Below are 72,089 nucleotides of genomic sequence, written 5' to 3'. Positions count from 1 at the left end.
TCTGGACACTGAATCTAATATTAATTGTTCGTACACATAATATAAGTACCTATGTATTTTCGTCAGCTGAATGCAGACCTATTTTAAATCGCATTAAAAATATTTTTCAGAAGAGTGTTTTGAAACAGCCTACTTCAGTTATTTATTATTTATATAAACAAGTGTAGGTATGCACAATTTTTTTCATCAATAATCCTACTAAAATATGATGCGTACATTTATTCATAAAAATAATAAATAATTTTATTAAGTTTTGATATTTTAGCAGTGTAGAGTTAAATAGCACTGGAACATACCAGTAACTTCCCAATGCCAAAATCCTGGTTGTGAATGGTTCTCATTTGAATTTACAGTTTTCTTAATTCGACTATAGGTACTCTTTAACCTATGTACCTGTGTAACTCCTGGACTTCGGTCGCAAGTTAAATTATTTGCTTTATATACAAAATAATCATTTTTTTTTTATACTATTTTCACATGCAAACTATTGTTTTTACGGTAGGGTCTAAATAAGAAACAAAACCACCTCTCTTACCGTGAAATGGTGTGAAAATGGAAAAGTAGATTGGCACCTAATAATAATATTCCTAAACTATATACATAATAGGTATTAACGGCCCACAGTTTGGCAATCCCCGAATAAATCACCAAAACAAGGATTATACCGCGCGAAAAGTTAACTACAATGCAATTGACAGATTAACAGAGATTTAAACTTTTACACTACGCTCGACTATCGCATTGATGGTAAAGGTAGCCACTTAGCGAACACTGTTAAAATATAGATTCATTGAGGTAAACTGAGTGATAACATATGCATGTAGTTTATTTGACTACCTGCATAAAATATTTCAAATTAGGTAGGTAGGTACCTACCTACGAAAATTCTATCTATCTATATATTATGCATTTTTTCTTAAAATTATAAGTAACTGATATTGATTTCACTCAGGCAACACAACAATAATGAATATGGGTTACCTTCTGGGTATGGTTGTAAGAATATAAGTATAATTCTTGAGTGTGGATGAATATGAGATAAACTTAAACATTTTTCAACATAAGGCTTTGCCTCGTTATACGCATTAAAGTTGGTCGTAAACGAAACAAGCATTCAATATTGGTGATATTTGAGGACACTTGGCGGGCTTTGAATCTATACCTATCTTGCGTTTTAAGCCATGAACGTCATTAATTAGTAATAAACCCAAAGTTGGTTTAAAAGTTTTGGATCTTGGTCTATGGCGACTGGCTTTCATATTTCTATCCTATCAATCTAAAAAAGTATTTTTATTACCAGTAAATTGTAGGTATAAGCAGTGGCGGCTCGTCCATATGCGGAACTGCAGCACTACAAGCAAATTGAGAAAAATGTAATATTATAATATACATAAATTTATGTATATTATATGAAAATGTCAATATTATTTAAGCGTGAAGTAAGCTCGACCACGCACCGATATATCCAATAATTATCATACACCATGGTACAGCAGTATCGTTTTCAAAAGCTTGACCGGTACTGCAGGCCCGACAGTGTATCGCCGTATCTGCGTTCGTACGTGAGCCCGCGCGCGAGCGGAGGAAAGAAATATAGCTTTAATGATTTATTAAGATTGTTGAAATTTATTTCTGTAAGCAATTTATGCAAAGTTCTTATTGATGTAATTAATCATTTATATTTAATTTTGATGTTAACAGTAAAATATACTCCAACATTTTTTCATTTTTAATCAACCGTAGCACCCCCAGATAACTTCTCCACGAGCCGCCACTGGGTATATGTGATATACCCACTGATGATTAAAAAGTTTGTACGTATGACTGTACTAATACCTCCCCCAATAGTCACTCTTTGGCACTGTTATAATATAGTATTGCTTGTAAATATTTCAACAGTAGGCAAGAATTGTTTGGTTACTGAACGTCCGGAGCAAGAATTAATTGAAAATGAGGTAATTTTCAGTATAAGTACGTATCACAGATTTTATTGTTTGTTATAAAAAAATATACTAATTATAGGTAGAGCCATGTAGCTCAAACGTCTTGCTGTGAGAATTTTTGGAAATGGTTACAATAATCGGCAAACTTTCGGTTCTTGTCTGTTTAGTGGAAGCCAGGCGGGAACAGTGGTAATTTTCACTCATTGATATACTACTGGATGAATCATGCCGCCCGATTTTCAGCGACTCGGCCAGTGTTAAAACTTACTGTTTTAATATCAGCGGACTTAACTCGATATAAGCTCACTAAATATTTGTCTCGAAAATGACCTGACAATAATTATGAGTAAGCCCGATCTAGCTTGCATCTTACTCTAACTAATAGTCAGCGCATGACGACTTGCTCTGTCCGCTCAGACATGAATTTTTGGTAGCTTGCAAGCTTTGGGTTGCGGACACCCTTAGGGTCACTATTCCAAGAACACAAATTTAGTCTTACAGCCAGGGTAATACGGGTGAAATTCGGGAATCCATGTTAACGGTCTTAACGCATTATACCTACAAGGAAATATTATAAGACGATATTCGTAATATCTTCTTTTGTGGTACATTTTTAAAATGACACTTGTATGGGAACTTCTCATCTAGTAGTATATCAATGTTTTCACTACATCAGTTTATTGAAGTCTGAATGTTACAGTTAACGTCGATGATTATCACTCACCTTCAATAAATTAGGTTTTATTACACAATGTATTATGACAGTATTGCATCACTGCATCATAATACATATAAGTATACAACTTTGTGATTTTATACAAACGGGTACCTACCTATTGTATTTAATGTTAAGTAAAGCTAGGGATGATATTATTATCAGTAGTGAATATCTCTCAAAAAGAGCAATAGAATATTGTTATAACACCATTGAATTTATAGGAAGGTATCGATGCACACACTCAATATAGATAGGTACTATTACAAAATATGAATGTGAAATAACAATATAAAGCTGCGTATCCACTACATTCGCGAACCAGTTACGTTCGGTGCGTTCGTGTACGTCAGTGAAATACGACGTGCAGTGTGTACCTACAACGTGTCCATGTGTAACATACTGTACCAAATCATAATGGAGTGAATAGTAAAAAAACGCTATTTCACATCAATCATACTAACGTTTAAAAATATGTTCTTGTGCGATGGAATTTTTGATTATTAATTTTCATAATTCAAATGAAATTCAATACAAAAAATCGCTATAAAATACCCAAAATTTTACCTTGAACACTAGTTGCAATACACAACTTCGTCACATTGCCTTTAACCTTAGCGATAGGTAGCGGGCCCGTCGGAATATTTAATATTAACCTATTTTGAATAATATAGAGCTCGTAGAAAAAGCAAATTTCCCACTCAATTGCACAATGCGTATCTAGGTAGATACATAATAATTATGATTAGGTACCTACACAGTATATGTAGGTACATAGGTACCTTATTACTGTTTTATCGATTATTTATGGGGATGCTCAGCGTCCACAGCATCTCTGGATTACACGCCACTGGTAGATAGGTACATTATGTCATAATTTCAAAACAATATTGCATTGATCAATATTAAATAAAATTACTTCTTGTTAGATTTATGAAATTAATTTATACCTATAATATTTGACACTAAAATGAAACGGAGTGGCCTACATCTATTTATATTTTATAATGATTAAGATTGACTTTTCAAATCATTGAAAACGTTGCTAAATATTTTCATATCCCTAGAGAAGTCACCCTTCGACATGGCGCAACCTCGTGTCACATGTCTTCGCGTTAAGTAGCCATAAATTATGTGAGGGGAAGACACGAAACATAAAAACACAGAAGCACTTTTCAATGAGCCCTGATGGCTCATATGGCGCCAAATGGTAATTCCAGAAGAGTGGTCCGACCAATGACTTATTTATACCGTGTCCGGAAACTTGTACGTATGCAGTTCGCCGTAGTACACTTCAGATTGAAATGTTGTACCTATCGCAAATATATGACCGTATATTAAAAACCGTCCAACCTCTTTGGTTAGTAATAGTACCTACCTACTGACATGAAATTCATGTCTAAAAATAGGGTTTTTGTCGGGTTACACTTTACAGAAAACCAGCAGCAAACAAATTTTAAAAATTGCCTATATACTGGATTATTTGTTAGGTTAGGTTTTCATGCTTGAATTCATGAATTTTGTCAAAATCAGCTATGAAAATTGAATTAATGTTCAAATTGAATCTAATAAAATTGGAGACCGTATAGTACACGGTCATCTCTTTCCGATAGAAAACTCACGGCGAACTGTGCGACGGTGAAATGTTTTACGTACAATTTACATGTAAACGACTTACACAGGACCAGTGTTGCCAACTGTACTATAATTATAGTGCAATACTATAATTTTGATTCTGTAAAAAATGTAAAATACTATAATTTTACGCCAAATATGCGAAATACTATAATTTTAAAGGATTTAAGCAGAAAAATGTTCCTGTACTATATTTTTCACAGAAATACTATAATTTTTACGTCTTTGTACTATAATCAGCATAGAAAAAAATGGCAACACTGCACAGGACGCTATCTTACATAAAAAATCTCAATATGAAAGTGGAAAAGTAGCTGAATATGCCAAACAATAGTTATATCTATATTGAAATATTGTGATGAAGAAAGAACCAGGCCTTCCTGTTCTCCAATCTAACTGAGCTTCGGCGCTGACAGAGTATATAGGTATAAGGCGGAGCTGCAGGATGCTTGAATACATGCGAGATGGCTGATGCTCCACCTGAGGATCGGACATGGGCTATGAATAAGAAGATTGAAATATTGGTGAATTACATTTTAAACTACAGCAGCGGTATGTTTAAGTTACTATGTTGTGTTATGAGGCGCTGACAGGTTTGGAGATCCTCGCATGAAATTTTGACTATGTGATAAGCCGCCATTGAGTATTTTTTTTTACACTTATTGCTTTACACAGAGAACTCACGATTAAGGTACCTACGATTCTCGAGTTTGGAGAAATATGGGATAAACACGTGTTTCTACAGAGGGAGAGAGAGAGAGGTGTCTACAGAGAACACAATTATTAATTTATTCTGTGGTATCATAAAATAATGCATTAGAATTACCTATTCAATATTGGTAGTAGGTATTTGAGGATATTTAGGGGGCTGTGGATTGCTTGCTTTAATGGCATGACCGTCATTAAGTCATAAACCAAAACTGATTTCAAAGTCGGTCTATGGCGACTGGCTTTTGCATTTCTGTCTTATTAACGTTTTCTTGGCAATCTAGGGGTCGTATGCATGAGATTCCCAAATACTTTATAGGCTAAATACTGCTCATTTGTATGCATGAGTGCAAATGTAATCCGTTGGTTAGCGACGTCATAATGTGTCATGGCGTCCATATAATGAAAAACTTATAAAATTTCATTCCCCGATCGTTAATTTAAAATTTTGAAATTGTAAACGTTTCTGAAAGTGTGCGAACGGTACCATATAAATTTAATAATTATAAATGAATAATTATTATCACATTTATTTTATAATTCTACTGTACGAAAGGATGGAGTATTCCCAGTAAACATTTCCATTTGGTGGTAATACATACAGTTAGGTATATTATGACTAACTTCACTTCAATCACTTCTATTATGAGATGTCAAAACGGAATAAGAATAAATGAATGAATGAAATGAATAAACAGCACGACTAGGAACTGTTATTAAAGTTCGCAAATGTTTTACAGAGTCTAAAAAATGAACGAGGGCCTCAAGCAAACGTTTGTTGTAATGAATGCATTATTAAAATTACATTACAATAGTGACATATAAAGCAGCCATTTTGACGTGTGACGTCAGATTGCTTACGTCACAAACAGTGCTATACGCTATTTGGTGGAAAATCGGTTAAATAGCTTTTAAAGAATTTCAGAATCTCATACATACGGCCCTATTATCATGAACTAATAATTATTATAATACCTGTTGATAATACTGTAGGCGTACTGTGTCAGTGGCGAAGGGTGACTTTTGGAACGAGCTAGGCTGTCGAGATCAAAAAAAAAAGAACACACTTGTCAGGTATACTTACAAGAAATAAGAAAATAATACGATACGACTACCGATGAATATGTAGGTAGGTAGGTACACACTAATGACAACGACACGCTAATTTGGTAACATTTCAGGTTTTTGATTTTAGGCTAGCAGTTTGGCGCCTATCGTTTTGTATAAATTGTCCGAGACATCCTGAGGTGACATAAGTAGATACAGAGAAAATATCACCGGAAATAATTAGAGAAATTTGTTAAATATATTCCTACTTTCCTACATATACGACAGATGTCGTTGGCAAATTAAATAATTCAATTATTTTTATTCGATAAAGTGATTTTATTTCTATAATTCGATAGATATAGGTACCTACGTCAATATGGTAAAAAAATATTTTTCTTAAGAAGGTAGGCTTATATAATTTAATTAATTAAATAATCGCCTAGTATAAAGTCTTCGCCACTGGTATACTATAATAATTAACATCGATTATTGAGAAAATATTACCAATGAGAACGGAATTTACATTCATTTTTAAAATGAATCAAACCTGATTCATATAGGTAACACGTAGGTGACAATAAATCATATAAGATACTGATTAGAATAACTGATAACAATTAGGAATTATTTTGTACTATTTACTAATGGATGTAAAAATTATAAATCGGCACTAAATATGCTTTGTAAAAAAACGAACCCGCAAAATTAAATATAAATAGTACTTACGGGAAAAAACCTAAAAGCAGTTTTCCATTTAGTTTTAATGTCAAAGCAATGTCGGAGAGATAATGACCAAAAGTCGTGACTCGTCGACATTTTGGCCATGATACATTTCTTGATATAGTGATGACTTTGTATGGACAGAGGCACAGTTTTGTGAACTTTTTCAACGAAGGCTGCTCCAAGGAAATGTGTGTGACTTCCACGCCGGCGAGAGAAAACGTTAAATGATCATTGAAATGCAAATGAACTAGTTGAAACATGTTAAAGATCAAAGTATTAGATAGGTGTAGGGTGGAAGTAGGTTCTTAAGATCCGACTTTGTCAGTCAAACGTACCTATTTGTTTTCATTGAAATAATACTACAATGTGTAGATAGTTTTTAAAATTCAATTAAAACCTGCCTAATCCAAGCCATAGCAGATAATAGTGATAAAAATATTTGTTTATTTATAAAATATCTAGAATCATTCCATTAAATCATATGTTAAAGATCAAATATACCTACAGATATAAGTATCTATACCCCAGTGGTGTAGGGTAGAAGTAGGTTGTTAAGATCCGACTTTGTCAGTCAAACGTACCTATTTGTTTTCATTGAAATGATACTACAATGTGTAGATAGTTTTTAAAAATCAATAAAACCCTGACTGAACCAAACCATAATAGTTTAAGTATGCTATGGGCAACTAAAAAGCACCATATGCAAATTGTATTCTTAGTTTAACACAATCACTACTGAACTTTTAATTACCACATTTAAATAACACGTTAATTATATCTAATGGCCAAGTACTCCAAACGCACCAGTCGCGGTGTTAGCTCTAAATGAGTTAATGTAAGTATGACTGATAACGTTTAGTGTGCATTATTTATCTCGAATTTTGAGAGCCTACTACTGCCCCTGTCCACTGGGACTGTCGACTTATGGGCCCCAAACGAGCGGAGCTGTTTGCCCGGATCCGACCCCATTCGGGCCCAATAGGACACGCGGACATGGTGGCAACCGAGGCCAATTTTGCGGCCTTTACTTAATTCGCCAGAGCGTACGGGGAGCGGGACACTCTCGACTCCCCTTGCGTCTCTTCAAATTAAAGTCACTCTGATAGTTGCCATATAAATTAACATCATGCATTCGCACTTCGGTGCAAGGTTGCATCACCAATCCCGTGCGGCTCTGCTCGGGACAAAATGAGGGCTTAAATTCTTTGATCTGGTACACGTAAGTGCCCATACGCACTTGCGGCAGGCCGCCTCGCGACTAGCCGCGGCGGCCTGCCGCCTATCGTTTTTTGTATGCAAAGTGAGATATGCGGCACGCCGCTGCGGTTAGCCGGCATACAAAAAACGATAGGCGGCAGGCCACCGCGGCTAGCCGCGAGGCGGCCTGCCGCAAGTGCGTATGGCCGCTAAGGGTTATGTTAGCCGGCCGCGTATGACGTGGCTGCATATACATAACGGGAGCGGAGGTGGGAGTTTTACACACCATGTATCCCTGTCCACTGATATACACTATAAGTACCTATATCTATTTATTAAATAAAATTATTATCGTATAAATAAAAGATGGCACTCATATGACAAAGGAAATCAAAGACCTAGGTACTTACATACTTCTGTTAATAAGAAGAACGGAGAAGCAGGAACGTGAGGCCGGAGCGCTCTAGGAAAAATATGGCATTGTTACATTGGAAAGTGTATCGCGTTTTTAACTTAAACGAAATCAATGAATAGCCAAGCGCTTGAAGAAGGCATAAGATGGATAACACAGATTCTTTGGTCATGTTGCTTGCAGGAGAGATGACAATTTGGGAGTTACAAAAAAAAAGTAAAAAGATGAACGAGTAAGGTTTACTCTAAAAACAGCTTTCAGAGCTGCAGACTGCAGAAAGGAAATACCAAATGACCGTCGGGTGTAATGGAGCTGTTCCGCCAATACCTATAAGTAATGAATAGACTAGAATAAGAAAATAAGTTTCATGTCGAAGACAATAATGTGTCGCTAGATTTCAAAATCAGCCAAGTCTATAATGGATGAATAGGAGAAAAAGAGTTTTTTGTTTTCTCAAGTACACAGTCACAAGGGTGAAAGTTTATATTATTTCGATTATAGAATATTTAAAATTAATAAGTTCCTCATTTCAATAATGCAGAAATGTTAGAGAGCATTATTTCTTCAACAATTCACAAAAAAGTCAAAAATACCTAAAGGTGGACTTGGCTGATTTTGAAATCCAGCGACACAAATAGTAGATACATATTTTTTTTTTGGTCATTTACGCTAATAAGTTAGACCAGATAAACACCACACGGTGCCTCCAAAAACCCAGTCTTCTTGCATCTTCTCAAATCATGCCAGCATTCCTTAGCTCAAAGATAATCTACCTGGCTATTTAGTGGCGTTTAGTGTTGCTAGGTTAAATTTCACGTATTCAAAATACCTAATATTTAATCACACGTCCGTACCTACCTCCATCTAAGAGTCCGAGTATCTGAACTCTGAAGAGCAGTGTAAGCATTTAGCTCCAATCTGTTTAGGTACTTAAAATGCGGGGTTGTAAGTAGAGTACGTAAGTACCTTGGTATTTTTCAGATTTTTCAAACGGTGAACTGATTAATTGATTATAATATAATAATATCATGTAAAACTAACTGTAAAATTAACAGGAATTAAATAATTAATGATTTAGAAGCTCTGGAAAAGCTTACCAAAGTTTAAATGGATTCACTTTTCCAAAGCTTTTATATCGAAATTAGTCTGGCACGCGTCTCTTTTTTTCCTTAATAGGTACATAATACTTAATATCTAAAAGCAAAGCGTTTATCATTAGCTTACCTATCTCGCGTATTATCTGGGGACCATTTAAATATCGGGTAAATTTACTGACTTGATTTTATATCCTTTTTTTCGTATGATAATAATAGCCGCGTTTGATTCGTTTACGTTTACATTATGATATTTAAAAAAATATATATCAGATCGATCGATAATTTATATTTGTAGATAGGTAGGTACATATTTAATATAATGAACATACGAATATTAAAATGCCTACAATGTAAAATCGAGTGTAGATTTTAGTTGCCTCCTGAAGAAGTTTCATAAAGGATTTTTTACAAAAATAATAGATAGGTAGGTACCTACTGCACTGAATGCACCTATTTAAAAAAAGAATAACATGTCATTTTGTCAGACGTCAGGCCACATTTTAATGCCAGCGCTTCATTGGCGAGCCAAAAGTCCGAGGGCAATAAATCGTCCGATTTGTCTATGCTCTGGTTCTGATCAACGAACGAATAAAAAAGTCGAGCTGTCAAAAGTCAAAAGTTGCGATTATCGTAATGTCTTCCGATAATCCTATAATTTTGTGTTATTTATATTTAGAGTTGCATAAAATAATATAGCAATGAAAACAACACAAGTTTTACGTTTTATTTTATGAATTTCATAAATACAAATAAAAAAATAATTGGTAAATCTCTCATTTTTTAATGTGTAAATTAACAAATTAATCAATGAAAATGTTTAACACAATTACAGATTTTTTTTCCGGTCCGAATGATCGCGTATTAATGTCAAATCGAATTTGTATAGTGATCAACGGACGAAGTCTGGCAACTCGGAGAGTAAAATATCATGTTTGAAATCCAGCGAGCCTGGTCTGCGGATTAAAAAGTCCGCAGATCTGGGGTGCTCCACGCGAAGAAAAAGTCCGAAGACTGTAAATCGTCTGACTTGCGTGCCAATGGAGCGCCGGCATTAGAGTCAGACATTTTGCCGGTCATCCACGTAGCACACCAAATAATAATTAAAAAAAAAACTACGTATGTTATCATGCATAGTTAAAAGACGTGCGTTCATGTTCGACTGATTAAAACTATACGAGTCAGAGCTTGTCCGTTCATGAGTCACGCACCACCTTTTACGCGAATGCGTCTCACTAACTCAATATCACGGCATTGATAAAAAGCTACGTTTCTATAGTGAGAGTCAGATGCTGCCTATGAAATAGTCACCAGCTTTTATGCATATGCCACATAAATTTTCATGATTCATGACTTTATGACATGGTTGTTACATCAAGAAAAGTGAGACATCATGAATGTAAGATTAAAAAACATACTCACGTGTAAAAATGCCATTGCACAATATCAGTGACGTCCCTATACAAAATGCCGCCCCATTTTTTATATAGTATTTTTTTTATCATTTTTTCATGACTTCAATATCGAAGAAATGTGTTGTATGGATACAGTACTAACAAAATATTACATACCAAACATACAAAATTAAATCTATACATATTTTTCCTCATTTTTTGACGTCGGAAATACTGTGACTTCTTACATGTCATTTTTGCGATACAAAGATTTTGGCATAATCAAATCGATTTCTGGTCACCAAGAACGTCGAAAGGCAACGGAAGTAAACTAGACATCGCGAACCCGACGAAAAAATGCAGTCCTGTTAATCCTTGTATGTTAATTAATACATTTTATTTCCAACCAGTGAGCTGATTTTTTTAATGGAAAGATATTTTCGTTATTACTAAGTTTAGGTAGCTATTTCTATAGCTATACCAAATGATTCTCCTCGATTTTCCGCCCTTGCAGTAACTGCCGCCCCCAAGCGACGCTCAATCTGCCTACCCCCACGGGACGTCACTGCACAATATGTACGTTCATATTTCTAACGGACTCAAATATACTCAAACGAACTTATTAGTCAGAACGGATCATTATCTCTAATAAGAGAGTCTCCTAGTCACTACTGAGTGACTCAATTGCGGTGGCTAATTCGTATTATGAATATGAACTTCCAGGGAGTGGATGTTATATTAACAGCTTCTTTTTACGAAAAATGCTTATTAGCCGTTTTCCCAATCCATTGTGATCTTGTTCCAGATCTAGATCCAGCAAATATTGAAAACGAAATGTGAATTTGGAAGACGCGGTATTTGAACGAACAACCCACGGGTACCTACTAGGTATAGGAAGGACAGATTCTTCTAGCATTGCGACCATGACGAAATCACTTAGGAGCACTCTTGGTGTCATTTGACTCATATGATAGTAACGATGGTTACATGTAAGTTGTACGTATGCAGTTCATCGTGAGACACTTATTCGTGCGCCGCAGTACGTGAAACATGAGTTCGTATAACATTTTATCAAATGACGAGTTCTTCGTTGAACATTTCACCGTGGAATATATTTGTACGTATCTTACAAAATGCAGCGATAGTTTGCAAATTGTACTGTTCCAATTAGATTAAACCTAACCTAACCTAACCTAGTAAAGACATCTCTACATGTTGTAGCATACGTAAAAATATACTCGAAGGTGAAATGTTCAACGAAGAACTCGTCATTATTTGATTAAATGTTACTCGAACTCATGTTTCACGTACTACGGCGCACGAATAAGTGTCCTGCGGTGAACTGTTTACGTACAAATTTCCGGATACGAGTAACGATACCAACACCTAAATGGGAAGTTTGCACTGTTAGAAGAGAAGGCGCTAGCCTTCCACCCGAGAGTCCTGGTTTCGATTCCCGGCGAGGACACAATATTTATGTGTTTTTCTCAATGCCGGAGTGTTTGTGATTGTTAAAAATTACTAACAACCACGTTGCACGAAAAAGCAAGGACATGGTTATTAAAAATTAAAAAAAAAGTGTTTGAGTAAATTCTTATATTCGAAAAGTTAGCCAATACGATTAATATACACTTTTTGTAACCATGTTTCTAGTTCGAGTTCAATCGACTTATTAAATATATCACATTTAATATTAACTTACTTACATATTATGCTTGCATTATTTTATACATCGATACAATACTTTTACTAGGAACTCATTTGATTTTTATCATCAATTAAAACTATCTAGTATTATAAAAAAAATGCAAATCTTATTTGCAAGATCTACGTTGACCCATTAAAAACCGGACGTACTAATCTTTGAATCAGTCTTCGCGGTTTAAATCCAGTGTTTTTTTTAAATTGTGGTTAATTATCAGAGTTATCAATGGGCACTTAAAAACTGAGTCAGTTGACAAAACCGCACAACATTCTTGTCACGCGTCATCTGAAAAAATACCAATAAATTTACATATTGATTTTATTTTGTCATACAATATTGATCTTACTTATTGGTCCGCAGTAGGTAGAGCTATTCAAAAAAAGAATACAGGATTAAATAGGTGGGCAGATATTACTGCTATCGACTGATGCTTGATATCAATTTTTACATATTTTCATTTAAATTGTCAAGTAGGTATAGCACGCGTATCAACACTGGCATTTAAATAGGATCATTATTTGTGCCATGCCCCCACTACAACGCTTCACAAATCTCTATGCCTCTCCTATAAAAATTTTATAGTTCTTACCTAAAGAAATCTGAAAAAAATGAATTGCTTCAAATAAAAAGTGCACATAGTCAATACTATTTTACAAGGTTTTTTTTAGCCCGTATTCTTATTTGTCCGGTACAAATCTTGCAATCGATTTTTAACTAACTTCCCGACTAGCTAGACATTTGAAACTTTTAGAATATATCAGAACACGATGCCAATGCATTCTTTTAATACTTTTAGCTATCTTTAAGCAGAATTCAGTTAATTCTGTTTTGTATGGAAAATTATTTCAGAAAAATCCGTAAAAAGTAAAAGACTATTATTGGTTGCCAAGGGGGTGGTCCTAGTAACTAAATTATTAATATATAGTGCGTTACTATGGAAATCAAAATGAAATGTCAAAATGACATTTCAGTTTTCTATATTTGTTTGTTTGTTTGTTTTTTATTTACTTCATAATATCAAGTACAAGTTTGAGAATAGTAAGCATAATAATTCAACAGACAATTTAAAAACGTTGTATATAAAAAGTTCTTTTTATCTTGTAATTATTTAATTTAACGTTCGTAAGTAAATATGTATCATATCACATGTAGGTACTTACACCCAGAAGAAGGTTAGTGCAATCCTTGTGCTTTTATGTGAGCTGCAAAGAGTTTTATTTTAGGTAGGTACTAATTTGGTCAATTTTAACTTTAAATCTGCACACGGCTTGTGATATCAAAACGATTTCTTTTTTTTTTAATAACAAATCATGTACAGTGCTAAAGCCGAATTAAACTAAAAATATGATGATGGGAATGACAACAGTATTTTTTTTTTGTTAAATTTGTCATAATTGGAAATAATTGTTTTGTTTCGGTGTAAAGCCATGCCATTGTATTTTTTATGTATTATAATGTTTTAAAAAATTCATAATTTTGGAATTCTAATAGTTTTTCTAGATACTGGATGGCTACACCAGTGTATCGAAGCGTATCCGGAAATTTGTACGTAAACGGTTCACCGCAGGATACAATAAGTCTTATTCGTGCGCCGCAGTACGTGAAACATGAGTTCGTGTAACATTTAATCAAATGACGAGTTCTTCGTTGAACATTTCACCGTGGAGTATATTTGTACGTATGCTACAATATGTGGAGATGTCTTTACTAGGTTAGGTTAGGTTATGTTAGGGTTAATCTAATTGGAACAGTACTATTTGCAAACTATCGCCGCATTTACGTACAAATGTATTCCACGGTGAAATGTTCAACGAAAAACTCGTCATTTGATAAAATGTTATACAAACTCATGTTTCACGTACTGCGGCGCACGAATAAGTGTCCCACGATTAACTGCATACGTACAACTTACATGTAACCGTATCGAAGATGGGAAAGCAATTTCTAACAAATATTTATAATTTTCGCGTTGGGAAACACATATTTTATCATAGCATTTAAAATACAGAATCCATAATATAATGTTCCGTCGAAAAGCGGATATGGTAAACAACATTTTTTTTAAATCCAATCTGTTGTCATGGGTCAGCAGATTCCTCATTGTATAAATAGCACGACAAAAAGCATTAATAAATAAAATTGACGTGTTCATTAAGTTGGTAGTTAAGAATTTGTGTAAACTTCTTCATTCACTCGCCATGTCTTGTACTAACTTTTAAAGTGCCTACTTCCTGTGACTTACAGCAAAAACCTTTTTGAGAACGTCAACGTGAACTGTTTATATGCACACCATAGTCATTAGCTGACCATAATAATTCAATTCAATTAACCACCTATTGTGCTTAAAGACAACGTTGTTTAAAGTAGCTAACTGTATTTAACAAGCAAACATTTAAAATTTATACAAATAGCTGGATGAATGGTTTATTTATACTAGATACAGTTATGGTCATGGAGTTAATATAATAGTAGGAGGTACTTATTCTCGTAAATAGGTAAATAATTAAATATTATCTAAATAAAGGAAATAAAATATAAATTAAAATACATATGTGGTGGGTACCAGTAGCAAACGGTGGAGTAGGCTGTGAAAATCCGCCATAAATAGTGCACATTAAGGAGGGACATGCTCAGCGTAGGTCAAAATGGAGCTTTTATTCTATTTTCAAATGAAAGCATGATCTTAGAATTCCTTAAACATTGTAGATAATCTATTTATACAATTTTGAAGCCTTATTATCTTTTATATTTATTTTAAACATTTTATGACTGCATAAAGTATTTTTATTACATAAAATAGTATTCTTTTAAACCTCTCATATTTCAGTACATAAATGTGCAGTGGTGTTAAAATTTTTTACATTTATTAATTTTTAAACGCATTAACAAAACCATCAGTATAATTTATGTTGACATTATTATAGTGAAATATTTACGATACAAAATTATATTGATAATCTCTGTGATCCCAAATTTGACAAGAACTAGGTATTTTATTATTCAAAAAATGGGCAAGATTAACACATTTCAAGATAATTCTAAAGATACTAATTATAAGCTATGTCTTTGACCATTCAAGTGTGATAAAGATCCTACGAATGATGATTGCTTTATAATAATTATTGACATAAGAATAAGGCAGTGTTTTTTTGAAATACGCCATTTCTTTTGGCATTCCCCAGTGGTTAAGCTACAAAATACGGCCGTAGCCATAAATTGACAAACTAAAACTAAAGTAGGGAGTAAGATCATGATAACGCGCGTATTTGAACATGTACCGTTTAAAAAAAAAGATTTTTTTTCGGTTAGGTGTAAGTAAATAATTTTGCAGTGGTCTGAAAAAATGTTTACAGAAAACTTACTAAGAAACTACGCGCAGAAATATTTTATTCAGCGCGGCAAGTAAAAAAAAATGAAGAGTAAAAACGAATCTGACCATTTATATTAAGAGATTCATTGAACCCTGCAAAAGTATCGAGATTATATAAAGTGTACTAGCTGACCCGGCAAACGTTGTTCTGCCATATAAATTATTTCTAGTGAATATTAAAGTTGTTAAATAAAAAATAACGAATGTATCGTAAGTGTGTGGGGATGGGATCTATGACAGAAAGAGGAATAGAGCGCTGTAGACGATGACCGCCGATAAAAACAAAAAAAACATCAACCATTCATTTTCTCAATTCAAAATGAGTAATGATGTTCATAATGAATGAATTACCTGTGACAGGATCTCGTTGTTTAATGTTTATGCAATATCCGTCTTGTCCCTTCCAGAAAATTAGCGGATATTGGAGAGCATCGTATTAACGGTGTGTGTCAGCGATGAACTCCAGATTATTGTTTCTTCTTCGAATCACGATTTTTCACGTCGATGTGCGGTCGCCAACCATGAGTCCAGCAATGTCGTCAACAACAGGCGCATTGAATCGACGCACGTGCTTTCCAGCTGGTGTTTTATCAGGATTGATGACAATAGCGTGATTGTCACTTTGCAATTCGTGCATGTGTGCTTTGAAGAATTTCAATAATTCATTGTGCTCATTCAACAGGGCGTCCAGTTCGCCGACGATGCGAATTGAGAATTGAGGTTATTGTAGCCGCAACGTGCATCCACATGATTGATGTCCTCACCGCCCATGAAGTAGATTTGTAAAAATGTATGTGGTTCGTTTGGCATTGGCAGCAATGAGCCTACTTTGTGGTATACTTGGCCTTTGATTTTGAACGTAGAATGGAATTGTTGACCATTTGCCGCAGTATTGTGAACTATTTCTATTGCTCCGAACGAAGTCATTTGGAAGCATGAATTGAATGTGCGAATGGACTTCAGGAACAGGTTTGAATCTGGAACCGTGCCGATGAGCAAGCCGTTCAATGGTTCTGGTAGTTGCACTTTTCCTGATGCGCAACACATCCCGGCTGACTCTTGTTTGAATTTGAGCGCATGACAATGGGGCCATTCTTTGTCCATACAATCAGCACTTTCGGATGAGCGGAATATTCAATATCTGACTCGTACTCGAATGCGAGACGAAGGAACGATGCGGATGTAAATGTTCGATGTACTTGTTGGCGTTGTCGGTCATTTGCTCTGCGTGTGTTAACTACGAACCGGCGCGCTTGGCTCCGTTCCAATTGTCGCTGTTGATTTCGTTCAGCTCGTGCCTCTTGTGATTAGGATGCACGCAATTGCGACATGCTTACACGCACGTTTTTGTTATCTTGCTGGATTTGTTCGTCTGTTCTTTCTGCTCTACTATTTTGCATGTTTGTTGCTTTATTCGTTCGACGGCCCAAATGGCCCCCCTTGCGTCTTGCTGACATTGTGCACTGTAATACACGCACATAAAAATAGATAAATTAAAATAAATCGTACAAAATTTTGCACGCACTGCGTTGTGATATGCCGAATGAAATGTCAAAATGACGCGACTCTTGAATTCTTCTCGGACGTAGCGCTATCTGTCATTCAACAACATAAATAATTTCGTTCTGTTTGAAATATGAACGACGGTTAAATTTGTTCATACAAAAATTAAAAAATCGCGTATAAAAAAGGGGGGGTGGGAGTAGGAGGGTGAAAATTTGGGGTTATACGTATTTTTTATGCCAAATAATAAAAAAAATACAAAAAAAAAATTGTCAAAAAAATAAAAGAAAATTTTTCTGGATAGAGATACCCTAATCACCTAGCGGTATGAAATATACTTGTTGACCTATTCTCATACCTAACAAATATATATAAAAAAATTCATAAAAATCGGTGTAGCCATTTCGGAGAAGTTCGACCACAAACATCGTGACACGAGATTTTTATATATATAGAGATTATCTGACCCTTGATATTTATCGGTGGTGACTCCGAACAATTATAATGTCCTCTTCCTTCCTCCTCTAAGTTACGAGTTACGACTTTTCCCTATGTCTAGCGAGGAGGGTGAAAATGTACAAACGTATGATCAACGAGAGCCTATACTTCTTGCCGCCGATCCTATTTGAGTACGCCCGCAGAAAAATGTTGATAAACGAAAATAAATGAAATTTTTTTTTACATAAATTAATTAATCTTCGTAGTCAAAGCTGTATTCTGTGAAGACCAAATGTCGTTTTTTCAACGCATGCGTGCTACTTGTACTTCTGTATGGCTGTGAGACATGGCATCCTAAGCTTCAAAGGTCTCGGCTTTTGAGCTTTGAGAATCGATGTCTCCGCCGAATCTTGGGGGGGTACATTGGTACGACTGCGTTACAAACACCCGAGTTCGTGAGCAGACACAGCAGCCTTCGGTGGTTGACGTAAACCAGAAGAGACGATTTACGTGGCTGGGACATGTTCCGGATACCACCAAAGAGTGGCACAGCCTCAAGGGTTCCGTCGTCGTAGTCGGCCCTCCCTTACCCTGCAGCGATGCTACAAAAGCGATCTACGCGCTGCAGGTCTGGAAAGGCGGGAGGCGCAAGAGTTGGCGATGGATCGAGGGAAGTGGCGCGAAGTTATGCTTGCCCTATGCTCCAATGCTGGGTCGTGACAGGGTGAAAGAAGAAGAAGAATAATTTGAAAACATCTCATGCATATCCCACTAGAAAAAAAACTATTTTTAGAAAAAAAATACGACATCCAATGGAACTTGAACCTGTAATCGCTGGATTCGCGCCAGCGTGCTTTTTCAATTAAGCTACGGGCATCATACTAATATATTACTACTGCACTGTAAGCATCTGTCAAATTATTATAAGAGTATCATTTGTTTTCTTTCGCGCTGTAACGTCGCTAATTAAAAGTTTTAGCAACTGCCATTGTATTGATAATTAAACTGTTCACACTATATTGACAAGGGGCCTTATGTTGTAACTTGCGAGTTGAAGTCGCCCGGTCGACATGACGTCATATGACATCATTGTGACGTACTACCGGAGTGAGTCAATAGCATTCGAGAAATTAACGCTACTCCAATACTGGCGTTATTCATTGTCCCCATACACAAATAGGTGTTTCAGCATAATAATATCTTTGGTGAGCCGTGTGCGTTGGGCGGCTTGCCTCGAGCGTGTATTGAGCTTACGTAAAAATCGTTGGGTGCATAGACTATAGATACATCTAGACGCCACCCGTTGCATTGCTAAATGAAGCTGCGTGCCATGCGTTTGGTTTGTGAGCGAGTGAACGCATTCGTCTACAAATGTTAGAGACCATAGACCATTTCGGTAGTGCTCGCCCAAAGTGCTCGCACTAGACGCTCAGAATTAAAATATAATTTCCTATTTTTTTACGTTATATAGTATTTTTAGCGGTCAAAATGCAACCATTAGGTAAAGATATTCATAATTTAAGTTATTTTAAAGAAACACTAGGTCACTGATATTAAAATATATAATAATATACAAATAAATTATCACGAACATGTATCAACTTACCTATGAAATGTAATACCATCTTCTTGCTTATCAGTACGGCTACCATATTTTAATACAACACACAAAACCATATTTCCTACTTAATTAATTAAAAAATATTTACCACTGCTTTATGTTTAACACAAAAAATAGCAATTTAGCAACACGAGCTACGACGCTACGTAAAGCGATTCACCGCGATTTGTCAGCGATACTTTTGGAAACTACCTAAAACATATGTAGACCTTTTATCTTACTCTAGCGCGTGTCGCAGAGATTATAAGGGTGCCGAATACTTTCTCACTCGCACTCATGCATCGTTTTTGTTCAGGCCTTGGTTGGGTGACTTCATGTCACAAGTTATAACATAGGGCTGAAGGGCTTAGACTGAGACCCTCAGTATGTGTTTGGTCGTCAACCAAAGTCATACAAGTACATTGATACATTGATAGCCGTATTATCTTCGTACTTACATTCACTAAATGAAAATCCAAACTCTCACTGGTCATATTATAGTTGCCATAGATATTTTTACTTTGCAGGGAGAATATTGCATTCATTCACCAAGTAGACATCCTGCAGAAAGTCTGCATTTCCGGCATCGTGAAGAGTAATAGTACAATGCTAGTATTGCTGACGGATGAAAATGCAGCAATACATAATTAATATCTATAAGTAGTCACTCTCTTCCTGTTTGTATCAATATGTTTATATTATTATATACCCACAGATGTTGCATTTGAGTCGCTTAGAATCATAACTCACATATTGCAATTTTGTCGTTTTTTAGTTAAATATGCCAAGTGATTCTAAATAAATTAATCTATATACCGAAAAATAGTTGAGTATTAAAAGTCAATTTAAACCATGTGAAAATCGTTGACAAAGTTCATTGTTGGTGTAATATGTCGTATATTTCAAAGAATAGAGTTTTGTCACCAACGCCTTCCTAACCAATCGGGGAGCTCTATTTCTCATAGTATGCTGTATGTCTGCAACGTTAGGAGTATTAGATATATATATTTAAAAAAAAAAGTTATTCGACTCTCTCACTCATTATTATTCTAGGGAGTTCAATACTGTTCTTCTAATTACAAAAAAATAGTGCTCTGTTGGTTTTTAGCGATTATCTCAAAACTTGATTTTTGGAATATGTGAGTTATGATTCTAAGCGACTCATTTGTCATTATTAAAATAACGATAGGTATAACTTCTTTAATCTGTGTTGTGGGGTAGGTATATATATATATATATATACACGTACGTACTGGCAATCAATTATATTATAACAATACCACTCAGTGATGGCGTAGTAAGAGGTGGTTGAGCGGGATAGCATTTAAAAAACTAGTAATAATTTAATTAGTACGTATATTATTTAGTAAATGAATATACTTACGCGGTAACCGGACAAAACATAACATGACAAAACAGAACAGCCAGAGGAAAAATGAAACATTACTTATTGTGGAATCTATTTAGGTTAGGTTAGGTTAGGTCAGTGGTCGGCAAACTGCGGCTCGCATGTGGCTCTTTGGCCCCTTGAGTGTGGTTCTACCACAAATGACCACGTATGGACTAAAATAGTGAAAGATAGAACAGTCAATATGTCTTCGAATATAACCAACCAGCAAGTCGAAGATCTTAAATTGGTTTCAGTTTTATCAATAGCAGTTGACGAGTGTAACAAGATAAGTAAGTGTAACAAGATTAAGCTCTCAAAAAAAATCTCAATCGTCGTACTGTTGATATTTGGCCCTTTGACTAATGAGTTTGCTGACCACTGGGTTAGGTCATTATTTCGTTGTAGGTACCTAGTCACCCAATCATTTTGAACATGTTATATTGATTAAGATGAGATATCCTAAGCTTGCCGGCAAAGTCCCGTTTATTTGAGGCTTTCTAGCGATTAGGAATACAGAAATTAGGTATATCATTTGATTTATTATGGCATATTGAAAATCTGTGCTAAAATCTATCAACATAATAGAGATTCAATATTAAATTTATATTTTTCCTGAAAGGTCATAGTTATATTTATCGTTGTTCTGTTTTGTCATGGAACCACGTCTTACGCACATTTTAAATTTCGAAAATACGAAAGAAAATGCGATAGTAATAACAAAAATCGTATTACATGCATTAGATAAATGCTTCTCAAACTGATGGGCGCAGATCACTACCTACGTGTACATAATATCTTACCTCGATTATAGTTATGTCGCTATTAAAAAAACGCTAGGCATGGCTTAGTGTTTAGTGAAATCGATACTAAAACTCTCCATGCTTTTGTATCCTAAATTGTTTACCAAACATCAGTGTAGTCTTCCAAGATCGCGGGAGATTTTAATAATAGAAAACGGAACCGATGAAAGCTAAATTTTATCTTGAAATCACTATATTATGGGGAGAACGATCCTTTTTATGATTACGATTAAAATAGCCTTAATGTTATCAGTGTATCCATAAAAATAGTTTTAGGTTTATGTTTTAAATTTTTGTCTGGCTATGATTAAAAATTCACTGTATCCTTCAATCAGAATATTCTCCTAAATATTTTTTTCAGTTTAATATGGTCGTATAGGATTTAAAAAAAAATAAAACAATTGACATTTTGAAAGCATTAACCGATTGCCGTCCAATTACAAGATGGATGGCTGGAGGAAGATAACTAAATAGAACCTGCTTAGAACAAAGATTCATGGAGGTAGATTCTAGAAGAGGTTAATATTTTTGTGGAAGAAAATGGAAAAAAAGCATTTTAATAGGTATATAATATTTCCGGTTTTAATAATATTACTCTGCCATTCGAAAGCTTCCCCAGGAAATGGGCGCTTTTTATCGGTCACGTGACACGGTCTCGCAAAACTTGACGTAAAAAATGGCGGGAAAACAGACCGCGATGTGTTTGGAGAGTGTCATATCAGTTTCCTCTTGCTTTTAGCCTCGCCCTCCCCTCTTAGCTTCCCCCTACCGGCGAATGGCGGAAGTTCACAGGAAGCTTTTAATATTAATATACCAAAGTCATTTATCATATTGTTTTTTCGCCATAACATTGACATTTTGGTTTTTGTAGTAGTATAGGCCAAAAAGAGAGACGCATGTGCAACATTTCAATGACCATATAGCCACAGAAAAGATAATAAATGAGTTCTGATATCTCCTTTTTATTAGTTTACGGCAGGGGTTGTGAATCTTCAGGTACATGGTTAGGTGCCAACAAAAATCTGAAAAATATTAGTACGATTGTACCTATACTTCGAAACTAAAATTTACTGATTTAAATTTAAAAAAAAATACAATACAAAAAGAACTTTTTATATACCTACCGCGTTTTTAAATTTTCTGTTGAATCATATAAACTTGACAATTCTATGTAATTAATAATTTAGGACAAATAAGGCAATCATTTCTTTGTTATTTTGCAACAAACAAATATAGAATACTGAAATGTCATTTTGATTTCCATAGTAACGCATGTATATATTAATAATTTAGTTGTTAGGACCACCCCCTTAGCAACCAATAATAGTGGATTGGATTACGGATTTCTTCCAAAATAACTTTTCATACAAAACAGAATTAACTGAAAATGAAGTCAATTCTACTTAAAGATGGCTAAAAGTATTAAAAGAATGCATTGGCATCGTGTTCTGATATATTCTAAAGCTTAAAATGTCTAGCTAGTCGGGAAGTTTGTTAAAAATCGATTTCAAGATTTGTACTGGATAAACAACCACCGGACAAACAAGAATACGAGCTAAGAAAAACGTGGTAATAAAATAGCTTGGCTGACGGCGTTTGTTGACTCTTTTTAGATCTACTGGTTGGAAGTTTTCACCCGCTAATTAAGTCTACTATGGCCAAGAGGCTTACACATTGGCTTATGATGTCGTGGGTCCTAGGCTCGAATCCTGCGTCGGGCAAATACACATAGTGTTTTTTAATTTTTGGAGTCAAAAAAGTATGGATATAATAGATTCAGCAAGTGGTCAACATCCATTTCTCGTATAACCAAAAATCAAAAATGGGAGGCCCATATAATTTTGTTCGACAGTCGACATTAAAAAAAAATAAGATATCACACGCATTCTTTTTAATTAACAAAAATTGTTCGTGGAGCTATTTACTATGAAGTAAGTAATGTTATCTATAGCAATACTTGCAGATACTTGATAGTTAAGGCTTTATACTTAGGTGCACCTACTTGCTAACATACCCTTAAATCATTCAGAATTTTATATAACATACTAGCTGACCCGGCGAACTTCGTACCGCCTCAGAATCAATAATCTTGTGTTAACCTATTTGCTGAATTAAAATACTCAAAATGAATTAAGTTCAATAAATGTGCAAAAATCAAATCAAAATAAAATAGATTACATAGTTTTGGTTGGTTCAGATTTCGAAGCATGATAACTACCAAGTCAATCTTCAGTTGTAAATTGTGCGGTGGCAAGCCAGGCAGATTCAATAAGTTTAAAAATTCAGTTGGATAGTTGGTTGCTTCTTCTTCGTTTATTATACAGTCGATAGATTTGAAGGAATGCATTGGACCAACGATTTGATTTTGAATTGTGGAGTTTAAGTGACCCACATCTTTGTTCTTTGCCGCGAAAATTGCTCTTTTACTCAACCAATTGTGATTTTTGTGGTTAGCAATGACGTTTGGGAACACTTTGTTGATGAGGGCGTCCTTCGCTGAGACGAAATTTCAAAAATTCGGCGGAAACGAAATCAATCCGTTCGATTCGTCGACAGGATACCGATAGTCAGCAATTGCTTAGAGAAATCGTCGGCAGATGGATCGTTTAGCAATGCAACTCGCATGTTCGTCGTCAGCCGAAGTTTCTTCACATAGCGCCACAGAGTCTATGATTTGAGGCAAGCGTTCATTTCATCGGCAGCGGTCGATCTTGGAATGACTGGTAGTGTTTGGCAGAAATTGCCTGGAAGGCGATTCACGAATGAAGCAGTATTACCGGTTGCGCAACCTAAGCGCAAACCTGCTACAGCGCAGTATATTAAATGTCAACCGGCGGTGTCGGGTACCGTGTGCATTTTAACTATACACGCTTTGCCGATAGAGGCGCTAGTAACTCTCCATTTGACTTTGACATATTATTAAACGTCAAAAATTTGTACGTAGTGAGCAGGCTGTCATTCTATTGTTTCTATCTTTTACACAACTATTACCGCTAGTTTGTGTTTAAATTGTCATTTAAGTAGGTACTTTTGTGATTTTATTCTATTTTTTCTATCTTTTACACAACTATTACCGCTAGTTTGTGTTTAAATTGTCATTTAAGTAGGTACTTTTGTGATTTTATTCTATTTTTTCTATCTTTTACACAACTATTACCGCTAGTTTGTGTTTAAATTGTCATTTAAGTAGGTACTTTTGTGATTTTATTCTATTTTTTCTATCTTTTACACAACTATTACCGCTAGTTTGTGTTTAAATTGTCATTTAAGTAGGTACTTTTGTGATTTTATTCTATTTTTTCTATCTTTTACACAACTATTACCGCTAGTTTGTGTTTAAATTGTCATTTAAGTAGGTACTTTTGTGATTTTATTCTATTTTTTCTATCTTTTACACAACTTATACCGCTAGTTTGTGTTTAAATTGTCATTTAAGTAGGTACTTTTGTGATTTTGTAATAGTTAGTTTGTAAAATATTGTTGTATCTTGTATTGAATATTCTAATAATGGACACGTTTCTCGCTACGTACGTTTTGTAACGCAATGTTAACAGGTAGGAAATACTGATTAAATATGATGTTATTACGATATTTTAGGTTATTTTACATCTCCAAAATGGAAGTCTCGCAGTCAGAATTCGGTAATCGGACGAATGCGTTCAAAATGACTGACAACTCGTTTGTGAAACGTTTTCGGTTATCGAAAAGATTAGCAGATACGTTAATTACCAGGTTGGAAGAATCAATGGCATCTCCATCCAGATCATCGGCTTTAAGCGTCGAAACTAAGGTGAGTTGTGAACTTTGATGTCTATGTATATATGCAATGAAAAATATATTAAATGTTTGTCCCTTATCATTGTTTTTTATGTGTAGGTTTTAGCGACACTCCGATTCTTGGCCACTGGTAATTACCAAACAGGTGTCGGCGATGAGCACACGGTTATGGTCAGCCAAGCATCTGTCAGCAGAGCCGTCCAAGAAGTGACAACGGCCATTAATGATCATTTGTTAAACGAATGGGTTGTATTTCCTACTGACAATTTGGAACCTATAAAACAAGAGTGAGTATATACTTAAATTTATTAATATTCCACACATGAATTATCATTTGTGCCAAATTAAAATAAAAAAATAATGTTTACTTGTTTTCAGATTTTACAATAAATACGGGTTCCCGGGTGTATGTGGGACTGTCGACTGCACACATGTGGCTATCGTAGCTCCACCTGCTAATGATCCTCTTCGCCCGGAGTATATATACATAAACCGAAAACAATATCATTCAATCAATGTGCAATTGGTAAGTTAACTATTCAAATTAATAAAAATATTATATAAATCAAAATATTGCATAAATTTGTCTAATCCTATTTAATCTCCTTTCTCGTTAGGTATGTGATGCGAAGTTGCGCATTCTAAATGTGAATGCACAGTTTCCGGGGAGCACCAACGACGCTCACATCTGGAAAATGTCTCATATTGGGAGTGTCATGGAAGTCGTCCATAGGCAACATGCAACGACATGGCTACTCGGTTAGTGAAATACCCATCTATTTGATCACCGGTTTCCACAAAACACTTCCTCTAACGTTACCCGCCACATTAAGGAAGTTCATATGCTATGTTTGCACCGGAAAGTGATTATCTCTATATCTTCCTATTAATTATTTCAGGGGACAGCGGCTATCCCCATTTGCCGTGGCTTATGACCCCGATACATAATCCTGCTACCCAAATCGAACGACACTACAATACAGTGCAAAGTTCAGCCAGATCTTGCGTGGAAAGGTGCAATGGAGTTCTCAAAGCAAGATGGAGGTGCTTGCTTAAACACCGAGTGCTTCATTACACCCCTCAAAAGGCTATCAGGATAATAAATAGTTGTGTTGTCTTGCATAATATGTGCATACATCATTCAGTCGCTATGCCAGCACACACTATCTACGCAGACGACCATGAGGAGTCTCTGGGAATCCTGCCTGAGGAGATTCAAGGCGCATCAAGGAACCGTCTGCTGAATGAAGCGAGGGCTATCAGAGGCGGGATAATGCAACACCTCATGCGCTGAGAATTGTACGTAAAATAATATTGTTTTTAATAACCTAGCATGATTGAATTCAAATGTTTCTGGGGAAATTTTCAATTTGTTTCTAATGAATCATTATACCTAACTTAATATCATTCAAAGTTTCAATCAATATTACTTGCCAGGAATAATTCAACTTAACTGATACGTCATAACTAGGCTGTATTATTTTACCAATCATTATAAACTTACAGTTTACAGAGCTCGCTGACATTCCAAGGCGTTCATAACTCACGTGATGCCGCAAGAAGATTGACAAAATACGGGGAGGAGGTGCCGTGTGGTGTTCATATGATGAAGCTACGGAGTGTAAATGGTTAATGCATTTATGGTTTTAAAGTTATGTCATATTTTCAAACACCAAATTCATGGATACCGATGTAATTTTATTTTTTCTTCGTGATTGATATATATTTGGGCAAAGGCTCAGGGGGGGCAAAGGCTGACTATGGCCTCAATGATGTATACTGATGCCAATAGGTATACTTCTGAAAAATGTTGAGACGCCAATGTCCAAGAAAGTCAGCAAATCCTATCTCTAGCCTCCGCGCGGCGTCCCCCGGGCAATGCAGATAATGTGCTGTATAACGCAGCATATCTGTAGCTAATAGAGAAGGGTGCAAGACGAAACTCTGGTGCCTTAAAACAAGAGACCTTGGCTACGGGAAGGATCACCCAGACAGAAAAACCACACACCAACCCGTCTGGACAGCGAAGGAAGGCAGAGGGTGCTAACAATCCCCGGAGACCCGGGAAAAGCTGCCAACAGATGACCATTGCTACGTATAACGCGAGAACATTTCCAGCGATGCCAAACTTGTAGAGTTACAAGAAGGGCTCACGAATATCCACTGGGATGTTGTTGGACTCAGCCAAGTAGGACGTAAAGGTGAGGGTATTATCACTAATTAGTCACAATTAATGGTAGGTGTGTTAATGAAAATATTAAAAACAGTTTGTCGGGTATTTCAACAATTATGAAAAAAGATGTTTGTATTTTGGATAAAACCATTTATTTATCAAAAAAATTATTTATGAAAACCAAAATAGGTACATAAATGGTTAAATATAACAATTACAGTCAGGAATGTTCACATTATTTAAATCATGGTGATTTAATATCAATGTACTTTATTAATTCAAATAAAACATATTTTTTTAGTACTAGTTTCACGACGCACAAAAACTAAACTGATACCGATAATACATTTAAAGCCGCGTTGACACGGTCCAAGTAAAGTACGATCCTAGTACACTCGAACCGAGTGCCATCCAAGCGCACTCGTATGAGACAGCTTCATACAAATTATTCCAAGGATTGTTAGGAGTAATTTGTATGAAGCTGTCTCATACGAGTGCGCTTGGATGGCACTCGGTCCGAGTGTACTTGGACCGTGTCAACGCGGCTTATACCGACGATATATTATATATAATAATATAATTCCAGCACCATAATTAAAGAGTATAATGATAAGTGGTGAGCTTTGGTTTAAAATAAAGAGATTTTTAAATATCTCAGTAACTATAAATAAATACCACATATGAGTTAGACGCCGTAATAGCTCATCAAAATTGCTATAAAATAAGTAAAAAACTCAATACTGTAAAATTTTAAGTTACCAGGTTTTCAACGACGATATGCATCGGACACATACTTCAAAATCAAAACTACGATTCTCATACTCATGTTAATATTAGAATATTTTTAAATTATTTGAATATTCTTGTGAAATATGAAAGCAATAAAAAAATGATTGTTTCAATATACTGTGGAATTTTATTTCATCCTGTCTCTCAAAAAATGTTTTATATACACCGATTATACACACAAAATCATTAAATTTAATATAGGTTTGCATAAGATTTGCACATTTTCATAAAAAACTAGAGACACCATGGAAAAATCACAGATGCAGACACATAAATACTCATTAAACAATTCCATTTTAATAAAACATTGCATTGAAACAGAACTAAACAAATAATTATTGGTTTAAGCCGCAGGTTGACACGATCCAAGTTGACTTGGACCGAGCGCACTAGTACAAGACATCTTCATACTAATTACTCCCATCCGAGATACCTCGGATGAGTATGACGCGGTCCGAGTAGCTTAGATAGGAATAATTAGTATGAAGATGTCTCGTACGAGTAAGTTCAGATGGCGCTCGGTCCAAGTCAACTTGGATCGTGTCAACGCGGCTTTAAGGCATTCAAAAGTTATGGAAGTGGAATTCTTTCGAGTATTTAAGCACATGAAAAAACTGTTTTGAGACGAATATAAAATAATGTTTCACAGTTGATTATAAACAGGTGTATTCATGCATGGTGAACAAGCATAATATCGCCATATACATTAAACATAAGTTCACGATGCTGTAAAATCTTATTTTATATTCGGCTCAACATGGTAATTATGATTCAGTGAAACCCCCGAAATAGCGCCAACCACCCCAAAGAAGTGATTACGGTGCATTGCCGAGATTGTCTATTTTTGCACCGAGTAGTAATATTAGTGCGCTCAACTCTGACTTGGTTGCAATGTTGAGAGCTACCATGTCAGACCTGAGCGCAGCAACATTGATGGTCAGCAACTCTAGAGTGGTATTTAACACGGGCACCGGACCCATTGTCTGCGTTGCCACAGAAGTTTGGGACAACGAGAGCCTGCGGGTTCTCACTGTTGCTGGGAAGACAGCACTGCCTTCACGTGTAGCAGCATGGGCTCTCGTGAAGGCAGCACTGTCTTCCTGTGCAACAGTTCCAGCCGTGACCCGTGGTGTCGCAGAGATTGCACATTCGGGGGTTTCCATGTCTGCATCTGATGACTCTGAATATGTCACTCGACATGGTGACATATTCCGAGCCCCGACTCTCTGCATGGTGTTGCCGGCAACTTCTGTAGAAGGAGGAGTTGCAGGGTGCACGCTCCACATGCTATTGCCGGACTACTCCGCGGCACCAACTTCTGCAGAAGGAGGAGAAGCAGCGGCACCAATACGCGACAGGACATCATGACGTATCTGTAAATTAAATGTAATCATCATAAGTAAACATGCGACGGATGAATCATTTTATACTGTTAATCAATATAGAATTTTATGAATGACCTACCTACCCCAGAGAAGCTCCCCTGTCCAATGTGCTCCTCACCAGTAAACGTTATTGGCTGTATGAGAGCCAAAATTCGGTTCTGGAGAGCAGACAGCTGGATTCTACAGGGCGGGCCGCCTCCCGTCTTCCTCTGGGAAATGATGATTTTGGCCATTTTGGCCCGCGTGTTGCGCCGTGTGTGTTGCCATACCTGTTAAAACAATAATAATTTTAATTTTTCAATTTCAACAATATTACTACCTACCTAACAATCTAAAGTCTGTCTTCTATAAGCTGCGTGCCGGTTTCCCCCCGCATCCATCTCGTTCCGTCCCATTGAAAGCTTGCAACAGTTCAACGCGATGGCACAATGCTTTCCGTGTGACGTGTACGCCAGTTTATAGAATACAGACTGTAGTACTGTGTACACGGCAGTGACATTTGGGATACTTTCAAAAGACCTGGTTTAATTTATGAATACAGCTGATAATCGAAGAAATAATAATTATTAAACATATTATATAGTAATAGTACATCACCTTTTTCCAATCTCGCCATGTTTTCGTGGCACCCCCACAAGCATTGAGTCGCACTGCAATCTCCCGCCACTGCCTCTCGATTTCAATGCAGGTGAGGTCGTTGGATATCCTTCCTGCGACGAGTTCAAGATGCACTAAGGAAAATAGGGTAATTTTATAGTATTTCACATCGTCATTGCGGTTAAGGCAGTTTGAGTTACAGTAGCTGAAGGGTACAATAATAGCATAGAAAAAATGGTGTGAAAATAATACATCTGCGTAGAGATATTACTAAATGGTACAAACCAAATGTGTCAGACATATTATCAACCAAATAGCATCTCAGACTCTGGTGTTTGGGTAAGTGTCTAACTAATATTATATTTATTCGCTTATTTATTTGTTAATATCTAAATTTAATTTTGTATGTTTGTACTACCACATGTTAGCATTATTTTAGTAGGGTACATTTCTTACGAGTATACGAGATACGTTTACAATGAAATGAATAAAAATTTTGTGTAAGTACTTACAGTCCATTAACTGTACCAGCATTTCCATCTGCACACTATTCGCAATTGCCATTTTTCGTTTCTGTCTGTAAAGGAATAAATAAATACACTTTTAGTATGATTTCTAGATACTATTCTATAAAAGATATATCCGAAATAAATGTTCAAATGATGTTCACTTACCGACATATTTGTTGATATAAAACTACTCTGCGCGCCAAATTTTGCTGTCAGTGAGGGCATAGACAATAATTTAATGCAAACTCCTAGGCGATCATAAATGTACACCCGATTTTTGGCAAATATTACGTTGCATTATTGGACACAGGGCGAAGCGGTATACTTCCGCGGAAGCGTCGGAGGACACACTATCGCGTCATGAAGCAGGCTGGAACTTGCTGGTAGCAGGTTTGATACTCATTTCTAGCATACTTCGGTAGTGCTTCATTCCAGAATTGGTATCCAGATAGTAGAATCATTGCGCCACCAAAACATCTTGAGTAATTGCGCAGATCTTTCATAGTTCAATTAAGTGCTGCCAATGCGCATTTGTGCGCCATTGTGCATTCATCCCAGGTGATGATTTTACTTGCTACCAAAACTTTGGCCATTGCTGAGTGTTTCGAAATACTGCTTGTCGGTCATTCATTCCACGATCAGGCATTGGCATTCCTAACTTGACTAACAAACTGCCGCACATGAGATAATACATGTCTTCGATCAAATGCAAAGCCTGGTTATGTATTTCCTCATTCACTTCGAGATCGGGATTCTCTGAACTGACACGAATTCGATGTAAAATGTCTTCTGACATGTAATCCTTGTACTTGTTCCACAGCTCAGGTGGATTTGATGGGAAGCATGTCGAAATAATGATAGCAAATAATGTGCGTATCTGACTTGGAGATGCAGAAACAAATGTTTTAGCGATTGTCATGTCCCAATGAGTATCGTTTTCAAGCAAATTGAGCTTTTGACATGCAGCACAAAATGTTGGGCACACTACACCATTGGCAGTTTGAAGTGATTCAAAAGATGTCGGCCCACGAACATTTACCAGCAACAACCGCAAGTAGATTCATTCGCCATTCTTCGGATGAACTGTGCAAATGCGACCAAGAGCATCAGTAGAATGTACATCCGGGTGATCAGGAATCGCATCGCCTTGCTTCCGACGTTAAAATTTCTTCGATGAAGCGTTCCAAGTGTAATAACGTGGCATCTTAGAGTAGAACAACGTTCGTGCAAACGGATCGCTTTGGCAAATCGATAAGAAACTGGTCAATGTTGGCGCTGGAGATATTTCAGCACGTAGAGCAACATTCGATGCGTTGAAATAAACTTGTTGACCATTCTCCAGATGCACCGCCAAATGTACAGCAGTGGGATGACGTTCATGAATGGGGAATGAGAGAATACGCCAAATTGCTTCATTGCAGCTCACATATCGACCAACTTGATAGTGCGTGATTTCATCGTTGGTATTGGGAGTTTGAACGCCAAAAACTACAATATCGCTGCCTTTGGTGACATATTTACAGATGTATTTGATGGACTTCACTGAATTGCAAAACTCCACGTTGCAATGCGCCTTGAATGTTTTGGAAAAAAGTGGCGAATACGGAACAATCCAAGTGTTGTCGACCACGATATCGTTTCACTTCATTTTCGTTGTGGTAGTTTTACCGTTATCATTGGGTGATCGACGCCGATACAGTGGATAACCATCATTGACAGTGATAGTCTCCACCGTTAAACTTCATGGATAACGCTTGGAACATTTGCCGTCGACCATGCACGGTGATTGGGGGTTGATGGCGCCACACTGTCCAACGAATCGTGTAAGTAATTACAACATCATGCAGGTCTGGATCGGTTTAGGGATCAGGAATCTCGGCACATATAATGTCATCTTTTTGGTCTGGTCGAATTCTTTCGACTCACCAAATAAGAATGTGTGCATGCGGCAAGCTTCGTTTTTGTCATTCAATCGAATACATCCAGTATCGAGTATCCCCAAAGACGTGATGATTAACAATGTAGTTCATCAGTGACAGGATTTTTTGTTTAAACACACGTGCGGTGATGTCGTGCCGATCACATGATGTTTGTCCAGGGAGTAGCAGTTGAACAATTTCTATTCATTTCGGATTTCATGTAAAGGTGATGAATAGATCTGGACGACCGAAATGACGAACATATGTCATTGCATCTTGCGCATATTCATGCATATGACGTGGGCTGCAAATGTACATCGCCGATAGAATAGTCAATCGACCAACATTAGCTGCATCTCCTACGGTGCTGATTGAATCGCGTAAATGAATATACTCCTCCGATCGCAGTTTGGCTTGGTTCAACCGAATGAAAGTGAGGCGCTCCGTCTCGATTTTAAGCAATCGACAAAATCGCAGCAAATAGTAAAGTTGTCAGCATTTTGACGAATCATCAAATGATAAACACTGGAAAATTAATCACATAATTCAAAATTACATAATGAAGCAGTTATCGATGCACACACAATTACAAATTTGATAACCTCACAAAGTGAACATCTTCGAAGGCAACTTACCGTTTGAAAATCACGATCGAAATAGCTATTTGCGCACCAAGCTGGTAATCGGCTCGATTATTCACGTAGATCGATTGTCGAATGAAGTTCGAATGATGGTTTTTGAAATTGGTAGGTAAATAATGAGCAATACCAGCAATGAGATCATGTTATTTTATCCTTGGCTTTATTTTTGGACGCTGTCGACGAAGTAAAAAAGATTCAGGCAGGACAACTTCCTCCAAAATTCGCCGGAGTATACAACAAAGTCTTTTGGGATTATCTGTAGATGACAGTGGCGAAGGGTGGAGGTAGGCTGTTAAGATCCGCCGTAAACGGTGCACATTAAACTTTTTCAGACATACATATTTGTTTTCATTGAAATAAGACTACAATTTACAGATAGTGTTGGTTAGTTTTTAAAATTCAATTAAGCCCTGAGAAACCAAGCCATAATAGATAATAGTCAAAAAATACATGTCTATCTATAAAATTATCTAAAATTATGCAATTAAATCATACATAACTTTGAATATTTTATAAAAGAATAAATTTTTTTATGTATTATAGTTTGGTTTAGTCAGGGCTTAATGGATTAAAAAAATTAACCAACAATATGTATAATATGTATTTTTAATCCAACGAAAATCCGCAATTTGGTCGTATTGCCCAAATTAGACCAAAACTATTATGGTTTCGTTTAGGCATGGTTTAATTGATTTTTAAAAACCAACTAACACCATCTGTAAATTGTAGTCTTAGTTCAATAAAAACAAATACATATTACTAAAAAAGTTTAGTGTGCACTATTTATAGCGAATCTTTACAGCCTACCTCCACCCTTCGCCACTGGTAGATGAACTGAATCAACTGTCAAAGGATAGATAATGCACACAACGCCTTTCATTTGTTTGTTTGTTTCTTGTTTATTCTTTCTGTCATGTATCGTTGTATATGGATTTAAATTTTTTGTGATTTTCTTTTATTTTCGATTGCGCGTTCGTTGTTCAAAATGTCAAAATGTATGAGAAAATTAATTTTCTTCATAATTTTTTTCCCGTGAATTTTTCAAAGTTTTAATAGTTATTCTGCTATTCGGGGCTGAGACAAATCCAACAATGCAAAGATCGTAAAAATCGGTCCAGCCGTTCTCGAGTTATAAATGGTGTAACTAACCCGACTTTCTTTTATATATATAGATGTACGTACCTACTGATTATTTTCCTAAATTACTTACCTACCTTATTATTTCCTTCCGTATTTCCCTTGTATTCAGGTGATTTGCTTTATTAGTATTTTATAAGTAATTTATTTAGACATGAATTTGATGTCAATGCTCTACGCCCATATGCATGGCCCCCACAAAGGGGGGGGGGCTGACAGGGCTCTAGCCTGGGGGCCCGGGCTCATAGAGGCCCGGCGTGGCGAGCAAATAAGTGAGATAAACACACATCACACAATTTGCTCTAATAGTAAAAGTCGCCTGCGGTGCTATTTTCCTTTAGTAAGGGTTATATTTTAAAATATGTTGTTGTGCGATGTAATTTTTAATTACGTCATTACTGATAACTCCATAATTCAAGTGAATGTAAGTTTTAAACATACACTAAATACCTATCTTAATACCGTAAACGCCATTTGGAAAACGCTACTGTAGAGCGTCACACTGCCTTTAACCTTGGCGATAGGTAGGGGGGGCAGACAAAGATCCTAGCCTTGGGGCCCGCTTCAGGATGTGGGGGCAATGGCCATATGTTTACAATATAGTCGCTCAAGCGGAACTGTGATATGGCGAAATGCGTATGTACAACTTTACGGACATCGCTGGATTGCAATACTTATTTAAGATATTGAGTATATAATATAGCCATACATAATAATTAATCGGTGACTAAATGTGGTTAAGTCCTCGTCATTCTCAAGAGAATTGTTTCCACGGAATAGGCTCACTTGTCCGCTTGACTACCGTACCTCAAAAGTCTCCACTCTCCAGTGACATCCACACCAGAGTATTCCCATAGCTCACCCCATACGTCACCGACACGTGTCTGCGGAGACACACACGTGCGAGTGCCGCGGTCTGCCAACAGGCCAGCGCTGGGAAAGGAACTGAAGACACGTGGAAGTTTTTCTTAGCTATAGAAGTAATACTGCCGTGACGAATGGACGTTTCGACTAAAAATTCATTATTAGTCTATTCATATAAATGTGCCTAAGCATAGTACATACTCTACATAGTAATACTCCAGGCCGCACATTAGGTACCTACATATCCTATATCAAATACCAGTGGCGAAGGGTGGAGGTAGGCTGTTAAGATGCGATATAAATAGTGCATTACAAACTTTGTCAGTTATACGTATTTGTTGTCATTGAACTAAGACTACAATTTACAGATGGTGTTGGTTAGTTTTAATAATTCAATTGAACCACTCGAAAACCAAGCCATACTAGATAATAGTCAAAAATACTCGTCTATCTATAAAATATCTATAATTATGACATTGAATCACTATGGATCACTATGGATGATGGACATCCACGGTGGCCGCGCGGCATAAGCGTTGGACTATCACGCCGTGGGTCTCAGGTTCGAATCCTGGGTCTGGCGAGTACACATATTGTTTTTCAATTTGTGTGTGAGTCAGGGTATGGACCTAATAGGTTGAGCAAGTGGCTGACATCCATTTCTCGTAAAAAACAAAAATCTGTTAATACAAACCTCTACTCTGTGGAGGCCCATATGGTCCTATTAGGATCGGACATGGTCGGGGAAAATCACTATGGATACTTTATAGATATACTTAATAATATTTTTATAGGGCAGGGCAGGTAGTGAATTTAAAAAAAAACCAGCAACAAGTGTAATATATTGAATCTATTCTTAATTCAATGAAAACGAATAAGTATGAATGAAAAAGTGTGCATAATTTGGTCGGATCGCCTAAAGCATACCAAAACCTTTATGTTTTGGTTTAGGCAGGGCTTAATTGATTTTTTAAAATTAATTGACTCCATCTGTAAATCGTAGTCTTAGTTCAATAAAAACAAATACGTATGACTGACAAAGTTTAATGTGCCCTATTTATGTCGGATCTTGACAGCCTACCTCCACCCTTCGCCACTGTTAAATACGGTAACTTTACCATTCAGCACTCAATATACCTATATGTACAATTTTGCATTTGGGAATATACTGTGGTTGCCATAAATTTTATTGTCACCGCATGTTGAATATCGCAACCGCATCTACGATTATGAAAAGTCTAAATAATAAATACTGAATGTAGTTATTAAGTGAATTAGCGGGACACGTGTCCGCGGGCGCTTCCGCGAAAGTCGCGTGCCATCTGAATGCAGGCGTAATTGCAGCGGCGCTTTTGGGCGTACTTTATTGCACTTGTAATCGTTGTTGTTATTGCAACAATACTATTTATTTTAACGGATGCCAAAAAACCTCCGGTTTATGACGCGACGCCCGCCAATGACTGATTGTTTTTTTTATGTTTTGTTTAATTATTTTAGGCGTTTACTAAATTATAGGCTTCTCTATAATAATTTTTAATACGTAAACGTCACATGAAATATTTACCTACTTACCTAGATATCGCTAAAAAGCAACAGTGAAATAATTAAAAAATACTCCTTTTAATGTTTGTGTCATACAAATAAAAAATAGTCAACTATTAGTTTATTTTGTTTTTTTTGCGGTTTATAATAAATGATAATAGTAAGAGTTTTTGTATACAATTATTAACAGTGAGTTATCTCAATTATTCCACTGGAAATTGTAAATTACAGAAAAAATTGTAACTTCAAAATTTGAAAAAAGATGAACACGCAACAATGGCATTTTTTCTTTTAAATGGGGTATTACCAAAGAGATTGAAAGACTGGAGAGGGAACACGCTATCATTTATGTACTAAAAAATACGAATCGGAGAAAGACAGTTGGTAATGTTGGTATTCTGGAGCTTCTTCAAGTTCGTGTGGTAAAACAACATGGCGGATATGATATTGTTATTCTCTCGATTTATACGTATTATACGTTATTATTCGGTAAAAAAAAATTTATTAATGGAAGAATACAAATTAGTAACAGCATTTCGGAACAATATGCATACTATTAATTATTTATACATTGATAGTTTTTCCTAAAAGATCTTTTACAATAACAATTCAAAACTTTTACATCAAACGTCAAATGGTTGTTTATTGCGAAAAATCCAGGGCCGTATGCATAATATTATTTTGAACCCAAAATATACGATGTCTTTTTCAAAGTAAAAACTGTTAGTGCTAGTTAATTACATTCATTATTTACATAGATTTTATATTTCATTTCAGAGTTAAATATATTTTTAAGAATACCAAACAAAAAATTGTATTTATATGAAGTATGTAATGGAGTATATGTAGCAATTTTATAATGTTATAGGTATAAATTAAATTATTTCAGATTTCCGAAAAATGAAGTTCTTCGGAAATTGTGGATTGATGCAGTCGGGCGGGAGAGCTGGGTGCCATCTAAATATTCATTACTGTGTGGGAAGCATTTCTCGGAAAGTGACGTTAAATGAGTGTTAAAGTTAAATGAGAGTTAAAAAAGTGAGTTAAATAGATAAAATATTGTAATTAACTATATAATCAAATTTTCAACATACCTACCTGTATTTTGTCTCTAATAGGTTTGTATAAACAAGTAATTTTATACACATTATGTCAAAAAAGAGCCCATGTTATATTTTTATTTCATAAAATATTTTCAAAATACACATGTGTAAATAGGTAGGTAATATAATAATTTTTCTTTTGTTTGTAATTAACTGTAATTATTTGTATTTTTTATTTAACCGTTTTATCTAAACAATAATGCTATGTTATTTTATATAGAACAATATGTAAAAACAAGACCATATTTCTTATTCCAATATTTAACCATTTGCTATTAACTGATTTGTGTATAATTTTTCGTTGCGGGAACTTTTTATAATGAAAAAACGTTTATCATAAATTGGTTGTAAGCTTGTGTTGATAAAAAAAAAATACTCAGTGGGGCGTTTTTATGTCCAAGTATGGCCCATTTGCAGCAAAGTGTACCTAATTTCAGAGAAGTAGTAACACTTTCTCTCACAAAACGAGTACACACTGACATTTGTGTGCTACCTCTGGGGGAGGAGTCCAATCTCTTTGGGTATTACATTTTTTTTAATCTCACTCATTCGTTATGTTGGTATAGCTTCAGCAATCGATTGAAATATTTTAAACTCGCTGTAGATCAGTGTCAGCCAAACTGTGTGCCGCAGCATACTAATGTGCCACAAGAATTCTTAAGCCGCGATGGAAAATCCTCAAAACTGTCCATTTTAAATAACGCCCATTAATTTAGATTTTCTTCAAAATTTAAAATTGTGCCAGAAGTGCAGAGAACATTAGAACTCCACTCTGCATCATTTCCTAAGTACTTTACATTACTTGATTATCAAATATACCAGTTGGTCATTAATCCATTCGCAAGATTCGACGGTAGGTACCATGGCCCCCACACCCTGAAGAGGGCCCCCCTACCTATTTTTAAGGATAAAGGCAGTGTGACGCTCTACAGTACCTAGCGTTTTCCAAATGGTGTACGCAGTAAAATGAATGTGTATATTTAGTGTTTTTTTGTATATTTTAATACTTACATCCACATTAATTATTATGGAGTTGTCGAGTATCCATACACAATTAAACATTGTACAGAAACTGTGTAAAAATATGATTGAATATACTATTAGAGCAAATTTATGATATGTGTTTTTCTCACTTATCTGGTTAATTCGCCACGCCGGGCAGCCCTGTCAGCCCCCCCCCCCCTTGTGGAGGCCATGGTAGGTATACACCTGACACTAACAGAGGATGATAATTTAATAAATCTAAAAACCACCCAGTGCTCATAGCCTCATTTTATGAACTGGAGTTGTCAGCATTTTGGCTATCGCTTTAAAGTCAATGTCCTCAATTGGCTACAACCTAGGGGCGGCAGGTTATATGAAAGTATGGTGAAGCAGGCTAGTATGGCGAAAAAGTATGGTGGGGTGGGCTGGTAATCAATTTGTGGCAAAATTTGGACGTTAACATTATATTATATGGGTACGTTATAATGACCAAAGTAAATCCTCTGTGATGCCCTGAATTTTTTTCATCGCGTCGCTATTTCTCGTAAGTTATCGGCTATTGTTGGCCTGCTTCATTCAGCTGTATGAGAAAGCCGATTCCTTGCCCCTCTTTTAATATAATACCTCTATGGCTACAACAGCAATTAAATCTCTGCCGCCATTTGGATCGTCGTATTTTTGCGAATTTGGTTTTTCAGCGCTCGTGGAAATGAAAAAATCAAAAAATCGAGAGCGGTTACAGATGACAATCATTATTATTTTTGTGAAACTACGTCTATGTTTAGAAAATGCGACAAGTAGGTAATAAAAAAAATATTTGAATAATACCCCCCCCACAGAATATTGAAATAAATTCGTAAACGTCAAGTATAAATGTAGCTACTCTACCTGTCAGCTGTATCCACGCAGATTCTAATCAGTCTACCGGACACCCTCTTTTCAAAAACGTCCTTTTCATCCAATAATTACGATTCGTTGACATCCTGTGAGAAAATAATAATCAAAACATCCCTCCGCAGTTTATTAATTTTGGGGTAAATATAATAAAAAAATCAACCGTTTCGTCGCCATGAATATGTGACTTTTGTTTGATTCACAGAATAAACAGAAAAATAATATCCTCCCTCATTGTTAACTTTTTATTAAGCACGTGACCAATCAAGTCACCCTCCTGGTGAATACATTCGAAGTTTTTCTCTCAGAAAATTTACTGGGAGCGGCAGAGGAGCGATCGATAGGTAGACATGCACCGGGAAAGTTAATTACTTATTGACGCATTGTTAAAAATATGCAATATAAAACAAATATTCCGTTTATTTTGTCAGTAATATTCACAGAACAAGTTGATAAGAGAAAAGCCTAATAGCCAATCGCCATGGATCATTTTTTTTTTAAGATAGGCTCGGTTAATTACTTAGGCCATAAGTCACAAGAAACTGTCTTAAAATATTATCAATATTGAATGCTCGCTTCGTTTATGTAACCAACTTTATTCCATATTATGAGACAGATGTACCTAACTATTGAAAACAATTTATTCTTTAACACGTGTTTCGATTTCTCCCATATTTCTCCAGATTCAAGATTAAAAATTTGTTACCACCACACTTTGAAGGTAACGCACTTTCCATTATTTCTGTGTTCCCTGGTAGGTAATATCAATACCTGAGTGCAATGTTGTTTATATTGTAGATTTAGATGGAGATCGGGCCTGTCAACTCCTGCAGTATAATAATAGGTGCTAGGTAGGCACCTACTACAGAACAGATAATAAAATAGAATACCGATAGGCTATATTCAATACGCAGCATCTTGATGCAGGATTTTGAATGTATGAGTGTCCTACGAAAATGAAGCACGCATTATGCACGTGCAATAGTGTGTGTAATACACCAACATTAAATGAGCGTAAATGCATAAACCGAGAGCAGTTTTCAGTATTCGACGTAAAATGTATTCTTGACACGTGTGTAAGCTTAACCCGGATTCTTCCTTACTCGAGCCGGTTACCTGCTATCGCCTTACCCGTTATGTATTTCAGTTCCCGTTATTTCTGAGTTCCCTGCCACCTACCTATAGACTGTATTCTTTATGCTGGCGTGCGGTTTCCCCCCGCTTCAGCATCATAGCACTGCATTCCTTCGCGTTCCCTCCCATTGAAAACTTGCAACAATCGAACGCGATGACACAATGCTTTCCGTCCGCGAGCGACGTGACGTGAACGCCAGCTTAAGGAATACGGACTTTAAGTGATAGGTAGGTAACTATCTAAATAATAGGTACTTAGAGTTATTTAAATATATTACAATGTTATTACGTTTATACCCATTGATTAACTCATTTTGTGATAACACCGCGACTGCCGCGTTTGAAGTAGTTAGCCATTTGATATAATTAACATGATATTTAAATGTGGTAGGTAATTACAAAGCAATTAACTGGTCAGCAATGAATGTATTAAAGTTGTACCTCAATAACCTAAATCACATCATAACTCGTCACCAACTTGTTCTATTAGGTCTGGGACGGAGCCTTGAGCAAATTAGGAATTATCTGGATGCGATGATCGGTGGATCCAAGAACCATACAACGTCAACCAAAGAGCCACACTCTATGGAGGTAGATAATTGGTGATACCTATGGGATACTTTAATCTAATATTTAATATTTAGATACAACTTTGATACTTATTTTAGTTATTCGCAACTAACTTTGTTTATTTGGCTGCCAAATGCTGACTCTAGCTTTTTCGGAATGCGCTCAAAATGTAGGTATTAGTAGTTGCCTAGTAGGTAATTCCATTGAGTCGTGAATCGCAAGACATTTTCGTTATTTAGATAGGTACATTAATAGATATATTTTAATTATATATGTATCACGCATCGGGAATCTATAGCAATATCACTTTATTGTAATGGCGTTAGAACAGTGTTTTTAGTGTCAATGTTCATTTTAGCGAACAATATTGATATTAAAATATGAATTATGCCATTCGGCAGACCCGACAAAAAGCATCGGGAATTTATAGCAATATCACCTTTTATAGAACAGATTATGCCATTCGGCAGACCCGACAAAAAGTGAGTGTCATTTTTTTTCCAGATGCTTCGTCCATATTAATGTCATTGTCAAGACTCAAGAGCATACTTATTATATAATATCTACCTAGGTACTTACCTATAGATCGTAAAATAATAAAAAAAAACTATAATATTTTGTAAAAACAAAGCTTTATAACATATTCCCAAATAAACGGCAGTGGTGCCCATACACGTTGTAGTATGCACACCTACCTATTATTTTTGTAGGTCATGCAGGGTTAGTATAGCCATGGGGGTAATACAAAAGCTCGGATAAATTCTACAAACAGATTTGTGCGTGTTCATATGACTTGTGTATCCCTGATAGTTTCGACAATGTGAAATTTAACATACTTACTTATGTCAATATACCTATTGCTTTGGTGTAAAAGAAATATATGCAATAGCAGGTGGAAAAATTATGATGTTTTCAAGTCATATATACCTATTTACGTTATTTTGAATAATTTAAGTGTACAGCCTATTAAAGAATTACACTAGGTAGTGAGTTTTACTTTTTATATAATTTAAGGAAATCATGGTAAAAATATTCTACAATTGAAACTTAGTATTTTTTCCGTCTGCGATGAATTTGTTGTTGTTTGCGGAAATAATCTGAGTGAGTTCAATTTAGGCCGTAGTTGATTTATAGTGTTTTACCATGTTATCTGAATTATTCAAATTGACAGGTATTGCGAATGATTAATAATGTACTAACATTTTAATAATTGGCCTGATAAAGATTTAGAGCGGAATGCAGAATCCAATTATTTCGATCTTAAGGATAAGTTTCCGAAAAGGATTACATAACTATAGACTATACTGACTATTGAGTTAAGGAATCCTTAACCATAGACTACTTTTGTTATGAACAAACCCCCTTCTGTATTACCATTTACCACTGACAGCTGCTGTCAAAATAAATTCGCGTGTCTATAAAACAGTCCATACACTCAAATTAATTTAACAATTTATCTCAATATGGATATTGATAGTGTTAATTCGTTTGGCATGTACATGCAGAATATTATTTTACTTTTTATACGCCAGTCTGCAGAAATACAAGATGCCAGACAGAATGACACTTGACGCTAGTGTTACCATGTTAAAAAAAATATCTTGCGGTGCCTATGAAATCACGTATAATGATATATATAATGATTGATAACGGAAACATAAGAGTATTATAATTAAATAGTAATTATGTATTTATAGTTATAGCATTTATAAAGTGCAGTTGTCATATTTTTGTCATCTTTTAACAATTAAAAAATAATTTACCTAAAATATAAAAAAGAGAAATTTTAAATATGGTATTATTTTCAATAGAAAAAACGAACGAAGCTTTTAAAACGAGGTGAAAAAACGAACGATGCTTCTAAGACGAGGTGAACCATAGATGTTTCTGCATAGTGTTTTGTACTACGGAAATTTTAGTTATGACAAAATGTTTCTGCATTCCGCTCTTACTCTACCTACTGGCATTGTTTTTATATAAGGTTATCGATAGCCTACGATTTCATCCGCGTGAAATATGGAAATATAAAGTAAGATATATATAGATACCTATACACAATGAAGAATTGTATTTGAATGTAATTTATCCACATATATAGACAATGGAATTATTTATGAGCACGCTCTTCTACCCAAATCTCACCACTCCAACACTGCAATATTACCTGCTCGCAATTCAATTATATTATTAGCTCGGACTAAGCCCGCTCGATTGAAAACTGTTGGATGTTGGCGCGCGCCTTTCTACCCGCACTTCAGTTCATCGATTCACCTCTGTTGTCTAATCACTTTACTTTCTCGTGATGAATTGTTGCAAGCGCGATATTTTTTTTATCTTGTAACCACCGAACCTATTAAAATATCGTGATAAAACGCTACAAAATTGGCCCACGATATTGGCCCAGTATTTGAATTACGTTGATATAACGGGCTAAATTTGTATTAAGTATGAAAATGACAAAACGTTCATCAAAAAGACATATAATTTTATTTATTAGTATAGTACCTATACCTTTCAATTACTTATTAAATTGCATAAAAAAACTCCAGCGTCAATCGATATTTATGATGACATTAATTTTTTTCTGGTTGACTTATTTTATTACTAAGTAGGTGCCTAAATTGAACAATGATTCCAATACTATGATAAAACAAAAAAACATGTAGCTACCAGTGGCGTGCGGTCCATAGATGCTGTAGATGCTGAGCACCCCTAAAAATATTCGATAAATTACTACGATGTAATAATATTATGTAGATACCTACTTTTGCGATTGTTGGTTGTTGATAACGTTCAATATTATCTAGGTACTTATATTACGTAGGGAAATATGTTTACATAAAACATACCACATATATTTATCAACCTCTCGCCAAGTTAGTTACAAAACCTTAAATAGGTAGGTGGAGATAATATTTATATCCTTCATAGCAAATGATAGGTAGGTATACTTTTTTAGCATCTCTACAAGTAGAGTCGGGTATTTCCCGATAGAATCTCGAGATTCGGAATTTCCCGAAATGATGTAATTTTGAATTCTCAAGATTCGGGATTTCCAGAAAAGAATTTTGAGAATTCCCGGGATATCGGGAAGTTTAAAAAAACCTGTAAAAATCAGTGCAAAAACAGACAAATTCCAAAAAAATATGTTTTTTTTTGCATTTATGTAAGAAGACAAACGAATAGAAGTAGGAAAACAAAAATAATTCAAAACATCACTCATTAAAATAGAAATTCAAAAAACACAGACTGTATTGATGCGTCTGACAATCGCGCATGCTTTTGAGGAGACAAAAAATTGCCTGATGTTGAAAAATTGCGCTCACTTTGTGTCGACGTTGACATAATTGTGTTAAATACCCCGATAAGTCTTTGAACGTTTTGTATTTTCTGTCAACTTTTTTAATATAGAAAAATTGTTTTTTCAATTAATATTTGATAATAAAGAGATCCCGAATCCCGAAAAAAGATTCTCGAGATCCGAGATTTCCCGAAATGTTAAAAATTTCAATTCTCGAGATTCGGGATCGAAAATCTCGAAAATTTCTCGAGAATTCCCGTCGGGAAATTCCCGAAACCCAACTCTAGCTACAAGTAAAAGTTACCGCCTGTTACCGGTAGGAACTTAACATGTACTACATATTATTTAGTATCTGCATTCTGTATTCTAATAAATTAACTGTTTTGCTGTTTATCAAAATACAGTAGCTAGGTACGTACTTACCTAGCAGTTAATAGTTTGTTCCATCATATCGCCCATCAAAATACCCAAACTCATCATCACTTCCCCCTTTACCCATTTTCCCCGACTCCTGCAACACGCGACTTACAGGAAATATTTCCAGCAAACAGTACATTCAGTGCTTTCACAATAATTCCGTCATCCACATGATGCAAGTTTTTTAGATACCGTTGAATAGAATGCTATTAAATATATACAGACGAGTTATAACGTCTTTGTAATAGTGGAAATATATAAAATTTCAAATTTATTTAAGACGAAGTTGCACAAAGAAGCTAATAACTAGAAATATACTTATGAATAATTGCCTATAATTCACTTCACATGATAAAATCAAAGCATATTAAAGCCTTTCGTCTATATTTAAAAATAAAAAGAAAATATAGCAACTTACAGTCGCAACTAATTTGGTAAGTGATATTAAAAATGTGTTTACTTTAGAAGTTTAAAAGTTTAGTCTTACATAGTACGGAATAGCGCTTTTTTGTGCAGAAATATTTTATTCCAGCAATCCAAAAAAATACAGTTAACGCAGAACCCTACATATTTTTCAAATTGGTTAAGAAGACGCTGAAGCTCAGAGTAATGATATAGAGAGAGCGCCTATTTTTCGGCAAAATGAAGCCGTGTTTTTTTGCGTATAACGCACAGTAGAACATCGATTTTATTATTATCAACTTAACTATGAAAAGTTATACCATCGTGTTGCTTCTCAGTACGGCTTCCAAATTTAAACACAGCACAGTTAACCATAGTATGTTGTACTAAAAATAATTACCACTAACTTTATATTTCCCTAACACAAAAATAATGAATTTCAGCAACACGTGCTTGCAGGCGGCTCTCGTGGTGTAGTGAGTAAGGCGCTTGCCTTCCACCCGAGAGTTGCTGGGTTCGATTCTCTATCAGGACACACAATATTTATGTGTTTTTCTCAAAGCCTGGGTGTTGTGATTGTTCAAAATTACTAACAACCACCTTGTACGAAAAAGCAAGGACATGGTTATTAATAATTCTAAAAAAAAACACGTGCTCGCAGTTTTTAAATAAATTTAATTAGTCAAATCCATATTTACCGGCGACGTTTTCAATAAATATGTAATTCAGCCGTAGAAATTATATCTTACTCTAACGCATAGAGTCAAGATATAAACGTGCCGAATGCTTACTCACTCGCTCGTTATTGTTCTGGCCTTGTGCTGAAGGTGTTTTAGATCTTCATGGCATTGTTTTATACGTATGCATATTATAAATATAATTATATGAGAAACCAGTAAATATATTTTAAAAAGAACAAAAATTTAAATGATGGATTAATTAATTAATTAATATTGGTTTTTGATGACGGAATAAGTTTACCCGGGATTTTGTAGGTGACAGGCACTTCCCTTGCTCTGAGCATTGGCTTTTCCTTTTGGGCGTCGTTTACGACTCACAAGATTACCACTGGCATTATTAACAAGTTAGACTTATTTTTCTATAAAAAATAATATATTATAGCGGCGTGACTTCGAAAAGAGTCCCATAGATGGCGCGGCTCATTGACTGGACGCCACAAGCGCTATGTAGACAGATTAGGATTGAACTCTATGTGTGGTGGTGTGACTTCGAAAAGAGATATCCATAGATGGCGCTGCCCATCGAGTGGACGCCGCAAGCACTATATAGACGGATTAGGATTTAACTCTATGTTGACTCCGTAATTAATGTCTCTCACAGTCTTGCGGCCAGTCAGCTTAGTCTGATTAGCGCTGACCCTTTTGATCATACAGGTCCTATATTTTTAGACTAAGTACCTTACACTATCGAGATTCGTTTCTAGTGATAAGTGTAGTTTCTAGTTGTCAAATGTGCTACTTAACTGAACTGAACTAATCCTTTGGCAAGTTTATCTGGCTATTTGGTCGAGCGAGTCATTTTATCTTATTAATCTGTTTTCGTGTACTTATATTATATTCTATGTTATTAACATTTATTAAACTCTGTGAACTCTGAATAAATACTAAACCGGAATCTATTTTATAAATATGTATAAAATACCTACTGGCGACCAACGTGGGCCCAAAGTGTTTATATGTTATATATAAATAAAACCATCTATATTGTGGATACCACGCGGTACAAACAAATTTAAACTATAAATTTTTCATATAGGTAACGGAGTTTTTTTCCATCATATACCCCTATGCAACAATGCACCGATGCATTTTTGGACTGTACAATCAACATAGTCTCGGAAAGACGACGCCGACGACGTCCACATGCAGCCCAAAATTACGACGTCGCTTGTCGCATGGCGTCCGCCGCACGCACAAACCACGTGGCAGCACGTGCCACACTTATCAAAACAATATTCTTCGATTAACTCGGTTTCATAGTGATGCTCTCATATATTATTATAAAATGTCCACTGCTCGCCTGGAGATGGTTTATAGCTTTATTTCCGTATACTATGAATAGGTACCTATAATAAGGCAAGTTTGGCACTAATTTTGCAATTGAAAACAGAAATAGTAGGTACATTTTGAACAACATGTTTCCCCTTAGAGAAGATGGGTTTATGAATAGTCTGAAGTTTAAAGCAACTAAAATAGTGGCAAAGATATGATTCTGGAAAATGTAGCAAGGATATGTAGCAGTGCCGAGGGTGAAGGTATGCTGTACCAGTCAAATGTATTTGTTTTCATTGACCTAAGACTACAATGTGTAGATCAGTGGTTTCCAAACTTTACGTTACTACGCCTCCCTTTAAAAAAAATCTCATCTTGGCGCCTCCCCCCCTTTATTTCATCAAATACATTTTACAAAAAGTGATTTTTTCTAATAAACGGGCTCGATATATGGATTTCATTGTATCTAATGCAGAAAATTCCTTTTCGCATAAATATGATGTTACTAATGGTACTAGTACCTACTCGCATTGGTTTTCTTGACAAATTATTATATCATTCTTCAGTTCGATTCAACGACAATTGAATAAAGGTTTTTGTTTCCATATAGCCATATTTATTAGTCAGGAAATACACTACAAATAATTATAAAATAAAATTCTACATGTGAATTATCATCAATCACACACATCACACAATCACATCAAATTGTATCACACAGACAAATATATTAGAAAATGTTAATATTCTGTAACTGAAACAGCGCCGCAGTCGACTTTTTTTACTAATAGAATGAATTTATGGTGTGTGTTTATCTTACTTAACTGGTCGTTCCGCAACGCCAGGCCTTCTCTTGGGGCTATGCACAATAGTATAGAAATGATGTATAATACAATTATTAGCCTCCATTGTGGTTAAGGGCTGTTACGAACATATATCCTTTCCGCTTAAACATATATTTAATTTAATCATAGCATCCAGCACTTTTCCTGATGCATGGAAAATAACCCGCCTAAGGCCGCTTCATAAAAAGGGATCTAGATCAGAGATCTCTAACTATAGGCCAATAGCAGTTCTTTCGGCTCCATGTAAATTATTTGAATCGATATTACATATAAACATCAACCGTCAAATAGACTCTCGCCTCTCCGATTCGCAGCATGGTTTTCGACTTAGGCGGTCCACAGTAACAAATCTTATAGTGTATAATAATTTTATTTCAAATTCTATGGATAAGTCAATTCAAGTTGATTCTGTGTACACAGATATTTCCAAGGCATTTGATCGTGTTGATCACGATATTTTATTACAAAAGCTTTGTACATTTGGCGCGTCATATAGTATAATATGTTTTTTTGCTTCTTATTTGAAAAATCGCCGTCAATTTGTTGATTACCATGGGAATGAATCGCGGATTTTTAGAACAAACTCTGGTGTTCCTCAAGGTTCAAATCTTGGCCCAATTTTGTTTTTAATATTTTTTGATGATATTGTCAAAGTTATAACCAATTCTTCTTGTTTGCTATTCGCAGATGATCTTAAACTTTTTCGAACTATTGAAACCCCATTATGCTGTGCGATGTTGCAGTCTGACCTAGATGCTATCTCGCAATGGTCTATCTTAAATAAACTTGAATTCGCTACCTCCAAATGTAATATTATTTCATTCAATCGTTCAAGGCACACCTTATTGTTCCCATACACATTGTCTGGTATAATATTGAGTAGGGTAACGGAGATAAAAGATTTGGGAGTATTGTATGATACAAAGTTCACTTTCAATCAGCATATTCTTAACATCAGTACTAGATCTAGCAAAATGCTTGGTTTTGTTATGAGGGTTTCAAAATCATTCGAAAACGTCCGAGTGCTACGTACATTATACGTATCATTTGTGTTGAGTATTCTTGAATATGCCAGCATTATTTGGAGTCCTAATAGGTTCATGCACACAATTAAGCTGGATCGAGTCCACAATAGATTTCTTAGATTTCTCTACTTAAGAACATACGGGTTCTTTCCTTATGATAATGACAATAAAATGAATTTCCCGACTCGTTTTCTTCTGGGTATGCTATCAATGCAATCCCTGTCTACCCGAAGAGTGATTGTTCTTTTAAAGCATTTCTTTTTACTTCTTCGTGGGTTCATTTACAATCCGCATATACTGGCAAATATTAATTTTCATGTTCCCACCAATATCACTCGCAGCTCCACGGTCTTCAAGATACCTCGTCGCAGGACAGATGTTATGTTTCATGATGCTGTGTATCGTGCAATTAGCTTATTTGATGGCACCATAAAGGTTGATTTGTTTTTTATTAATTATATAATGTTTGTAGACGTTTTAAATAGGATAAATTTATAATTGTATATATTATCATATTTCTTTAATATTTACACATTCATATTTCTTTAATATTTACACATGCTGTCTTTTCCACTTTCTTGTCATATTAGTTGTTATTTGTAATTAAGATATTTTTATATATTTGTATGTATTATGTATTATGGCGCATTGGCCAAAAGCTGTAATGCCGTAATACTCTTTTTTATAAATAAATAAAATAAATAAATAAATAAATATCTTCATACAGGTTGGCAAACAACCTAACTTTTACAGGACTGTTTTTTTATGTAGTTTATAACTAGCTGCCGTTTTATGAACTATGCACTTGCAAACTGCAAACCTGTGGCTACATTATTGTGTTAAACTTATCGCGCCCCCCAGTTTGGAAATCACTGGTGTAGATAGTGCTTGTTTGTTTTAAAATGTATTATTATTTATAATTATTCTATCTATATAAAAAGGCATATTTTATGAAATTATGTATTATGTTATTACCTACTTATATGACTTTTTATTAAATTAAATAATCGTTATCAAGCATTAATTATTAATACCAGCAGTGAGAAAAAATAACTGATGATGACGACGATGACGGCGAAAACTAAATGATTCTCTGTTTACCAAGAAAATTTACTATTACACGTACGTAATATCTGTAGAGTGTAGATATTCTATATTTTTAGTCACTAGACAGTTGCTCACGTTTACCCCAAAATCAGATAATTTATTTAGGGCTAGAAGATAACCTACTTTCCCCCTTCTAAATAAATTCAAAATGCAATGCAGAGGCGGTGTGCGGCAATGTGGCATATGGGAAAAGTACATGCGGCACTGCGTCTTTCAGGGGTCGCTAATATGTACAATTTTGATTTAATTTACATAAAATTAAGGTATATGTAGTAACTACTTATATATATATTAATTTAATCCTAATATAATAGACACAGCCTTCTTTTTGATTATTAACGTACTTAACCTGGTGCTACACTTCACGGTAATTCCTTTTTAAATTATTTACATAGAACTCTTACAAACTGTCGTTTTTAGAAGCGCCACACGATGGCGCTGCTTTGCGTTTTAAGCTATCTGTACCTACCCGTTTTAAAAATTGGTATTTACCATAATGAAAAAAGGCCCCGTACTTAGGTACATTCTATATTATTATCATCATCATTTATGACACTACAACCCTTTGCTGGTCTTCGTTCGTTCTGGACAATCTAGCGCCGACACTCTCCAGTTACTTTGACCGAGCATTTTTAAATCTCCTGTGGCGTAGTTAAGCCATCTCAATTTCAGCCGTCAAGGTCTTATCTTGCCCTCGGAGGTTGCATACATAGCCCGCCTTGCTGGTATATCCTCCGACATTATATGCACGTGGCCAATTTAGTACAGTCTCTGCATTTCCATATGTTATGTGATCATTTCGCCCCCGTTGGACATGGCTCGGCCACGTCCTGCGGATGCCAGAAGAGAACCTCAACCTGTCTTGCCTGTTTTTTAAGCCGACCGGATTCTGGCGTCCTGGAAAGCCGCTAAATATTATCTATATAGTGTATACGGCGAAGCTAAGGGATGCTGGTTTGACCTGGAATGAAGCAAGAAGACTGGCGTGGGACAGGGATTCTTGGAGGCGCCGCTTGGTGTCCATATGCTCCGACTAAGGAGCGGATATGGCCGAAGAAGAAGAAGAAGAAAGTGTGCACAGCTACTCATTATACATTGGCCTACAAATGCCACTTTATTGAACAGCCCCACTTCACAAAACTCTCCCCTCAAAGATATCCATATTTATCTCATCCTGTTTGCTGAGTGCCCAGCATTCTGATCTATACATTAATACTAGGCACAGGAGAATTTTATACAAGGATGTTTTGGTTTTCCTTGAGAGACAATCTATATAAAATATAACCTACTTGGACGATAATATAATAATACCTAGTTAAATTTTGTTTATATAGGTACCTATACTGCGATGAAATTTCAACGGCAATGATTATAATCGTTGACAACGATAAAGGTTTTCGATACCTGGCGTAAGGGATGATATCGCTAGGTCGTAAGCAGTAATAATGATATGGCAAATTTAACCACCCTACAGCAACAGCGATCAAGGGATAAAAAACACACCTAATAACAATAAATTATTATTTATTACTTGAGCGAAAATTACTCTAACTCAAACGGATTTCCAATATTATGCAATATGTGTGTCTACTTTTAGAAAGTTTATATTATCAGCAAATCTACATGATTGTTTATAGTAATAGGTAGGTACCTACCAAAATAAAAAGTAAACTAAATTACCACATTTGCTCCTAAGTGGAGGTAGGAAATATTAACAATATTGACATATGTTTTTACGAGGAATGATTGAAGTCATTTACCCAGTCCACTACAGATCAAACGCACATTGAAAAAAAACAACATGCAATTTTATGCCCAGCCGCGTGATCTAACCACATACCAACAGCTTTAGAGATTGCCACTCTACCCACCAGGATACCGTGGGTTTAATCTAAAGACGTCGAATAAAACTTTCTCATATAAACGTTTCATATAGGTAGAACTACAAAGGGTTAATAGTAGAACTAATAATGATTAAAGTAACTGAAAGTTATAACACATGGTATATTAATTTGTAGCTAACGTCATGCTGTTATCACCAGTATCTGTCAATACCTGTAAGTGTTTATCAATTAATTTCATAAATTCTTATATGCAGGCATGTGCACACCTACATATTGCCAAGATAAGTTCTTCAAATTGAATTTTTTTTGCTAGTAATTATGTATCACACTAATAAAATTGATGATTTTGATCACGAAACGTATTTGACTTGTACCAGATCCAAAGCATTCACAATATAAAACAAATTAAGCTATAACTGCCTTAAAAATGACACACATCTTCAACTACATAGTATATCTATACTTATAGATAGGCATTCTAATGTAAATTGTGAACGTCTTGAATTCTGTTTTGTTATTGTAGGTAGGCAATTTTAAATAAATAAATTCAAAAAATATTCTGAACCAAAAGTACTCATTTAGATGAACGATAACAAAAAATCGCGTATGTCCGCCCATAACCTCAGTTAAAAATGATAGGTAGGTACTTATAAAATAAATTTTATTAAAAAAAACATTTAAATGAGAGTTTCGCTTCTATACAACAAAACGTATCTATAACTACTTACCACGTCATAAAAAAAGCTGTTGTAATGCGATGTTTGTTCATATACAAGCGGAACGTATCAACACTTAATATGCTGGTGATTTTTGTTTTGAAATGTGATATTTATTCTTCTTGGTCGTTCCCTCATGGTTTATATTCGTGACACATTGAAATTTAGTCTTTTTCGGAGGGACCAATACTCCCCTCTCCTCTTGGTTCTCGAACGCTACTCTCAGTGAGCTTCTTCATTTGGTCGCTTCAGCGCACCGATGCTATTCTTCTGCCCAAATGTGCTCTTTGAATTTCTACGCCTCATAAAGAAAGCTGTGAGACCATAGAAGAAGCTAAGACACACGCGCTGAAATTTGCGGATACTAGGTCGGTCTTTGCATGCAATGCATATCTAAAAAACTAAACCGACCTAGTATCAGCGTCAACGCGGCACCTTAGCCCTAAGGCCCCGTCCAGCGTAGGCGCGTTCGGCGAAGCGTTGAGCGGCGCGCGCAACTCAAACGTACAACCGTATAAACGTATAACCAAAAGACATTGTCTACAAAAATTTTCACACACGGTTATACGTTTGAGTTGCGCGCGCTGCTCAACGCTCCGCCGAACGCGCGTACGCTGGACGAGCGCTAAGATATATTTGACCTAGCACGTGGTTCGAACATGAGCTGATATGCAGGCGAGTGTACCTAAGTTCTATTCACCAGGTACTTCATTTTAAGCGCATAATTGAAATGAAAAATTTAGTTATTGATAGGATTATTTAAATACAGCCATCAATGAGAATATTCATGAGACTTACGTTGATTGATATAAGGTGGTACACAAAATATGTAAATTTCATTACTGTGTGAATCCCCTTTTTTCATTATCAAATTACTTGAACATGTGTTCAGTAAACAAGGGAATTTACTGTTTTACATACCAAGTAGTTTACAATACATGAGCGGTAAAATATGATATTCATATTTATTAATAAGTAAAAATCTTATTAGCTAGCGATAGACCGCCAATGTGTCCACCTTAAATACGGAAATACAAAGTAGGTACCTAAACATATATACAGAATGAAGAAATGGACTGATTCAACTTGATTTTGTTAAAAATCATAAGATAGTTGGATCTAGGCGCGTTTCCCTAAACCAGAACCCCACCTCGCCTCTCCGCTTTTATCTGAGTACTTTACTTACTCGTGTTTTAATTCTATATTATCTCCGTCTATGCCCACCTGGTCGTCAACGGTTAAGTGTAGACGTGCATGTTTCTACCCGCAACTAAACTCACCAATCCTTGTTATTACAACATTTTTCTTAGCTCGTGTTCTTGTTTGTCCGGTGGTTGTTTGTCCAGTACAAATCTTGCAATCGATTTTCAACTAACTTCCCGACTAGCTAGACATTTGAAACTTTTTGAATATATCAGAACACGATGCCATGCATTCTTTTAATACTTTTAGCACTCTTTAAGCAGAATTGAATTCATTTTTAGTTAATTCTGTTTTGTATGGAAAGTTATTTCAGAAAAATCCGTAAAAAGTAAAAGACTATTATTGGTTGCTAAGGGGTGGTCCTAGCAACTAAATTATTAATATATACGTGCGTTACTATGGAAATCAAAATGAAATGTCAAAATGACATTTCAGTATTCTATATTTGTTTGTTTGTTTGTTTTTTATTTACTTCATATCAAGTACAAGTTTGAGCATATTGAGTATAATAATTCAACAGAAAATTTAGAAACGTTGTATATTTTTATCTTTTAATTATTTTAAGATGATAACTTTGACAAATTACATTATTTTTTCACAATACAAAATATACAAGTTATTATTTTAAATAATCGCCGCGCATCGCGTATGGCATACGAAATAATTATTATTGAAGGGTACCGATTTGGTACTGACGAAAAGTAACCCGGGAAAATCAACTCTGATTGTAATTGTCTTTCAACAAATTTAAATACCTAACATATGTTTCGTTTGGGTGACTTGTAAATTGTACGTATTACCAACATTTAACCGTATCTATGTTCACAGTGAGCCGTTTTACCAGTGATCGTATAGCAATAAGATAAAAAATGCTTTGTTCGACATTGATTGGTATCAAATATCTGATAATACGCTGTCATTTAACAGATAATCATTGATAGTTAGGATTGTTACTTACGAGCGCCCACTCGCTAACATAATTTTTAGTTATCACTATATAATTATATTAAGAATTTACTTACCTTCCATAACCATTGTTTTCCAGCTTTTCCTAGTATTTTCGATTGTTGGCGTATTTTTAAATGTTTTATTTAGGCTTGGATTTGATCTCAATAAATGGCCATCTACGTCCGATACCTACTTACATAATTTCATGGCAAAGTGTAATAGGGCCAACTGCATAGTCAAATTTTCTGGACACGTTTAGTAGGTATAAATGTCAACTAAATTCATAATAATTACAAAATAAAAAGAACTTTTTATATACAACGTTTTTGAATTTCCTGTTAAATCATACAAACTTGACTTGGCTAGCTTAAACGATCAAAAAAATTTGCACTTGATAGAAATAATACTGAAATGTCATTTTGACAGGTCATATTGATTTCCATAGTAACGCACGTATATATTAATAATTTAGTTGCTAGGACCCTAGTAGCAACCAATAATGGTGTCGAAATAACTTTTCATACAAAACAGAATTAACTGAAAATGAAATCAATTCTACTTAAAGATTGCTAAAAGTATTAAAAAAAATGCATTGGCATCGTGTTCTGATATATTCTAAAAGTTTCAAATGTCTATCTAGTCGGAAAGTTAGTTAAAAATCGATTGCAAGATTTGTACCGGACAAATAAGAATATGAACTAAGAAAAACGTTGTAAAAAAAAGAGCTGCGATCGCCTTTATTATAATATGTAGATAGATACGACGCCGCTAAGATTGTTTATTACAAGTATGCAGAGTTCAACAGTCGTGGAGCAGACTATAATCTGTTATCCTGATAAAAATGCATGTATAATGGTGAAAAATACTGATAGCATGCATGTAGGTACACTATTATTGTAAGTAATAATGTCTGACCATAAAAAAATGCATTACTTAAAATTAAATATGCATGCATAATGAAGGGTGTCGAACCAGAAATTGCACAAAAACTTTGCGTCTATCTGTACCAAATGCCGTACATATTTAAAAAAGGGTAGTTATACTCTTGCATACTCATAATTTGTATTATTAGGCAGTGCTGTAAATGTAAATAGGTACGCATATGACTATAAAATAGATTAGCATTTATTCAATTTTTTAGTATAATGTATCCAGCTACCTATGTATTAAGTTAGCCATTAATTTGTTTTATCTACTTTTAATATATAATATATGAATATCTTCGTCGTTTCGGATATGAATATAAACTTTACCAATAATTATGTATTCTCCATTAGGTATGCCACCAATACTATGAATAAGTTGTTCGTGTTTCGTTAACATTGTATTTTTAAACATAAAAAAATATATTTTTTAGGGACCGCCAGGGAGAAGGGTGATGAGGTGATGAAGGCAGCAGTGGTGTAGATGGATGTAGATGTTTATTGTCTTGATGCATAGTACAGAGTATTACAATGGTCGGAGTTAGTGTTGCCATTTTTTCGTCACCGAATTATAGTACGCGGACCAAGAAATTATAGTATTTCGGCCAAAAATATAGTACACTTTGTAATTTTTGTTGAGAATGTATAGTTTTTTGATTCTCACAAAAAAAATAACGGAAAATACGAGAAATTCTGAGACCCCTTTTTATTTAGGTACCTGTCCGACCAAAAATTCTTACCGGCGAATTCAATAAATTTCATTTTAATGTAAAGTCAAGGGCTTTTTTTTAACGTTTTTCGTACAATATTTTCCAGGTTTTCCAAAATTTTATTTTATATCGTGGAATTATAGTACTTTGCTCCAATTTATAGCACGGAAATATCCAAATTTCAGCACTTTTTTGGTATTTTTTCCGATTTACAAAATTATAGTAGTTTGGGCGTACTATACCTGTTTTATATCGTACATAGTACGCAGACGAAAATTATAGTACAAATACTATAATTATAGTACGGTTGGCAACACTGGTCGGAGTAAGGTTATTGATATAGAGTGATTGCGGTGAGCTCGTGTTCAGACCGAGCCGCGATCTGATAGTGACGACCAACGATCTACTGTTAAGCAGGTCACTGTCGAGTGACGGACTCGAGAGGAGTAGTGAGTTGAGTGACGGATTCAAGATGAATGGTGAGTTATGGATCATCTTTGCAATTTATAAAAATGCAATCCATACATTACAAGAGACATTGTCGCAATATTTTTTTTTTTTAAATTTCGATTAATTTTTTTCGACCATGTCCGATCCTAATAGGATCATATGGGCCTCCACAGGGTAGAGGTTTGTATTAACAGATTTTGTTTTTTACGAGAAATGGATGTCAGCCACTTGCTCAACCTATTAGGTCCATAACCTGACTCACATTCAAATTGAAAAACAATATGTGTACTTGCCAGACCCAGGATTCGAACCTGAGACCCATGGCGTGATAGTCCAACGCCTAAGCCACGCGGCCACCGTAGGTGTCGATTAATTATTAATTTCAATTAATTGGATTATGTTGTAGCATACATCGTTTAGAGTTCATTTACATAATATTATAAGTAGATACCTACCTATTACTTATTATGATTTATGACAAAAATTAGGAAACCATGGCCTTAAATATTTTAATTTTATTAACTTAATTAAACAGATACGTCATTAGTTATGGTAGAAGATAGAAGTATCTAGTTAAATATTTATAGTTTCCTGCTAAAATGTTTTCGACGAAAAAATAATTGTAAAATGTTATTAAAACTAGTTTAAATAATTACAAGATAAAAAGAACTTTTTATACCTATACCACGTTTTTAAATCTTCTGATGAATCATATAAACTTGACAATTATATGTATCTATTAATAAATACTTTTTTTTGTACTCGATAGAAATACTGTATATATTAATAATTTAGTTGCTAAGACCCCCTTAGCAACCAATAATAGTGTTTTACTTTTTACGATTTTTTCCGAAATAACTTTCCATACAAAACAGAATTAACTGAAAATGAATTCGATTCTGCTTAAAGATTGCTAAAAGAATTAAAAGAATGCATTGTCATCGTGTTCTGATATATTCTAAAAGTTTCAAATGTCTAGCTAGTCGGGAAGTAAGTTAAAAATTTTCAATCGTCCAATACAAATCTTGGGCAAACAAGAAAAAATTTGTACCGGACAAACAAGAATACGAGCTAATAAAAACGTGGTAAAATAGAACTTGTGACAAAATATATCTACTCATTCATTCATAAATTCAATTCATTAGTAATTTATGTTCTCCAGAAATATAATATAGGTAGGTATAAGGTTATAGGTACGTGTAGTACTTTCAAAGCTTGCGTCACCACTGACCTCTATAATTAATGATGAAATAAAAAATAGGCTGAAAATTTTGAGTACCTACCTATCACTTTTCCCCTATGATACCACTGCCATTTCAGGCACTGGTTTCAACATTAACCCTTTATCTATTAATTTATTATGGATACATCATAATTTCGTAGAAAAATATTTCGAAGCAACTGAGATATAAAAATAAAAAAAAATTCACCCTTTGCGCAATGAACAGTAGGCTAGATCTTTGTGACCATTAATAATACCTAATTATAAGTTATATTTTTATTTTATTATTTATCAACATTATCAGTCGGGGTCTGTTGCTGGACGAAAGCCTCCCCTAGCATGTTCCACTTTTGGTCTCCAGTTATTTGCTGGCACGTAGGTACCTACCTACCTACGTCCATCGAATTTAATAAGCTCGTCGAAATCGTACCTATCTACGTATTTCGCCGTATAATAGTTCATCATAAGCTGTCGTACAGGAAAGAGATAAAAAAAAATGACGCGTTCGTGGAGCATTGCAGACTGTAAAGTTGTGATTATATTAAAATGTACGTCGCGTAGCATTTTTCAGAATATTTTATACGATCACCACCTCTGTAAATTCAATGATCGAGAGCGCCAACTCTAATGTTATTAGTATTTTGAACTATTATTCATCTTAATTTCAATCAATTTTAACAGTTTCTACGTGTGCGTTCGTTAAAATTACTTGCAATATTAGATTCATAAATAATATTTTGAACAGAACCCAACCTGCAGATCATAGATAATAGACAACATTCTTATAGAAAATACAAAGTGCCAACCGCTAAAAACAACATTTTTTGACATAAATCTAACATGTGTAGGCATGTAGAAATGACAAAAATCGTTCATTGAGTCATGCAGGTGTCAATGCAGTGCGGTACAACATGAGGTGACCATTGTTGTTCTGGTGATTTTGGCAGATTTTGCCAACTGCCAATGTTCGCTTAAAGGTTCTAAATGTGTTACGGGATGGGAGCACCAGTCTTATAACACTTTTAATACCAAGAAAAACGACATTACACACTTTTTTCCCGTAGTGGTAGTTTACTGCGACGTCACGTGATAGTACGCGACGTGCATCTCAATATAATCACAACTTAATGCTCCAGTTTTATTACAGTCGATAAGAACAGTAATTTAATATTTGATATGAACGACTTAAGGCTATACTTCAGTTGAGGCATGGTCTAAAAAGGTCGTGGCTAGACGATGCGCGGATTGTGCAAATGACGCGAGCCGAACGAAATATAATTTGTCATAAAAATCCAACATTCGTCCATTTAATGTTATGTTTATTGTTATATTACTAATAATAATAGTACATTTATTGACATGTTTTCATTTTTAAGTAAGTACATACGTAAAGTTTTTTAGTCATCTTTACACGATTTAAGAATATTTGTGTCGCTAGATTTCAAAATCAGCCAAGTCCATAATAGATGAATAGGAGAAAAAAAGCTTTTTGTTTTCTCAAAAACACAGTCACAAGGGTGAAAGTTTATATTGTTTCGAGTACCTATAGAATATTTAAAAAATTAATAAATTCCACATAATGCGATAATGCAGAAATGTTAGAAAGCAGTAGTTCTTCAGCAATTCACAATAAAGTCAAAAATACCTAAAAGTGGACTTGGCTGATTTTGAAATGTAGCGACACTAATTCATCCGACGTCATGACAGAACAAATCGACGTGCGGACACCTCGACTGTCGGTCTCCGATTGGCGACTAGTGAGAAATTTCGTCGCACCTACTGTTGAAAATTATTTGCCGTTTCACTGAAGTACGCTCTTAATACTTTTGAAGCGTACAATGATAATAATTAACTTAGTTATAAAAATCGTCTACCTACATTTTTTGAATCACATTTATATAAAGTACCTAATAATAAAAATGCGTATCATGTTCCAAAAATCTGCTTCAAAAACACAAAAATAACAACAGATGAGCAGAAATATTAATCGACATGCAAACATGCTGCACAAGCACTAAAACGATTGGTGCGACCTTAATATAAAAAGGGGAGAATGAAAGTAGGTAGGTACTCGCCTAAAAAGTTTGCATAATGCGCAACTCACCTAATTTAATATTGACTGAGGCCTATCAATATCAATAAAAAAGCACACGCACTTTCATCACACCCTGTACACACAATAACATCAGGATTAAGGGGAGTAGGTATGTACTTTATTCATAGATAATATAAAAAAAACTTTATAGTATTAATAACACATTTAAAATTTTGAAATTAAGGGTTGAAAGATGCTAATGTTTATCGTATGCCATAATACTGCGACATCATTGAGCTCCATAAATCTGGTTAAGGTTTTAGATTTAAAAATATATACATATATATTCTGCTTTTTAATGGTTATCGATCGGACAACCTTCTAGGTACCTGTACTCAGCAAATACCTATACTCCAAAAGGCAGTGGCAAAGGGTGGAGGCAGGCTGTTAAGATCCGCAATAAATAGTGCATGTTAAATTTTTTAGTCATAGTATTTGTTTTTATTGAACCAAGACTACTATTTACAGATGGTGTTGGTCAGTTTTTAAAATCAATTAAACCCTGCTGACGCCAAACCATAATAGGTTTGGTATAATTTGGGCGATAAGATAAAATTGTGCACAGTTTTTCATTCAAATTTATTTGTTTTCCTTGAAGTAAAAATACATATTACACATAATGTTGTTGGTTATTTTTTTAAATTCATTAAGCCCTGCCTAAACCAAACTATACCTAATAGATAAAAAAAATATTATTCTATCTATAAAATATCAACAGTTTTGTATGATTTAATTGCAAAAATAATTTTTTGATAAGTACTTTTTTGACTATTATATTGGCATGGTTTTCGCCGGGTTTAATTGAATTTTAAGAACTAACCAACACCATCTGTAAAGTGTAGTCTTATTTCAATGAAAACAAATACGTATGACTTACAAAATTTAGTGTGCACTATTTATGGCGGATCTTAACAGTCTACCTCCACCTCTCGCGACTGCCAAAAGATGGATGTGAAGCGATTGTGAAAACTGAAATGCACGTATAATAGGAACTGTAATATGGAAGGATCGCAGAATTTCGATTGCCACGAAAATGAAGCTTGTGTAAACATTAGTGTCACAGAACAAATTAATAAACAGAATTCCGATAGGCTATTCCCCAATACACTACATTTTGACGCAGGATTTTGAATGTGTGAGTGTCATACAAAAATTAACCACACAGGGAACTCAGAAATAATGGGAACTGAAATACCTAACGAGTAAGCAGAAGCAGGTAACCGATCTCGAGTAAGGAGTAATCCGGGATAAACTTAAACACGTGTCAAGAATACGTCATACTGACAACTGCTCTCGGTTTATGCATTGACGCTCATTTAATATTGGTGTATTACACACACTATTGTTTGGGCATAATGCCTGCTTCATTTTCGTAGGACACTCACACATTCAAAACCCTGCATTAAAATGTAGTGTATTGAATATTGCCTATCGGAATTCTATTTATTATCTGTCCCATCCTACCTATAATGCCATATTTAATAATACCCAGATTAATTTATGGAATTAACCGTTTGAATGAATTCAAAATTGTGTAGAAAAATTAGAAGTTTGCTGTACGTAGGTAAAAGAATAGATCAATCTATAATTAAAAATAAATTGCAGAATATTTAATCATTAGTCTTAGAGTAGTCTGTATAAAGTTTTTTGTTCCAATTTTAAAATTATCCCATTCAAAGCAACTGATTTTATTATTATTATTACAACGTTTTTCTTAGGTCGTATTCTTATTTGTCCGGTGGTTGTTTGTTCGGTACAAATCTTGCAATCGATTTTTAACTAACTAACTTCCCGACTAGCTAGTCATTTGAAACTTTTAGAATATATCAGAACACGATGCCAATGCATTTTTTAATACTTTTAGCCATCGTTTAATAGAAATGAATTCATTTTCAGTTAATTCTGTTTTGTATGAAAAGTTATTTCGATACCATTATTGGTTGCTAGGGGGTCCTAGCAACTAAATTATGAAATAATATATGCGTGCGTTACTATGGAAATCAATATGAAATGACAATTCATTATTCAGTATTTCTATCAAGGACAATTTTTTTTGATCGTTTAAGCTAGTCAAGTCAAGTTTATATGATTCAACAGAAAATTTAAAAACGTTGTATATAAAAAGTTCTTTTTATCTTGTTATTATTTATTAAGTACATAAAACTTAATATAATGGAAGTAGGTACACACCGTCCTATTAAGTATTATTAAACATTATTAAAATTCAAAGTAGGTACTTGAAGTATGTAAATTCTTTATACAATGATTTTATATTGTCAAAAATTAACAATGTAAATATTGTATGATAAGTGACAAGCAAAAGAGGATGGTGCACATACCCATATCAATCATCCTATTATTAAAATATGACGTGAATTTTGAATAATTACTTTGGAAATGATTTAAAATTATTAATGTTGTTAACTATAATAGGTACATAATATTATTATGATATATTGTAAATATCTACCTAGGAACTAAACGAAATAAAAAAAAATCATCACAGCTGGAACCGATCCACTGTTTAAAGGTCTCCTTGATGCCTTTCACTCTTCTAGGTTCTTCCACTGTATTAGGTAGGTGCCTATCTACATCTCGATAATTGCAAATCCGTTCTAAAATTGTGATCACAGAATTATTGTCTTATTTTTCTAACATGTTCGCACGTGGTCGCTTAACTCTCGCCATTCAATTCAATATGGTTAAAAATGAATTTTAACTACATTTCAAATTTGTTTTCATGCCTTCGATTTAATTTATTAACGTGCCAATTTAATATTAAGTTTTTTTTTATGTAAGGGTGTGTTCTGTAAAAACCAGTGCCTATGTATTTTATTGTTTTATAATTTAAATAATTAATAAATACATTCAATAAGATCTTGCGTCCACTACAACAGCCAGCCGTTGCAACATGCCGCAGCGGCTGGTGAGCCCTTTTTACTCCCGTACGACCTCATGGGTACTTTGCCATACCTTATTAGGTACCTACTTCCACAACGTTGCCCTTGATTTATCCCGTTTCTCTTTATACCCAATCAGTGTAAGTTCTACCCGAAATGCGTGTGGTTATGCCCACCCACCAGCCGTTGCGGCGTATTACAGCGGCTTGCTTATCTTTTTTTAATACCGTTCGTAAGGTATTCTAATGTGTAAAATATTTAGATAATAGATAATAATATCTCCACACCCATTGACAATTGGATATACCTACCCAGGAAACAGAAAATTAATGGGAACTGGCTTACCCTACTGGGTGTGGTTTAACAGTCTAGAAAGCACGAATGTGGAAAATATGCGATAAACGTAAACATGTGTTGAAGACTATGCTGTTTCGATAGTTACATCTGCTCGTAATATGAATTTTAGTTTGTGACGTGTAACGTGCTTTCAATCTTTGGGAACAGTCGACGCGGTTTTTTTTCCTTGTGACATAAACTACCCTGCTTCAGAACTTTGGTCCATGGCAATGGTTTTTACATTTCTATAAATTGTATTAATCTGTTCTGTGTCTACATATGTTTATATGAACTTTTAACTTAACATAGTTCATACTACCACCCCCTAAATTGTTTATTATTCCTTCTGAAAACACTTTGTACAAAGTATCAAAACTAAAAACTAGTGGGCTATAATATATTTTCACCCAGCAGTACATTGACCCTGGTTGACTATTAATTAGAAAAAAATGCGTCATAAATTGTTTTGTTTATAGTGAATATTACATCTATACTTAGATACTTAGTATATTAACAAACTTATAATTTTATGTCGATACCATCCCAGTCTAGATAAAATTTAAATTGTTCGCTTTATTACATAGATATTAATTTATTGAAATAAGACATTTAGAAGTCTTTTCGAATTCTAAAAAGGACATCGTGGATTACCAGGATCCTGAGAACATTAATAATTACCATCATAGTCTCCGCGAGAGCCATAAAATAGATATAAGTAGGTATATAAATTATGGAAGGACCACACTCGCGATATATATTTATGTATTTTGATGGGGAGACAACAATAAAATAATTAACGAGACCTTGAGCGCTTATCTGCTGTTGACATTCACCAGGCTACGTTTTTCAAAAGGATTGAATATTTTAAGACGTACCAGGACAGCTCAACTCTGAACGCAGAACTATTCTAACTCACATTTGAAATATTTTAAAGAAGTGTTCTTTGAATCATTCTATTTAAGTTATTTATTATTTATATATACACAATTATGCGTCACTATTTTCATCAATTTTCGCCAAAGCTCTTTGTTAATTTTAAGCAGGCATATGACAGCATCGATCGGGAAAAACTATTCACTGTCCTTCTGGACTTTTAAATTCCACCGAAACTAGTCAGGCTTGTTAGAATCACACTGCAGAATACACACTCCCAGGTGAAGGTTAATGGCCAACTGACGGAGGGCTTTGAAGTATCTCGTGGTCTAAAGCAAGGATACAGATTGCCTCCCATGCTGTACAACTTATCCCTCGAATCCGCTATCAGAAAGTCAAAAGTGAACAGGAGCGGCACTATATTAAGCAGATCGAGCCAACTGGTTGGCTACGCAGACGACCTCAACATGATGGGCAGATCCATACAGATTGTGAAGAAAGAATTTGACCACCTCCAAAGGGCTGCACTAGAGATTGGCTTAAGAGTAAATGAAAACAAAACTAAAATCATGGTACAAAGCCGACAAAATCAGAGTAGGCTGGGCCAAAGTTCCAGTTTTGGAAAACATTAATTTGAGGTTGTCAACCGGTTCACATACCTGGGTTCCAATATTACAAAAGAGAACGAGGAACTGGAAGAAATAAAAACCCGAATAACCGCTGCAAATAAATCGCACTTCTCATTGCTGCTTATATTCAAATCCAGAAATATCCACAGAAAAACTAAGACCCGGCTCTATAAAACTGTCATACGCACAGTCGTTGCATACGGGTGCGAGTCATGGACGCTAAATATGAAAGCAGCTGAAATGGAGGACTGCTGTGAGAGAAAGATCCTGAGGCGTATTATATACGGACCAATGAATGATGGTGGGGAGTTGAGAATTAGGTACAAAACGGAACTATACCGCTTATGCCAAGATTCTCCACCTTCATAAAACTCCAGAGGCTAAACTGGGCAGGCCATGTCCAGCGCATGCCTGAGTCACGGATACCGAAGAAGATCCTCAAAGGAAACCCGTAGGGGAAAAGGCCAGTGGGAAAGCCACACACACGATGGGGTGATAACATTACAAAAGATGCCAACCAGCTGCTAAAAATCAGGAGCTGGAAAAGACGTGCGGATGACCGTTCCGGCTGGAGGACGGCGGTGGAGGAGGCCAGGGCTCTACTTGAGCTGTAGCGCCATCGAAGAAGAAGATTTTCATCAATAGTCCTTCTAAAATAAGATGTACCTATATTTTTATATATATGGGGTACAAATATGAAGTAGGTTGTTTGAAAGAACTCCCTTCTGAAATATTTCACATGTGAGTTAGAATAATAGTAGTTCTGCATTCAGCAGTTACTGTAAACTGAATACGATATTATTTTCCTTATTTCCGGATGTTGACGACACTCTGACAATCTTTTTCTCGTCTCCCATTAATGGGCCGCACATCCTGAGGTAGCCCCCAGACCACGATCTTTTTCGGGCTTCCATACCGATCGCCCAGCGGCAAAGAGTGGAAGTAGGTTGTTAAGATCCAACATAAATAGTACATTGTCAGTCAAACGTATTTGTTTTCATCGAGCTTAGATTAAAATATGTAGATAATATTTTGTTAGTTTAGAAAATTCAATTATACCCTGCCTAATGTATGGCATGACAGATAATAGTCAGAAATACTTATTTATTATTTTTTACATTTTAAATTATCTCATTAAACCATACTAAGGTGTTAGTTATTAAAATTCATTAAACCCTGCCTAAGCCAAACCATAAAAGATAAAAAATATTCTTTTATCTATAAAATATGTACCCACTTATGATTTAATGGCATAAATTTAGATATTTTATAGGTAGAAGAATCTTTTTTATTAATTATGGTTTGGTTTAGCTACCGCTTAAATAATTAAAAAAAACTAATTAAGACCTTCTGTTATAATGTTCTACCAATTCGTAATTCAACCAAAACAAATAAGTACCTACCTATGACTGAAAAAGTGTACACCATTTTTGTCGGATCTCCCATAGCACCCCTAAACTATAATGGTTTGGTTTAGGCAGGGTTTAATTGAATTTTAAAAACTAACCAGCACTATCTGCAAATTGTATTCTTGGCTCAATGAAAACATTTTAGCGTGCACTCTTTATGTCAGATATTAACAGCCTACCTCCACTCTTCGCCTCTAGGTAATATCTAAGTATGGAAGCCCGACAAAGATCGTGGCCTGGGGCCCCACTTCAGGATGTGGGGGGCATTAATGGAAGACAAATAAAAGATTGTCAGAATCTATATACTATATAGATTCTGACAATCTTTTATATAGTATATAGGTAGGTACCTATGGAACGAAATTAATAGGCCATCCATGGACTGAAATCGTATGCTGTTTCGAACCGTGTGCTATACTAAGCTTATCTTTTCAGATCATGGAAATATTATTCCACAAAGTATATTATAAGCATCTGATCGTATCCGTTTATACCATACACTTACACTTACAAATTTAGTGAAAATATATTTTCATGAACAAAAATCATAAGTTTAGTATGGCACACGGATCTAAACCGCATACGGTTTCAGTCCATGGATGGCCTCTTATTTAGTTTATAATTTGTAATTTTGTTTAGTGTGTGTTAGTGGTGGAAAGGTACCTATACATTTTGTTAGTATTGTATCCGTACAACAGATTGCTTAAATATTGGAGTCATGAAAGGATAATAAAAATACTGTGTAAAAAGGGCGGTATTTTGGTGCTGCCTAGGGGCACTGTTGATATCTACTAAATTAATTAAAGTTAAAACTATTTTTATTGAAGCCCTTTATATATGAACCCCTGGCACAACTAATGATAACCTCACGATATTAGCTCGGGCCGGATTTTTTATGTGCATTGTCTTCATTTTGTACCCAAACCAATTTTAGATAAGACATTTTCACGAGGTGCATAAATTAAAATCTAAAAGTATTAAATATATAGGTACCTACTATGTCCTGTCATTTTATCATGATAATATGACTACGAAAACTTGACCCGTTTGTAAAGCTAATAGGTATGTACCTACCTATCTACCTACATACATATTATGTAGTCATGTAGGTACTCGAAAGTGCTAGAGTCATGGGCCCCACAAGGGAGAACTGACAGGGCTTCAGCCTGGCGGCCCGGGCTCAGGAGGAGCCCGGCGTGGCAAATCGACCAAATAAGTGAGATAAACACACATTATTGGTGCTATTTTCCTTCAATAATCCTACTTAAAATTACATGGTTGTACGATAATTTTTTAATTGTGTATCGACACTCGAAATGGATGTAGGTATTAAAATATACAACAAAAAATACTAAATATACACATTAATTTTACCGCGTACACCATTTGGAAAACGCTACTGTAGACGCCACTGCCTTTATTCTTAGATATAGCTAAGGGGGGCCGCCAAAGATCCTAGCATGGGGGCCTGGTTCAGGATGTGGGGGCCATGTTGCAATTCACTAGATAGGTAGGTAATATGTACATAATGATATGATGTTGATTGGACACAGTTGAACCAGTTCAATATACCTACACCTAATATTGTCGTGTACTTAAAGGTAGGCACATAATTAACATACAATGAACAACACAAACATAGACCCCTCCAAACCAACCCGCTCCTCTACTCAACTACACTCGGTCTTAATCGAGCGTATCACGAGGCCCTACGCTTGCATGTGAATCATCAGCAGATTTTTACGACTGGGAATGTCTCAGGAGCAGATGCCCAAGGCTGAGATCGCCATGCTCTCAAGTGAGCTTTGATTGAGTTTACTGAAAGACGTAATTTAATAAAAAGTGACATGGGAGAAAAAGGCACGGAGACTATGAATTTAATGATATATAAGATACAAAAAATAAAGCTAAAACAATACGGACAAACAAAATTACAAAAAGACGTCGATTTTTTTTAATGCAATATAATTGGCCTCTGTGGCGACCAGGTCGGACGGCCCGATGGGCCCAACAGCTGGTTGGACCGACTTAAAACATTTCTTATCTCTCGGAGCACATTCTCGGACATTCCCAGAGGATGTGGTTTGCATCCTTTAGTAATTAGTGTTGGCCGGGTAACAAGTCCAAGCTCTGGCTTAAGGCTTGTTGATCCTTATATGATTGCGAAGCCACCGCCATGATAAAATCACAGAACAGATTAATAAATAGAATTCCGATTGGCTATATTATGTATTAATTCAATATATTACATTTTGATGCAAGGTTTCGAGAGTGTGAGTGTCATACAAAAATAAAACATGCATTATGCACGTGCAATAGTTTGTGTAATACACCAATATTAAATGAATTTCAATCCATAAACCGATAGCCGTTATCAGTATTTGACGTAGGTACCTATGACGTATTCTTGACACGTATTTAAGTTTATCCCGGTTCTACCTTACTCGAGATCGGTTCTTACTCTTTACCCATTAGGTATTTCAGTTCCCATTATTTCGGAGTTTTCTAGTTAAACTATAATAAATTAACGTAGGTAGTTGTAGGTAGGTACTACTGCAATGAAATTTTTATATCTATGTACTTGAAAACTAGAGATTTGGAACAATATAATATATTATATACATTTGCTTACGCTTTTGGAAAACCACAAATGTATAAACTTGAATTAACTTAATAGCTATTGGTAATTATAATAAGTAGGTACTTCTGTAGCTGCAGAATAATAAGCAATCAAATATATATTATATCAAATTACTCTGCAGTAATATATTCCCAGCGAATCCATTTCCAGCAAACAATCGTATCTAAATCAGCAAGTTGTTTGGCGACATTAAATAGTGTATATTATTACATATCACAGCACATTATAAATCATTACGGTGTATTAGCTTAATAATCATTTTTATAGTATCATATTTTCGTACAACTGTAATAACAAATAATATTTCATTTCGCTACTCAATTTAAAACGCTGATTCTATATTTAGTTCAATATGATTATGTAACAGAATTTAATGTTAATGTATTACTTTTTAGTGTATAAATAACGAAGAATAATTTATCTAGATGTCACTCGAATCCAAGTACTTAGCTCGTAACTATCATGTATAATATACTATTGCTACATCGCAGACTTCATCATCCTCAATCTACACATCGAACACCACACTAGTGACCCAACACTTCTATTAGCACACAACACAACACGTAGGTTGTAGGTAGATACATTGAGAGTAGTGTAGGGTTGGTTTGGTGGAAATGACAGAAACAAAAATACGTAAGTAAATATGCCATAGTATTATGTATGTAGGTACCTACACTTATTATCCATCAGTGAACGAAAAACATGCTGACTGTTGATGATGATGATGATATGTACGTAGGTATGATACGTAGGGACTATATAAGTTGCATAAAAGCAATAGCTTTTGAGTAGATATTGGTGGTCAGTAGTTAGATACCTACCTATCTACCTACTCAGGGTGGAAACAATCTAATTCCCAAATTCAGAAATATAATAAAACCAACCCTATGACGTCACATCCGTTGAATTGAAATCGACGCCAATCCACAATCCGTTTCCGGTCACTCCAGCGGCCAGTCTGTCCTATTTCCGCTTCCTGTTTTCGACTTTCATCCCCGGTTAGTGGGAAAATGCTCCCGTTGGATGAATTCAATGATTGGAGAAGAGGGTATGGAGGCATTTATTACTCAGATATATTATAGATGGCGAAGGGTGGAGGTAGGCTGTTAAGATTCGATATAAATACTGCACACTAAACTTTCTCAGTCATAGTATTGACTACAATGTGCAGACACTGCTGGTTAGTTAAAATTCATTAAGCCCTGGATAAACCAAACCATAATAAATAAAAATTATTCTTATATCTATAAAATATACAAAATTATGTAATTAGGTACCTAGGTATGATTTAATGGCGATTAATTTTTTTTGACAAGGTACATATTATTCATTATTGCTTGGTTTACGCAGGATTTAATTGAATTTAAAAACTAACCAACACTATCTCAGACCTAGGTACACATTGTAGTTTTATCTTTATGGTTTGGTTAAGCAGGGCTTAATTAATTAAAAAAAACTAACCAACACCATCTGTAAGTGGTAAAGTATGTATTCTTGATTCAACAAAAACAAATAAATATGACTGAAAAAGAGTGCATTATTATTGCCGGATCGCCCATAGCACACCTAAACTAATATAGTTTGGTTAGGGCAGGGTTTAATTGATTTTTTAAATAACCAATACTATCTGCAAGTCGTAGTCTTAGTTCAATGAAAATTGATAGATACGTATGATTGACAAAGTTTAGTACCTACTTACCTATTCACTATTTATGTCGGATCTTATGTTATACACTAATATGTTAGTTTAGTGCTCTGACATGGTTGAGACGTTACCTGCTTCTGCTGGGATATAATTTTTTTTTAATCTGCATGTAGGTATTGACCTCCATATAGATTAATTATTAGGTATCTATGTAGGTTCAAGGTCCTTTAGGTACCTACCTACCTATAATATGATACCTACTTTCATAATATCTAGTTTGAGCTATGTTTACCCTACTCAAGTTTTATACGGTGTCTTATCTGTAATTTGTTAAAATTCCTTTTGTTTAAGTTCTTTTGTTCTATTTTTGAATTAGGGGTTTCGTGGAGTCACGATTTGAATTCTATTGCATTCCGAATGATAAAAAAAGCAATTTGATCGTTTCAAATTACCGTCCCGCGATTGGCCGACTCGATTTATCCGCGGACGTTGATTGGCCGGCGTAAAAAAACTCGGACGATATTCTTAGAAGCACGCCTCTCATCGTAAAAAGACGCTGGCCTTTGTTTTGGTTAAAATTTTATTTTCTTTTATTTTATATTTTCAGGTGCTTTATTAAAACATGTCAGCGGATTTAGACGCTATTTAAAAAGTAAATTTATGTAGTGTTCTTATTTTTTAAACAACGAAGTTCAATGTAATATTTTTAGAGGGCAAAAATGTTAAAGAACTTCTATG

General features: G+C 35.2%; 1 protein-coding gene across 2 annotated transcripts; it reads right to left on the bottom strand.

The window, feature by feature from the left end:
* Positions 1–29,659: 29,659 nt before the first annotated feature.
* Positions 29,660–31,345, bottom strand: LOC147075256 (uncharacterized). 2 transcript variants are annotated; one of them, XM_085942892.1, is made up of 4 exons: positions 30,911–31,345; positions 30,399–30,532; positions 29,885–30,070; positions 29,660–29,789 (listed from the first exon to the last, which is right to left on the bottom strand). In XM_085942892.1, the coding sequence occupies exons 1-4, from the start codon at positions 30,960–30,962 to the stop codon at positions 29,715–29,717; spliced, it is 447 nt and encodes a 148-aa protein (XP_085799018.1). In that variant the 5' UTR covers positions 30,963–31,345; the 3' UTR covers positions 29,660–29,714. The 2 variants fall into 2 exon arrangements, with proteins under 2 accessions (XP_085799018.1, XP_085799019.1); XM_085942893.1 differs by having other exon boundaries at positions 29,707–29,789; positions 29,881–30,070.
* Positions 31,346–72,089: the final 40,744 nt, after the last annotated feature.

Source organism: Rhyacophila brunnea, unplaced genomic scaffold, assembly GCF_057557595.1.
Source record: "Rhyacophila brunnea isolate RB1 unplaced genomic scaffold, BYU_Rbru_1.0 scaffold_15, whole genome shotgun sequence".
NCBI lineage: Eukaryota > Metazoa > Arthropoda > Insecta > Trichoptera > Rhyacophilidae > Rhyacophila > Rhyacophila brunnea.
The sequence above is the reverse complement of the archived record's forward strand: the minus strand, read 5'-3'. Positions and strand labels throughout refer to the sequence as shown.

Excerpts from the sequence above, each read along its gene's own strand:
- LOC147075256 (XM_085942892.1), bottom strand. The coding sequence starts at position 30,962 with ATGGCAATTGCGAATAGTGTGCAGATGGAAATGCTGGTACAGTTAATG. Across the intron at positions 30,071-30,398 it reads CATGGCGAGATTGGAAAAAG|GTATGGCAACACACACGGCG; the intron begins GTGATGTACTAT and ends TTGTTTTAACAG. Across the intron at positions 29,790-29,884 it reads GACAGGGGAGCTTCTCTGGG|ATACGTCATGATGTCCTGTC; the intron begins GTAGGTAGGTCA and ends TTTAATTTACAG.